Genomic DNA, 60,948 nt, shown 5'->3' with positions numbered 1-60,948 from the left:
CTTAACCGGGTTACTCACCTCATCCCGGTGGGTGCACATATGATTATGATAGGAGACCTCGGCAGTAGCAGCGTTAACAGGCGGTATGTCACCATAAACCTACGATTTACTTAATTGCCAAGTTAGGCACATGAAACTTAGTCTTTTACATTCATTAACGATGCTTTATTTTATACACATCTAACGTGCCACAAACAATATTCTAACATTATTACTTTAAATTTAACAGAGCCATATTGAGCTGCGACTCCTCCAGCCACACACGTAACAGCGATACATCCCGCCTTCGTAAGGCTTCGGTTACTATGGAGACGAAGAGTATTACGCTTTGTCTTTGCGCAAGGCATGTCGGGAAGGAGGCAGAGTCCATGGATTTGGCGCAGCTGCGAAGCGACGCGACGGCAGGCGGGCGGTCCCAGTGTGAGACAGTCAGGCAGACAGAAGGTTGAGATTTCACGTTGCGCTCACTGCGTCATCCCCGCCCGCTGGTATTAGCAGGGCATTTGAACGCCAACAGTAATGGCAGGAAGCGCGGGAGAATGGTGTCTTATGGAGAGTGACCCTGGAGTGTTTACGGAACTCATTAAAGGCTTCGGTAAGTGCTTCTGCACCAGTAGATCCCTCAAAAGAAAGAGACGGATACTCGCAGTCGCCCAGGCCCGCATCGCCTCGGACACGTGGGGGTGGGTGTCAGGAAGCGTGGATGGAAGGCGCAGTGGCGTTTAAGCGAAAAGAAGGGGTCAGTGTTTGAAGGGGTGAGGCGGAGACGTGGAGGGCTTCAGTGCCGTCTGTGCATCGCCAGGCCCGGCAAGCCCAGTTGGTGCTCGGTAACCTCGTGGCTCGTCCTGTTGCCTTTTCTGTGTGGCAGTCGTTTCTGTTTTGACGAGCCCATCTTTGAGCCCACGATGCACTTTGCATTGCAAAATTAATCGAACAGTCTTTGTTCTGCAGGAGAATGCTGACACAAACGTACTCCGAAAGTGATATTTTAATTGCCAGTGGAACTTACTGAGCCAGGTTGCAGTCATCTACTTCTGAAGCCGTTTATAACCTGCATCTAGTACTGCGGGGAGCCGAAGCAGAGTCCGGATCGAGTGCCAGTTCATCCCATGGCAAACACACCCACTTAATACGGGACCAGTTTTTGCATGCCAATGAAGTATATTTGAAGCGTGGAGAGAAAACAATATTAACAATGAGAGAGCGATAAAAAATACATAAACAGTGATCACAGATAGATGTGCTTTATTTGTCCCTAAGGGCAAATTGGAACTTTATACAAGCTCGAGAAAGAGAAAAATATAAATAGTAAAATGAAACAACTCAAGATGGCTTTATTCCTCCTGGAAATATGAGGCATTACCATACCATTTTTATTTGTTAAGCGCTTAAAAACACAGCATTACAACTGACCGAAGCGCTGTACAGTTAAAACAAGCAAGACTAAAAGCAAAATATTAAAAACAAACATTAAGAGAGAATTAAAACAGAGACACTAAAAAACAGGTCAGGGGACCCAATAAAACAGAGAAATAGCAAAAAGCAAGTGGAAATAAGACAGGTTAAGAATTAAAAGCCAATGTGAAGAAGTGCGTTTTTAGGTGTGATTTGAATGTGGCGACTGAAGTGGCTTGCCTAACCACTAAAGGTAAGGAGTTCCAGAGCCTAGGTGCACAGACAGAAAAAGCCCTTTCACCACGAACTTTAAAATGTGCCTTGGGAACGGTTAGGAGCAGCTGATCTGCGGATCTAAGAACACGAGGGGGATTGTGACGATGGAGCAAGACACTCAAGTAGGCAGGGGCTAGACCATTTAGTGCCTTATAGGTTAAGAGGAGTATCTTAAAATCAATTCTGAAGCTAACCGGCAGCCAGTGTAGGGTTTTTAAAATCGGTGTAATGTGTTGGCTTCTGCTGCTTCCAGTTAAAAGCCGTGCAGCCGCATTTTGAACCAATTGGAGTCTAGAAAGAGTGGCTTTACTAATACCATATAGGCAGGAATTAGAATAGTCGAGCCAGGACGTAATGAATGCATGGATTACTGATTCCAGGAGGTGGTAAGGCAGTACATCCAGCTATTTATCGGACCAGCTTAAATCAATCTTTAATTTTCTGGGGCTATGCTATATCTTGGCAATACAGTATTTTCTTATTGTATTTAGTAGTTAACATCCAGGGGCAAATTGGAGGGAAGGCTTCCAGGCTTTTAGTCCCTGATCACAGGCGTCCAACCCCAGATCTCTGAGAGCCTCCCATCACTGTGTTCAGTAATCTTATGTGCTTAGTAGCCCTTCTTCCTTCAGTTTTGTTTTCTGTTATGCCGGGACGACTGCACAAAAACTCCACGAGAGACCATCTAAAGGTCTTCCACCCAAAAAATACTTTGAAGTAACAGCATTATCAGGTTAGCAGAGTCTAGACCCCTAATAAGTTGTAAAGCAAGTGATGCTCTGGTTGATATTTTCAGAAATGCATCCGTTTTTGGGTTTATGTTTTGTATACATGTTTCTGGAAGAGGAAGTGTGGGGTCTAACATTCTAATATGTCCAAGTACAGTACTAAAGTAATTTATAACAATATGTGGAAAAAAATGAAAGTGTTTCAAGTTGTATTATAAAAAATCTTGATATAAGCTGTTTTTGGAACTCCAGAAGCTGTGGGATTTGTATGTTTTTTTTAGGGGAGAGCTGAATTACCTAACTGATTAGTGTCTGCAGTGTAATATGTGAAAACTTGCATATTATAGCAATGAACAGTTGCTTATAGGTCACACTGATCCTCATGCCCTTACACTACTCCTACTGGATCAGTCAATGTAACATGCACATCTTTGGGATGCTGGAGGGCAGCTGGAGTACTGAGAGAAGTTTAGACCCAAAGCCTATATCTCAATCATTATTTGTATAGAGGGCTTTTTTGGATAAAATTAAGTAGGCCTAAGCAAATAAATAAAAGCATTGTGAAAAGAAACAATAAATGATAACAAAATGATACATAAGCATAAGTAATTGTCATAAAATAAACGTGCATTTTGTTGCTTATATTTTATGTATTTCGGGCGCACCATATCCAACTGTAATAAGCAGTGACAAGGAAACTTATTTTCACCTGTCAAAGCTGAGTGAGTGGGCTCTAGTGAGTTCTGTTTTTTGATTGGTGAATTGATGTTGGAGAGCAGGTAAATCTTCAGCCACATTTACAGCAGAAAGTTCAGATTCAAACTCTTGATGATGAATTCTGAGCTTTACAGTTAAAGTTACGCTTTGCGCGTAAATTCTTGCCAGTTTTTCATGCGCACATGTCCGCAGCAGACTTGCTCAGTCACAACTTTGAACATGAGCTTCACTGACAATTCCCTAGTCAAAACACAGTACTTGCTAGAGCCCACTCTGTCAACTACAACAGAAGAACATGACAATTTTCATTTCATTGCATGTTTCTTAACGTGTGTGGCGTAACTGAAATGAAGAAATAATTAAATACAGAAAGAAATAAGTAACCAAAAACATAACTCATTTCAATTCTGTTCAATTATTTAGTATCCATTTCAGTTCTTTTGAATTAAAATGGTAATTCAGTAGGACTAATGTGAAATTTAAGTTATTATTACTATTATTTGTCCACATTGTTCACTTAATTGACAGTATTTTTGCGTTTTACATCAATTATATGTGGTCCCTCTTTAACATGTACAGGTGCGAATACATATGTAAAGTGCTTGAAGTGGATATACATACGCACTGGTACACTGTGTTATAGTGTTGTATTAATGTTAAGAGTGTGGAGCAGTAGCTTCAAGCATTGTGACACAATTGCTGTGGCTTCCCTGTTAAAAATTAAAGCACTTTGATCTAAGAATGGTTTTGGTGTGTTGTGCGGTTAAAGCAGCACAATCGAAGATTTGGCAGGGTGGTTGTTGTCGGGGAGTTACCAACGTTGTTTGTGGGAGACCCATTAAGTGTAACTGATGTTGTTTGTCCAGGGGAGTTTTTAGGGTTTGCAGGTATTAGGGTCTGTGATTGTTGTTTATGGTCTTACATGTATATAAAAGCTTTTTGGCTTTGCACATATAATTGTGTAACACTGATCATGGACAGTGTTGTATATGATGGATAAAAGAATCGGGGGCTTACTGCTATTATCATGTATATAACAGGGAAAAACATCAGGGTTTGGACGGAATAGATCAGTGGCTAAATGTTCGGAGGACACCACTTGCGCCTATACTTCTCTAACACTCCCTTTTTGTTTCTAGCAAAGCAGCAACCATAGTTAGCCCTGGCACTCATAGTTTAGCTTAGTTGCTAACCATTGACCTTAACATCTTCCACAGCTTCGCATATCTTTCTGTTTTCATTTCACACCTGACTAGACTCCAAATATGTTTGTCTGGGTAAATCTATATCAAAACATCACACATTAGATTTTTAGCAAAATTAGGCATGCTGATTTAGTCATATAAGTAACCCATGGAAATGAATTTGCATGTGTCTTGGATCAATATTAAGGGAGATATAAGCTAGCAAGTTTTGAACTTATTACTCAAGACCCAAACATCAAATTTATCTGAAGCTGTTCATGGCATTATAAGCTAGGTTTAGTAAAAACTGACCAATTTTAAAATATAGTTGGTTTTTTTTTAGCTATTTAGTTTTTAATATTAAAATCACTTATAAAATGGTAATTTTACATTTTAGGGAAATTATAGTATTTACACAATATATTGAGCTGGAGAAGAGCTTTAAAACAATATGGAAACAATTTCTGTACATCTTGTATTTAGGGAGATGTAGGTAGATAGATACTTTATTAATCCAAAGGGAAAATTCACATACTGCAGCAGCAGCATACTGATACAAAAAAAAAAAAACAATATTAAATTTAAGAGTAATAAAAATGTAGCCAGCTAAAGTCATAATCCCCCCCCCCCCTCGTTCAAACTTTAACTTAAATCTCCCATAATATTGATCCAAGACGTGCAATTTCAGTTCCATGTGTTACTCATATGACCAAATCAGCATGCCAGGTTTTGTAAATTTCTGTGACGATGAGGTCCAAAAGTGTGATGATTTAACATTTAATTACCCTTCTGTTTTTTTTCCAGTCCAGAGGCCTCATGTATAAATGGTGCGTACGCACAGAAATGTGGCATAAGAACGTTTCCACGTTCAAAACGCGATGTATAAAACCTACACTTGGCGTAAAGCCATGCACTTTTCCACGGTACCTCATACCCTGTCGTACGCAAGTTCTCTGCTCGGTTTTACAGACTGGTGGCACCCAGCATCAAAGCAGTGCTACTGTTCCTGTGTGGTTACCCTTTCTTAGATCCACATCCACAACGGCGGCTTTATCAAATACACTGATATTAACCACATATCGTTCATAAATTTAATGCATCTGATTGTAATTAACCTGTACCAATATAATGGTCCACAGAATGGTCAAACTGTTGTAAATACCTTAACTGCTTTAGTGTTGTTACTCTCACTGCACCTTCTTCTTCTTTCAGCTGCTCCTGTTAGGGTTTGCCACACAACGGATCATCTTTTTCCATATTACTCTCACTGCACCACTCGGAGTATTTATATCACTGTATCTGAGTGTGAATCACAGATCTACAGTGATTGGAAAGAGAATTATCGGTATACAGCATCAAGCGTTCGCTGCCTCAGCCATTCGCTATTTGAACTGCTCTCATCTGACCAATGCTTCACAGCCTTTCCTGTTCGGACCTCGCGGTTCACAAACAGTTTCATCCCAAGAACTACACACGCACTCCATCAGTCCATCAAGTGTTCCTTGTAGAACTGTTTGTACTTGCAAGTTACCGTGAGGTAATTGTACTTATGATACAGTTATAATATTGTACAACCTGAGCCACTTTATAAAGCGCGTATTTACATATGATGACAAGATCATTTTTAAGATGAAATGCAGCAAAACATGTTGATTATATTATACAGATAAAACTTTAACTACACGGTGCTGCAGCGCTAGCGAGCTTGAGCTTCGTTCACGGATTGTTCCTGCCTCGTGCTGTATTCATGCTGTGGCTGGCGTGACACTGGAAGGATAGATGGATAGAATAATTAAACATTATGAAGATATTTCAATGTTCTTTAAAAGTTTTGAAGAAACGGCGTTCTAAGCTTACAGATGGCTTAACGTCTATTACAGAGCTGATTGTGTGGCGATTGGGTATTTGGAGAAAGAAAAGTAAGGGCAGGAATTGGGGGTTAGTACTTTTGAAAAAGACAGTACTTCTGTAATAAAGCATTTCATTTAAGGTCGCGCAGCAAGCACCTTGCTGTAAAACATGAACAATCACTGCGCCACCGTGTACCCATGTTTAATAACATGCTTTAACTTATATCATTATGAAAATGATATCGCGTATACTTCTCAGTATTTTACTTATTCAGAGAGCCGTAATATTACGAACGTAATGGATTCTGTGTCCTGTTGGAGGAAGAGCACGTAATGATTCAGGCACATAGAGCACATATAAGATCAAATACACAACAAAGCATTTAACGCGCTACTATAGTTACGATGGGATTTGAGAAACTAGTAAATTAAACGATCTTAAGATGAAGTTTATGATGTTATACTTTAAAGACAAAATAAACTACGCGATTAAACTGGAAATTTCGAGATTAATGTTGACATTTCGTGCTTTTTTCACACTCTGTGTCTTTTTTTTCACTATATCCTAATAAGCTTTCATATGACACTCAGACGGTGGGCTACGAGTCGCCTTTTCACGCTGACTTTGATATGTGACAACTTTTTTATTTCGGGCACTGTGCGACTTTGTGAACTTGAGCTTTCGAGTTTCTCCGATACGCTATGTCACTCGATCAACTTCCTTTTGTTGCTTAACTAACTGTTTAAACCAACAAATAGTACGTTTTTCTTTGCCTCCATTTGGTATTCGCTGAAATTCTTCTATTTTTCCTCGTACTTTTGCCATTGCCTTTTCACAGAATGCTGGGCTTAAGGGCTATTTATATTGATTTGCATATTCAAAGAGGCGTAATTCTGGGAGGAGTTGGGGTGGGACAGCAAGCGTGTACATGTGCGTTTATTTCCACGCTGAGTGGGATTTATGTAGCGGAAGAACGCGGAAGTTGGCGAATGCACAGTTTCCTCCATCTGGATTTTTCTGTGCGTAAGCACATTTCGGCTTTTGCGCTTACGTCATGTTATAGTGCAAATTCTACGCACAACGTTATGCATGAGGCCCCAGGGGACTGCCTCTTCTTCAGTTGTTCGTCCTTCCTTTTAGTTACTGGTGCTGTTCGGCTCTTTTTTCACTTCTGCTCTGTCCTTCATTTGCATAAAACACTGCGCAGCACAGAGCATGCATGCAAGTTAGCATAATATTAATATCAACCAATGTAAAAATTATGTATTGTTTTAATTTTCCGTTTTGTATAACTAAATTTCAGTTAAATCAGTTGGAGTATTTTTGAGATTTATTTCTGTTGGTTTACCCCCAAATATTGATATATGCCCTGGTGCAGATTCTTAGTTTCCAAATTGTACCATCCTGACAAATTTTAGCTTTTTAACTAAACAAGAAATAGTTTTTGTTGATAGATGATTGAGTCGGTCAGCTTTGCATTTTATATAGGTAGATACTGGATATATATAGATATAGAGATATATAGATATCTATTTGTAGAAAAGTTGTTTGTATACATAGACACATTAGAACTTTTGTTATAAATATTTTTAAATCAATCCTCCTATTGATCGCTTATGGATGTAAAGAACAATGTTTTTTTGTAAACTTTTACTTTGTTTTATTGTTTAGAAAATTTGGGGATGGACAAATTGTAAATGGACATGGTGGTGAGCTCAGCTACCCATTTTGCAAACCTGGTAGTCTGGGTACACTTTCTGATATCCAAGCTTTATTTAAGGGGTTGACAGTTACCTTCAGCTTTTTACAGAAATGTTTATTTGTACAGGTGTGTTATATACAAGTGCATAGCACTCTATTCTCTACTGCAAACACAATCTGTATTTTAGCATGTTCAAGAACATTTTAGTTGATAGATTAGGATTATGTCAGATTTATGGATAGACTTTTTCCAAGAAATCCGTGAAATACTGCATTAATGTTGTATTCTCAAATTTTGTTTTCAGACCTAATTTAGACCCCACCAATTAGTTTCTTTGTCAAAAACATAATCCGTTTCACCTTCAAAGTTATTTTGAGGTGCAATACGTACTTTATTGTCATACACCTTTGTCTGACTACAGCCAGTGTTCTGTTTGTATAGCTGCAATAAAATTTGTCACGCTTGTGCCATGAAGCGGGTCCTCATGTTAGTAAAATTAGGTTTAGGCCCGACAAAGCATGTTCACACTCTGAAGGATTTGGTTTAATAGTAAGGAGTGTTTTCACAACCTTAAGTATGCCTGTTACTTTAGGAGCCCAGCATACATACAAATTAATGCTGAGCATCTTATTGTTTTTTGTGTGATTTATCTTATTAATAATAATAGGTTACATTTATTGAGCGCCTTTCACAAACCTAAGGTCGCTTTACATACAGAGTTAAAAAAAAAAAATATATTACACAGATGATAAAAGTTTGTAGAAGAGGAAAGTTTTCAGTTGCGATTTAAAAGTGCATAAACAGGAGCAATCTTGGAGAGACTGAGAAAGAGAGTTCCAGAGTTGAGGTGCTATAGCACTGAAGGACCTGCCTCCCAAGGTGGAAAGTCTGGTGCGTGGGACAGTAAGGAGATTACTGTTCGAGGACCTGAGAGAGCGACAAGGAGTGTAAGGAACTAGTAGCTGAGTGAGGTTGAGGGGGGCAAGGTTATGTAGGGCTTTGAAGGTGAGAAGCAGAATCTTGAATTTAATCCTTGATGGAACCTGTAACCAGTGAAGCTGGGAGAGAATAGGGGAGATGTGAGCAAAACGCTTTGTGTTCTGTGAGGACTCTAGCTGCGGAGTTCTGAATATACTGTAGCTTCTGTATAGATTTTGCAGGGAGGCCAATGAAGAGGGAATTACAGTAATCAGTACGAGACATTATGAAACAATGAACCAGAGTTTGAGCATCAGACAAGTACAGAAATGGACGGAGGCGGGAAATGTTACAGAGATGATAGAATTAAATTTTGGAAAGAGACGTAATGTGTAGCTCAAAGTTAAGTGATGAATCAAACAAAACACCAAGATTTCTGACAACAGGAGCAGGTTTGACAAGTGTACCATCAACAGAAATAGAGAAACTGGATGCCTTAGAAAGCTGGGATTTTGGACCTACCAGTAACACTTCAGTTTTATTGGCATTAAGTTTGAGAAAGTTATTTTCCATCCATAGCTTAAGATCAGTGATGCATTCCGTGAGTGTGCTGGGAGATGAATCTGTAGGGGAGTCTGTACTAAGATATAACTGTATATCGTCTGCATAACAGTGGAAGTTAAGGCCATGTCTGTGAATAATCTGACCCAAAGGAAGGATATAAAGTAGAAAAAGTAATGGCCCAAGGACTGAACCCTGAGGGACACCACGTGACACAGGTGAGATGGAGGATTTATATTGGCCAAGTGAGACAAACTGTTGCCTATTCGAGAGATATGATGTGAGCCATTGAAGGGCCAGAAGATGCCTACAGCAGAGGGACGCGACAGGAGGATTTCATGGTTAACAGTGTCAAATGCTGCACTTAAGTCAAGAAGGAGGAGAATATTAAGGGAACCGCAATCTGCAGACTGGAGAAGATCATTGACTACACGGAGAAGAGCTGTCTCAGTGCTGTGCTGTGTATGAAAGCCGGACTGAAAAGGCTCATAGAGTGTATTATCTAGAAGAAAAGCATGGAGTTGTGTAGCAACCACGCATTCCATCACCTTAGCTTTAAAAAAAAAAAAAGGGAGACGAATACAGAAGGGAAGCTGCAAAAAAATCAGAATTAACAGACCTAATGTTGCGATAGGAGATGACTTTTTCTTGACAGATGTAGTGGTAATAATCCTAAAGTTGCATTCAATAATCTTATGATCAGAAATACCAGAGAGTGAACCCGAGACAGAGACATTATTCGAGCCATTTGAACAAAGCAAGTCAAGAATATGACACTGAGTATGAGTGGGGAAATCCACATGCTGTGTCAAGTCAAAACAATCCAGAGGTGAAATAAATTCAGCTGTACGAGAGCTGTTGATATCAACATGAATATTAAAATCTCCAAGTAAAATTACAGCAGGGCAAAGAGATGAGATTACAGTGAGAAGTTAATTAAATTCAGACAGAAAGTTCACCACAGATTTGGGAGGGCGATGAACTAACAGCAGTAGTACAGGAGGGGAGGAAACCATTTTAACAGCAGTATATTCAAAAGATGTGATTTCAAAAAAAGAAGAGTGCCTTCATTGTCAAGGTAGATCTATAAACCACAGCCAGGCCACCCCTTTTTCCTGTTAACCTGGGTTTAGGTATGTGGCTATAGCCTGGGGGAGACAGCAAGTTTAAATGTTAATAGTCACCAGGTTGTTGCCAAGTTTCTATAAGAAGAAACATGTCCACTTGCTCCTGGGAGATGAGGTCATTAATCAGCGAGGTCTTGTTAGTGATGGAGTGAGTGTTCAAAAGGCCGAGCCTAAAGTTGGAACAGCCAGGAGAGTAGGGAGCAGACCGTTCCTGAAGAGGACAAAGATGGCCCATGTTTATTCCTCGGACAGCCCTAGCGTTACGCCAGTGAATGCGGGGAGATGTGAACACGGTGAGATGCCCATTTTGTGATTAACAAGCTGCTTTAAATTTGAGGTACTTTTTTCACCAGTAGAAGACCCTGTCTAATTGAAAAGAGTTGCCTGCTCCATCAGTGTACATTTTTGTTTCCAAGTTGTACAACTCATGAAACGACTGCACTGCATAAGCACTTGTTAGATCTTGCAGGCTGAATAGTGAAGTAAATGATCTAATATTACTGTGCTTTCTCACCTTTCCAGTACTAAAAGTAGTTTTGTCTGAAGACAAAGGACTGGTTGTATATGTGGTTTCTGGGTGCTCGAAGCATATAGCCCTGGCCCATTCTCTGATTTGGTTGTGGTTCTGTCCCCACCCTGCAGTCATCAGTTCCTACTTTGAGGAATATCCTCCAGATTTAGTCTGTTGAAAAAGTTAGTTTAGTATTTGAAAAGTTATTTTCCATTTATTTTTGTCAATTCTGCTTGAAATTATGATTCCTTTTACTTGTCACTGGTATTGAAGCAATAGTGGAGGGGTTTGCTTTGTCCATTTCTCTTTATAATTATTACTTTGTATCACGATAAATGACACGAAGATCCCATTAACTTTTGGCATTCTTTCACTCGTTACTCCTGTTGCTTTACTGTTAACACTCTTGTTTCTCTTGCTTATTTTATAGATTTGCTGCACAATTTCACTGTATTGCTCACTTTTGCGTGAGCAATAACCACAGACTGGGTGTGGCAATCTAGCACACTATAAGCAGCTTTCAAAACAACAGCAATGTTCATTTCATGCATGAAGAACTAGGTCTTTTTAATCAGATTGTTTTGGATTTGGACAATATTGCATCGACCGACGATCTGAAACATCTGGTAGTCTGCTGGGCTTGGCAAGTCTATAGTTTGGTAGTTCAGCACTGGGGAATTTTTTTTTTTTTTTTTAAGTGTTCAGCCTAGCAACTTGTCCGCCGCAAATGTTATAGTCAAAATAGGGAACAAATTAAATATTCATGTTCACTAAAACCTATTTTTAATTTTTCATACTTAAAATCTCACCGGTTTCTCTGAATGTAATGTTATGGTCTATTTAAAAACTTTCTTCTGTCAAAAATGTATGTGACAGAAAACTTCCTGTCATATAGCACATAGCTTGGAAAAATTTACATTTTACATACATTTTAAATCTGACATCTGAATACACTACTTCTTGTAAATTCATTTTTAAATGCTTTATATCAGTGTTTGTCAAGTTCAGTCCTGGGGAGTAAATACACAAGTATTTCCTTAATCAGTCATTTTTCCCTTAATTGATCTTATTGTTCACTTAGCTGATCCTTTTTTCTTTTAATTTTTGTATTTAGAAAACTGCACTAGTTTCATATTTACGTTTATGGGAAGTTAAGGCATATTTGTATTTTACTTGTATTTTGCTTACGTTGTTTCATTTTTTAAATCCTGTTTTTCTGTGGAGTTTGCTTTCTTAATTCTGTCTGAATGCCAGCAGTTGATGATGACCACAGCAGACACCACTATACATGTCTCTGAAAGGAGCAACTACTGTAGTTCTACCCACTTTTATGCTTATTAGCAAATAACTGTGTAAATAGCCATAAAATGACAATGAACAATTTCCTTCTACATTGAGTAAAAATATAGCTTAAACCAGTTTGTAATTTCTGAACTGATGCAAAAACTTAAACTGTGAAATAGTGGCTTGCTTAAAGTAGGAGTCCAGTGAAGAAAAGTAGTTGGTTGGGACTAAAACCTGAAGCCAGAGGGCATTTATAGGACTGAACTTGAGAACCACTGCTCTACATGGTCAGTAAATTGAACAGTTAATGGCCAACTGTTACTGGAAAGAAGGCATTTGAAGATGGTTGTGGTACAGGGCACAAAAAAAGGACAAACTTTTCTCCAAGCACTGTTCATATTACACTAACTGCCTAGCAGCAAATTCTGAGGCAACACAGTTTTAAAAAATGCTGCTGTCAGCTGTATACTGTAATTTGTATTTAGAATTTGAGGTGGACACCATCAATCGATAAAGTACTGGCAAAGAGTTCAAATTATAGAAATTTTAAATACTTGTCAATATAAGCAAATATTATAGTAAATTTGTTTTGTTGTACTTGAAGTTTTTGTTGTTAAATGCACATATAGATTACACATGGATATTTCTAATATTTGTTTTAAGTATATGTTGCAATATTCAATATATTAAGCAGCTTGTCATTTATGTTAATTTTAGGTTGCAAAGGAGCACAGGTGGAAGAAATTTGGAGCATGGAGCCAGAAAACTTTGAAAAACTAAAGTAAGTATAAATCAAAGAACAATTATAAAATCTTTAGTAAGTCAACAATGGCAGAAAGTGGTCATATTTGGTAGAAAAATATACAGTATTTTGAAATTTGTAAGACATTTTAATGGGGCATGCAGGGATAAAATATTAATGACTTAATAAATGTATTAAAGTATATTAAATGTTAGGTAATAATGACCACATAGTACTTTAACATAAACTCTGAGGTTTGCTAGTAATGGGTCTTGATTAATAAAAATAAAATCACTCACTTATATACAGTGCCTTGTAAAACACAGTGGCCATTTCAAAGTCCAAATGTCAATCCAATTGAGAATTTGTGGGTGGACTTAAAAAAAAAAAAAAGACTGTTCACTCATGTTACATATGCAGCCTGTCAGAGCTTGAGCAGTGTGGCAGAGGAGAATGGGGAAAATCACAGGGTCCACATGTGCAAAGCTGACAGAGACCTATGCACTCAAGACTCAAGGCTGTCATGGCTGCCGAATGTACATCTACTAAATACTGACTTGAGGGAAGTGAACGCTTATGCGATTTTATTTTTTTTACATTTTTAATTAATTTAGATAATTTGCCTGAGATCTCCTTTTGCTTTGTCATTTAAAGTCTTCTTCCGCTACACAGTGTCAAAAATCAAAACAAAATCCATAATAATAAAGTGTGAAAACGTCTTGGTGGTAAATCATTTGTATAAGCACTATAGCTCCAGGTGTTAGTGTTGTATATAACACTGTTCCATTTCCCAGCATGTACAGCATCTAGAAGCACCATTATTAGGTTTGGAAGGCTTGTGACTGGAAGAACTCTACCTAGATATACATTTTTATGAATACAAAACAATGCAAAAGATCATGTTTTAATAGGAAATACATGTGAAGGTAATGAATTACAAGAGTTTTAGTAATACATGTTATTGTCTCTTTGTCCTATTGCAGTTTCATTTACTGTAGATGTGGACAGTTTTCCAGGTGACATGTAAACAAATACACAAAAAAAAAAATCCTTGCATACAATGGTGTTCACTCTGCATGAAAGTTTAGTAATTTACTGTGAAAACACATTTAAAGTTTCATTGCTAGTGTTATTTACCTCCAACAGGAATATACACATAGCCTGAATTATAACTAATCCTTATGATAATACTTGAATTATTTTTTATTTTGTAGCATTTAAATCTTGATTATTGTTAGTCTTATTATATGCTTCCTAAGTCTATAATGTGGAGTATTAATTAAAAGAAACTACTTCAAACAATTCAGTGCTTAAATTTCCTCCCAGTGACTTTATCTTCAAGATTTTAAAGTCTGCTCTTCACAATTTGGTTTGGCTTTGCGAGTGAGAGAGAGATTTGGAGCAGGCACTGATAGCGTGTTGCGGCAGCCACCACACGACGAACCACCTTGATTGGGACCCGCAGGTGATACCTCAGTACCACACTGGAACAGCAAGGAATACCAAAAAAAAAGAACTTGATTTTACATACATTAAGAATAGGCTTGAGGAATGCACATTTAACATCGGCCAGTTTTTGTTTTGTTAATCTTTTTCCTACTCTGTATGTATTGGTCAGAATTTTTTTACATGCAAGAGTGTAATACTTTGATTCTGTTTTTCCATCCATCCATCCTCTTCTGCTTATCCTCTTTCACTTTTGCTTGAAGCTATGAAAAGTTAATAATTTTATTAGGGCTGCCAGTAGATTAATTTTTATTTGTAATTGAGCACACTTTAGTTATGAAATTGTTTAATTGTACTTCACAGCATATTTCATAAGGCTCTGTTATAGCCTATGAACAACATCATCAGATCATCTATAAATACGATAATGTCAGTATTGTGATGTATGGAAATAATTTTTAGAAAATTTCCGAAATTCCATTCATTGTCAAAATTATGATAAAGCACAGTATTTTGGACATGTCTCTAACATTGCTGTAGACCACTGTCTAGAGTAACTGAAAAATGTCATAATTTTTCCTACATAATAGTCGGCCAGATTCTGAGGCACACAAGTTTGTTCACATTTTCAGATACCAGAGCAGATCTGTTTTTGTGCTCAGTGTGTCTAGTGGCTAAAAGATATTTTACATGGCACGCTTGAAGAATGAATTGCTAGACATCTCTGTGCATTGCTGGCTGATTTACCATTAGCTCTTCTGTGAGCAGATCACCGTTGTAGGTGGGCAGTGTTCAAGGCTGATGCTGGGCTTTGTCTGTCTAGAAAGAGATCTAGTTTCTAGTGTTGCTTCATCAAAAGACTGAATGAATCCAATGCCAGTAGCTGGAGATGCATTTTCTTTTTTGGTGGTTTAAATTCAGTGTCGGATGAATGTGGTATCAGTTCTCCCTCCATCAGCATCATGACCAGTGTTCTCCACACTTCACATGCCTTCTCAAAGAAGAGAGAACTGAATTCTTTGAATTGGAGATTGAGAGCTGTTGCTGTTTTGAGCAATGAAATGTTTGTTTTACCCCTGCGCTTTGCCAAGTCCATTTTGAAGACATCTTCTGAGACCTTCATTGTGCAGGATATTTGACACAGTACAGGCAAAACAACAGAGCAGGACACGTACTGTACTTTTCATCCCCCAGGAACTCCATGACATCTATGCAAAATAACTAAAAACATGCAGGAATTCACATACCACTAGTGCAATCTCTCATACTCCTGCTTTACTTTCTCTCCACACCCTTACACTCTGTTATATGTACATTTATTTTCTGCACATTTCCGTGCTAAGTGATTTGAGGAGAGAAAAAAAAATGCACAAGAGGCACAATTGTTCATTTTGTGTAATATGAGGTTGAGAACACTGTTATTCTAGCCATCCCCCACGGCTCCGCCCGTGTAGTAGTGAAACAGGACAGTGAGGAGGGCCCTGCCTGGTACCCCACTCCTGATATAACGCTTCCCCCTCCCCTCGGCCCGTAGCCTGCATCTTGGATTAACAATTGCTCCTGCAAGTGAACTATGATTCTTGGCGTGATGAGAGAAGTTGCAAAACCAATCGGAATGTTCGAGCAAATTATAGAAAAAAACCTGATTTAAATCTGTTAAGTAGTTCTCTCATGAAAAGCAGAGAGATGTTGGAGATATATATATATATATATATAAATAAGAGAGAGAGAGAGAGCGAGCGAGAGGTGAGCATTTGTGGTTATCTACTGTAACAAGGTGAGATGCTCACTAGGTCTTCAGGTGCACTGTATACCGTATGCACATATATTGATATTGCTAGAGCTTTACTTTTGTGTGAGAGCAGTACAGTGTTTACCTTGATTGAAGGTCAGTGGCACAGATATTATTATTCTTCACTGCAATAATAATTATATTGTTTTGAGAACCAACCAGGTTTAGCCACTTTTTGAGATGGCATCTATTTTTGAATTTGCGAGCAAACACAAGTGTCAGAATCTTTTAACATGTTTGTAAATTAGTAAACCGAGTGATGTGCTAGTGAAGGGTGCCTCTCTATGAAAAAGGGAAAAAAGACAACTGCACAATTCCAGCAAAAGCATCAAAGACTCGTTTTGCTTTCAAGAAAAACAGACCACCTAAAATCACTTCCAACATCCTGACCCTTTTTTCAGGTTGTATGCAAATAATTTTATTATTTAGTTTCTATTTTATGCAATAAATGAAATTACTTAGCACAGCATTGAATTGCCTCTGTGATAACTCATCATGGGTATTTTGAATGCTTATAGTTGAAGTAGTTGTAGAATGCCTAGTAAAAGAAAGCCCTTTCTTATTGAGGCAACTGTTACATTACAGATTTAGGCTGCACAGCGTTCTCAACCTTTTTAATGTATGGTTTGGAGAAATGATCACTTTCACAAAAATAACCCTAAAAGCAGCATTAGAAACTATATTGGGAACACAGACCTGCCCTTTCTGTGTTCCTATTTAACTTAAAAATGTGACTATCAACATTTTAGTAATTGACAAAGACATCAATAATGCTATATAATCCACAACCAGTTGTTTGGAAGCTCATAACTTACGTACTTCCAGTATGGTTCCAGTTTCTCCAACCAGGTTAGTTTATCAAGCTCTGCTGATATTACCATGGCCAGTTTGTTTCTCCTGTGCCAAAGATGTAACCAGGGGATTTTTATTGCAATTTATCTTTCTGACCATCTCCAGGGTGGATTGCCACCTTTTTAGAAACCTTTTACACAAGAGATTCATTGTTCAAACTATGAGTGGTTTGCTGTTCCTTTAACTCTCATATTGTAATGCTCTACTAATTGACTGTAAACCCACCCTAATGAAAAGCCTCGATGTTTACTCTCTATATAATGTGTGCCATACAAGGCATATGCTGGTATGGTAGTAGCCTCACTGCAGCAATCATATTTTGTGTGCTGTCAGGCCCAACTGTACTGATTTTGTTTTCAATCTCCCATTCCCTCGCTGCTGCCACAAATTGTTTAGCACAAGCTTTAGCAAAATGCTTCTCTGTTTTCAGAACAGTTAAAACAAATTGATGCATACAGCAGTCTTCATCAATGAAATGCACTGTTGTGCCTAAGTAATTATGATTGCTCACAGATGTCTATTGATGCCCCCAGTTAATGTAGTGTATTTTGTTTGTGCTAGTTGTTCCACTCTGCATTTCTCTTCATCCTTGTTTAGCTCATGTCCTCAGCACATGATTATAGTTCTTGACAATAGCTGGTAAGATTGGTCATGAGTGGCAATCCTTATAACATTATTAAAACCCTGGTCTTCATTGATGTTGATAGGATGGCAGTTCGTTGCATTGCACTTTGTGATGGCAATAATTAGTGTAGCTGATACTGGTCCGCTCGTGGTTTGGCTGAATTGATCCTTGGTGTTTGTCACATATATTTGGCTGTGGCACATGCAAACATGTGCTTTGCTTTTAAATGATACTTTAAACTCAAGGAGCTGTGGTGGTAGATAAACCCTTTGTTTCGATGTGTGCATACTTCTTTGTTTTCACACAGTGAGCTGTCTGAAATTTTTTGTTTTGAAACAAAAGTTTCCGCCAGGAAAATTCACAGGTATCTTTGCTATTGTTACATTAAAAATGTAATCCTGCACAAATTGATAATGGTAATGCTTTCTATTGGGGCAGGGGCGGGCTGAAAAAGTGGTTCAGTGGCAGCTAACCAAATCACAGCTTTTTGTTTTGTATGCCTCTTAATTTATTAGTATTTTGTACTACATTTAATATTGATAGATACAGGAAAAGAAAGAGTGGGTAAAAGGGTATCCATGACCATTTGGAAAAGGGTAGTTGCTACTTTTAATTTTTGTATGCCTGTCCATCATTCGCTGCATTACATACGTGCACACATTTGGAAGGTTCTGGCATTTCATGATTAATTTGTGTAATTTTAACACGTCAAGACTTTTAAATTGATCTTGGCGTTAAATTGTTAATGCTAGTGGCTCTAATTTTAATATTCAGATGTACAGCTAAAAGTCCTTTACAACGAACTGCCAGGGACCCAAAAAATATTTCATCATAATGAAAATTTTGTTGTAATGAGATTCTGTATTGGTCACTATAGTGCTTTCTTTCACGCGTCCAGGCGTTTGCAATCATTTCAATAGCTTCTTTAGCGTTAATTTTAATCTCCTACTGTCTACAGTTATGCTGACGAGAATTTTTCTCTGCATTTCCTTGTAATAATACACTTTCAGGGGTCAAATGATGCCCAAATCCATTGACTGAAGCACTGCTGTGCAATTGGGTGTAAGGAATTCAACAAGAACATTATCTAAATGCGGAATCATATCGTGGGCAGCACAGTTATCAATCAGAAGCCAAATTATCTTTTTCTCCTTCATATTGTGAGGTTTCTGAACTGTTTTGGGATCACACTCCAACCCCCCCGCAAAGAGAACGTCACACTGAAGTATGTCCGAAGTGCAATTGCCGCGTCTGTGTAAGATTGTTTGTCCTTGGCAGGGCAACAGCAGGCTTACAGCGGTGCGGTGAGGCGCCACAGAAGCGAATCCTAAAAGATCAGGGTTGCGCTATAAGTTCCTGTCTTACACCCCAAAACACAAGGCTTAGGCTCATTACTTTAGCAAAACCAGCTTTATTCAGCTTGAAACAGGAACAGCACAGTTATTTATTGTAGCGGGATCTGCCACTCTCCTATAAACAGACACAGCAGTCAGGCAGGATTGTGGCCAGGTTAATGGCCAAGTAATCCTGTTCCCTGCATTACCCATCGAGTTTGCTTTGGCGAAGAGAGGCAGCAGAGCTGTGAGCCTGCTTTTGCCCCGGCAACCTATAAACAGTCTTCCACAGACGCGGCGATCGCACTTTGGGACGCTCTTCCCAAGAGAGTTTAGAAACCTCACATTTTCTTAAATGAGTGCCGTATTAATAGGAATGTTTCTTGAATGAGCATTACTTAACCACATAAAAATGGCTTTTTCGACGTCTTCAAATACAGCAGTTTACATACATTTGCCACCCGAGATTTTTCTTCTTTTTTTGGCTCTGTCTTTCAAGAAAGTTGACAGTGTCCGAATTTACTGGCAACATCTTTTTTCTTTTTTTGCTGCAATCGAGAGCTGCAAAAAATTTTGATTTTTTTTTTCTAATATGAACTGTTATTGTTTTTCATGTCTGCTGTTTCTATAGGAGGGTGACAATGAGTTAAATTCCAATGGATGTTTTTCAAATGTTGACGAGCAGTAAGCAAAAGGTATCACTGAAAATCACCGAAAACAAAAATGGCAAAAAAAAAAACAGTACAAGGAAAGTTCGAAGAAAGAATTTTTTTTTTTTTTTTTTTACACAGTATTTCTGTTTGGGGATCGTTGTGCACAACTGGGCTGCGACCACAGAAAAAACTGCTTTGGGAATGATTCATTCAGGCATTTCAAGGTCACTTCGTGGTAATGAAAGTATCTGCTGAATGTACTTCGTAGTAGCGAATTTTCTGTAGACTCCTGTCATATGGGGAAACTGTCGGGACCATAAAAATACTTCGTTGTAATGAAAATTTCGCTGTACAGATATTCGTTGTAACTGAATTTTACCTGTACAATGAAAAAGGCAAAACCATTCTTTCATTGTGACACCTATATATTTTGTAACGATATTGCATACTGGTGGCAGTGTATAGTGCTGCACTCTTACAGACCTAGCATCTTGGGTTCAAATACAATGCCTGTGTCATTGTTTGTGTGAAGTTTGCTCATTCTATTCATGCCTGCATGGTAATCCGCAAAGATGTGCTAGTCATTTGCTTTGTGATTCCAATTAGTCCTGTGAGAATGTGAGTGGGAGGGTGGGTATACTGGTGCCCTGTTTATGGCTGTTTCGAGCCTTGCATCCAGTATTTTCCTTAAACTGTCCAATTGCAGTGCGGAACTCCATTGATTTAATTTGATTGGTTATTCCAGATTTGTCTAACTGCGGTTGCTTCTAGTCTTGTGCCCATTGTTGTTAGGATAGGCTCTAGGCCACACAACTGAATTGGATTAAGTGGGTTTGATAATGTTTTATTTTTTTGCAGACCTGTTCATGGATTGATTTTCCTTTTCAAGTGGCAGCCAGGTGAAGAACCTGCTGGATCTATAGTTCAAGACTCGAGACTTGATCATATCTTCTTTGCTAAACAGGTGTAATATTTTACCTTTAAACATCCAAAATTTCTTGAATTGTTTTGTAAGAATCTCTGCGGTATCCCCTGTCTAGTTAGAATTTTTTCTTGTTTCTCTCTGACCCTTCAGAATATAAGCATGGCTAAAACTGATGACTGTATAGCTCATACAATATAGTCTTAAAGATAAATGAATACATTCTCACGAAAACCTTTTTTATGTGGCTATTAGTTTAAGTGTTATTTCTAATGTGCTAGTTTTCTGCAGCTTAAAATTCCTTATTAATTTTAAGGAATCAACTCTTTTCTATTTGGCTGGAATCATCTTAAACACACATTAAAATAACCACATAAAAAGTTTGATGAGAAAAGTCAAGTTATAGTATTAAACATACTACTATATACTACCCTAGTTGGCAACTTTTTCAGCATTTTTACTGTTTTTCAGTTTGTAAAAAATGTAGTTTAAACCAATTTCTATTTAAGCTAAGATGATAAGATGTAAACTTTCACTGACTGTACAAACTCCTTTTCTTATTTAAAATACTGCGAGTGAGTGAGTCAGTGAAGGAAGAGGGAGGGAAAAGCTCTATTTTTATTTGTTCAAGAGATGTGAATACTTGTGGTCAAAGTAGCAGAGTGTTAACATCTGTTTCAGTGGATAACGGGCACATGTTACATTAATCTGTTGTACATTTCTTAAAACAAGTTTCAGTCTGAAATGTATAAATACAATATACCAATACCCACCAAAACCATCAGAATTTTTAGTTAGACCATAATATGTTTTTTTGGTTATACTTTTCACTCCTAGCCTCTTCCTAATTCTTCTGTGTGTAAGCAGCAATCCTATGAATTAGCTTTATGACTGGATTTTCTGCTTCTCACTTTATTTCATGTCTTTATCTCCCTCATAACCCAACTGCACATAGTATTTAAGTAACAACAGCTTCTAATACACTTTTACTGCTACCTAATTTTGTACCTACAAACTTGCATTTTCTTTGTAATGTGAATTTAAGGTGTAGCTCAGTGCTACCAGAATTACTAATAAAAGTACCAGCTGATGACACAAATGATTGTTTTTCCTATAAATAGGGTAATAATACATATCAAGTAAATATGTTTTGGAGGAAATAACAATTTTTAAATTAACTTTGCATTGGGTGATATAAAGCATGCTAAACAGATTAGATTAAAGTCACAAAAGCCCCAATGTAAAATTCTGTATATTTGAATGTAAAAATAAGTGTTCTGCCATTGCATATGCTTTGTTAACTTGCTTGTAATTTTTAATGGTGTTTTTTGTTTTTTTTTTGTTTTTTTTAGGTTATTAATAATGCTTGCGCTACACAAGCAATTGTTAGTGTGTTATTAAATAGCAGTCATCCGGACATGGAACTGGGTGAAACACTAACAGAGTTTAAGGAATTCACACAGAGTTTTGATGCTGCTGTATGTATACATTTTTGAGCATTATTCATTCAGTGTTACTTTGAAAAGTAATATATTGGAATTTGTTTAGCTGTTTAACTCAGAATTCAGCTACTAATATTAAATAAGCCTATGGCAAATCTTAATCTGGTTCAGACCCCTTGTTACTTATGTTTATAAATACATTCAGTATAATTTCATTTTTATAGCTGTGATTAAAATGTAAGTTATCTTTATATAATAGATATTTTGCCCTTGTGACTGTTATTTAGTGTATTATCACATACAATGGAAATCTTTTTTATATTAATTTTGTTTTAATGTTGTCTTCATGATGATCTAGTAGTTTGCATTAGGTGTATAAATTCGTAAACCTGGATAATTACTCAATTTCAAGGTCACATTATTGCAATCAATCATTTTAGTTTTCATATAGTTCTATTCATGAGACCACCGATGCAGTGCAGTTAATTTTTGGTGTACAGTACACCAGTAGAAATTTGTCATCTGGGAGAAATTTTCACATAATTTTTATTGCAGTTTGCCTAATCAATATTATATCACATACAATAATAAATATATTATAAATTGTTGTGAAAGTTCAGTAAAAATAAAATTATTAAAAAAAATACCCACACATAAACTACTGGCTTGAATAAGAGCTGCTGCTGTCAATCACAGGCTTATAGGTGACACTAAGATGGTCAGATTGACTGGGCAATGAGGGCACACATATACAGCAAGAGGTGGTGTAAAGTACTCGGTGGTTTTATTTCAAACAAATTTTCAATACTAAAAGTGCAGTAAATTATAAATCATGATAAAAGTAGTGTTCATGTGGACGTTAAATAACGATAAGTAAATTCCAACAACAGGTTCAAATCAAAATCTAAAACACAGTCAGGATCTTCCATTTAAAAACAAATCATGAGTCTCTGTGCCTCCTTCTAAAACATTATCTCCTTTTCCCTCCCAATAAGGCCTCCTCAGAAAATTGAGGCATTTTCTGGTAAGCATGATTAACCTTTAGTTCGCTCACATTCACATCGCCACCTCTCGGCGGCCATTGGGGCCCCCCCCCGCGAGCTCTGCTCCCTTCTGATTGTTGTCCCTCGCTGTCCATGAGATTCTCAAACGAAATGGTTGCTCCTGCTATTCTACATCATTTAGCAGGAGCCACCCTACCCCATGGAGAACCTTCTATGATTGCCAGGCTTCCTGTCTGACTTTTATTCTGTTCTGTTTTTCCTCTCTATTTAACCTACCATCTTTCTTTCCTTCCTTTTCTCCTTTATTGTCCTCTTTAGACTCCTTTATACTAATGTGGGAATGGCATACTAATTAATATCCATGGAGCTTGACATAATAAAGCAGCATGTGACAGCCCAGTTCCTCAGCTGTGCCTGCACAATTTGCCCCAGCACAGACCTCTATCACATCACAGATAATGTTCAAAATTTTGTAAATATATTATTTTCCATATATTACCCACCCCTACAGTTAATCAAGCATACTAGTATTCCATTTAAAGCAACAAGACGAAGTAGTGATTTAAATACATGATTAATGACAAGACTAATCAAATGACTTGCTAATTTCCTGATAATAAGAAAAATAGCCACTTAAGTTACATAAAGCTATACATCATAAAAATATAATTTTGCATATGCCACAAAGTACTCCAAAGTATAATTTGTAGTTCAAGCATTTTGTTGACATTCTTCACTAAGCTCAGTCTTCAGAGCAGTCAGTAGAAAGAAGGGGGCAGTATTTTAAACATAAAAAAAAACTTTTTTGCACTAATCTTCATATTCAAAGGACTAGCTCTTTTTCTTCATATCATTAGGCAATTGTATTCATTCCAGATTCTGGTGGGGATAGATTGACTACAGATTTATATTACAACCAATTCCTTTGAAGTTGAGAGCCAGTGTATAGTTCTGTAACATAATAAGCAATAAATAACTTGTTGACCTGGTATAATTTATAGTTATTTGGTTATCAAAAATATGGCTGTAAGGAAATAATTGGGTCAATAGTTTTGGACTGATGGTTTTTAGTGAGACAATGCAGTAGACACCTGAATAAAGAGAGTGAAGAGGATTGCCCTTTTATATAGGAAAGTTACCATTTTGTGCTCTGTATGTCCATTGGCAACAGCATAAGCTTTAACAGGATTATTGAGCCATCCAAATTACTATTTTCATATGTGACAATATGTATCCCTGAAAAATCACTTGAACAAATGTTAAAATTTAGATTTTTACCTTTTTCAACATTACGTAACTGTTACAGATGTCACTGTCTTTTTTGTTCATTTGATACAAATTTTATATAAATGATGGTGAGTTGCCATAGAGAAAGGGTTATAAAGAGGACCTTTGCATTTTTCCCCAAATATGTACTTTCAGTAGTAATGTCACTTTTAGTGTATATTTATGGTAAATTCTTTTCACCAGATGAAGGGTTTGGCACTAAGCAACTCTGAAGTCATTCGCCAAGTTCACAACGGTTTTGCCAGGTACATATTAAAAACAATCTTTGTTTGAATGCTGTCAATGATTGTAATTTATCCTTTTTTTTTTAATAAGAGGGCATTAAATTGCATTCATTAAATGTTTAATTATTGAGACATTTGTATCAGTCATGCCATGGTTGTGTTGAATGTAAGCATAAGCATTTTATTTAAAAGATTCAGGTTTGTTTATGCTACTCTTGCAAATTTTTGAGTGGAAGCAAAAGCTCATGAGGACATTGAATACTTTGATCTAATTAACAGGCAGCAGATGTTTGAGTTTGATGCAAAATCAACTGCAAAGGATGAAGATGCCTTTCACTTTGTGAGTTATGTTCCAGTCAGTGGACGTCTCTATGAATTGGATGGTCTACGTGAAGGTCCAATTGACCTAGGTATAAATGGCAATTTCTGGTAATCAGAAATTTTTATTGTTTTTTTGTTTTTTTTTTAACTAAACTTAACCCCAGTGTTTACACAACAGATTTACTTTTTTCCACATTCCACAGAATTAGTTATGAAACATAGTGTGATATCACTTGCTATCACTCATTTACGCATTTATGGCCACATACTGTGTCTTTATTACAAATATCTTTACCCAGTCAATTTTCTTTTTTCACTCTGTGATTAAACCAACTACATACTTCTTTAAAGTGACTATTTTTAATGTAACTGTTCTAGTATTCAGGCACTATAACATTATAATTGAATGTAAATACACAGTTGCCTCAATTTTAAGTTCTATTTTGGCAATGTCCCTGGCAGATCTGTAGAGGTTGGCCCTATTGTTAATAATTTCCCAATCAGTGATGTCTTCTCTGAATTTTATATGTATATGTGTATACACACACACACATACACACACATTATTTATATATATATATATATATATATGTATATATATATATATATATATATATATATAATCTCAAAAATTGAGTTTTTATGAATGCATTGTCTTTGTAATTACTTGACTATGTTGAAGTGATAGCTTTCACCCTTTCTGTTTTTACAAGTGTCTGATAAAACCTGTTAATGTGTATCTCTTAAATCATAGAAAAATGTTAAATATGTTTTGTGTAGTTTATATTACTGGGTTTATTTGTTTAATATCCCTCTTTTAGGTGCCTGCAACCAGGATGACTGGATAAGTGCTGTACGACCAGTAATAGAGAAAAGAATTCAAAAGTAATGCAGTTTCTTACATTTCTAATTTTCTGTAATTTAGAAATATCTGTTTTTCAAATATTCTCTGTTAAGGGTAAATTAAAAATGGGTCAAGAAAATTTTATTTTTATAAATGCTTTCATCTCTTTGGTTCATGTGTTCTTGGAGTAGCATAGGCACATATGTAGAATACATACAAAATATTAGTGTGTTCAAATGAACATTGTAAAAAGCTATTGATGACAGGAGGCAAGGAAATTAGCAGTCCTTTCTTCTTGCAGCTGCAGTACTCTTGCATTTTCAAGTAGGGCTGTCCGAGTGAACATAACTATTCCAGTATAATTCAAATCTATATGAAAAAGGTCTTCCTCAATGGTAAACATTGATTGTAAACGTTTTTTTAACCTTCCACTAATTTCGGGAATCTGTTACTCTAGAAACGCTATGCTGCTATACTTCTGTATTTTGTGTGCATTATGCACATTACCTTCATGATCAGTGTATTTATAATTGTTGGTTTATATCTATTTTTATAAAGTGGACTAACTTTTCTATCACAGTGCTCTTCATTTTCAATTAACGAGTGTACTAACAGATTTTAAAGACTTGTTCAGTGTACTAAAAGTATAATTCTTTGCTCCTGTACCTGTTCAGTTTCACTTCTCAACCTGAGATACCAGATTTGCTCTTTTATATTAAAACCGTTAAGCAGTCATCGTAGCACAAAGCTGATTTCTTTTCTCATTACACAAAACACATACACATTACACATAACTTCCATATTTCTGATTTTCATTTTGTTACTAGCTGTACCCGGCCACGCGTTGCTGTGGCTCAGTCTGGTTAAATGTTAAAGAAAGAAAAGAGAGAGCGCACGTTTCTAATATGTTTAATTTCACAATGCTTGTGGGTATACAATATTTTTTGTTGTTCCATTGTCTCTGCAGATATAGAGATTGTCTGGTTTGCCGACTCTAGAACACGCAACATATAATTGTCCATGTGAGAAGCAATCCGTGTCTAGATCTAAACCGCACAATTCTAAAGATTGGCCCTGAGCTTTGTTGATGGTGATTGCAAACGCCAATCGAATTGGGAATTGCAATCTCTTAAAGGCATATCCGTTGGAATCATAGGAATGCGAGGAATGAGGACATCTTCACCTTTGAAAGGTCCTGTCAAGATTGTTGCTTCTACGACGTTGCTCATTAATTTTTTTACTGCAAGCCACATGCCGTTGCAAAGCTTTGGCTTTATTTCACAACATAATTGGCACACTGATTTTCAATTGCAGTATGTGCGGTGGTATCCCTGGCAGATCGAGTGAATTCAAAAATTCTGTTGGATAATTAACCGCTTCATCTGCTTCCTCAACAGTGTCGACGGACTTGTATGTGACTGCCTCGCTTTGAATGTTAGACTGAATAATATTGTTAAGTTCGTAGACGTCTTTGTTCTTGGCCGCAAGAATAGCTCGTTCACTCAGCCAATCGTGATTCTTATAATTGGTGTGAATATTGGGAAATACTTTTTCAACCAATTCTTGTTTTGACGTCACTAAATTGCAGAAGTTATGAGACAATGAAATTCGTCCTGAGGTCAGATCAACCGGCACCTTTCCGTTCCCAATTTCCAGCAATTGATGTGAGAATATCTCAGCTGATCGATCGTTTTGCAGCTGGACACGCATATTTGTAGTTCATTTTAAAGTCTTTACGTGTCGCCACAAAGTAGAGTATTTCAGGCAAGCATTTATTTCGTCCGCTGGTGTCGATCGAGGAATAAAGGTAATGTTTGCCTGAAATCTCCTGCAAGCTATATTAATGCGTTCCCAAATGGTCTGATGTTTCCACGCAAGTCTTGCAATGATCGATCAAGAGCCTCGAGCGTTTTTTTGTGCGCCATTGTGCATTCATCTCAAACAATAAGTTTGCATTTCTGCAATACTTTTCCCATGCCGGATGCTTTGGAAATGTTGCACGTGGGAGGATTGTAAATCGGAAACATTGAAATGGAATCGTAAAATATTTAGTATATCGTGTGTTGCTTTTACGTCCAACAGATGGTGCTGTTTTTCAAAAAAAAAGCATGTTTTTACCTGTCACAGGTGTGACATCTATATAATAGGTATATAAAAACACGCGCGTATTTGAATGCAACGTTGTGTCAAAATTTCAAAGCAATTGGTGAAGAACTTTTGGAGATTTAAGATTTTGAACAAACAAACATTTACATTTTTATTTATATAGATTATAACAACTTTAAAAGCTATACCCTACATTTGCGATTTGTTTTAAACTTTTGCTATGTATGGTATTTTACTTAGCAATATTTATAAGATGCTGCTAATGAAAGTGTTTTCTAAATAAATATAATGAGGAGGTAACCCCTAAAGATTGTTACAAAGCAACATTAAGTACTTTTCAGTAAATCCTTTTGTGAAACATGAATAGACTCAGTTGAGATTCTTTCAATTTGTAAAATACAGATGGGCCCAGACATCATATATTTAACACCTAAGGGCCAGAAAGGCATATAGTGGCACAAAGGGGTGGAAGAGAGGACAGGGTGCGAGGGACTAAAATAATGCGTATGTTTGAAATGTTGTACAGTAAATAATCAGAAGAGGTTTTGTATGTTTCATATATGCATTATAGGCAGAAAAAACTATCCCGGTTCCACTTTCCTCTTTGATCATGTCCCTTTCTATGTACCAAAAATCTTGTTTTTGGTAAAGGCTTTGTTTTCAAGTAAGGCTGTATCAGTGTTTAACTTGTAAGCACAGCATGATATAAAGCTGTACCATGAGCAAAAAAGATAAAAATAGTAATGATGAAGCATACAAAGGCACATTAAGTAGAAGTTTGCATTTAGTAGCAATTACTTTTAACCAATGTTTGAATATATTCAAATATTCATTTTTAATAGGAGTATTCAAGTCCCAATTTTTATATAATTTTACAGCCCTAGTGGCAAATAACGTGTGGCATACTCTGAACAAGTTGTGCATTTCTGCAGTGTTTTGAAAGCATTCCCTTTAAATTGGTGGAGGGAAAATATATAATGAACAAACAAATTTTTTCCCAGGTGGCAGAAAGCCATAACTTGAGTTTTGTTTTATTTTCAATAGGAAACTAATTTTGATTAATGCAAAAAAATTAGTCTTAAAGTAAGAGATACAGTAGGTGTATTGTTAAAAATCATAACAGATTAGGCTCTGTTTTAGGCCTACAAATGTCTTTTAATTAAAGAATTGTCTAAATTCTGTCTAAACTGCTGTGTTCTGTGTCTAATACTTTTAATTGCATGAACATTATACTTTTTTTTTTGTGGATGTTGTCAAGCATATGCTGTTTGTTGCTGAATTTTATGAATTGTTTGGTCAGATCATTATGTTAATGTGTGCTGAATTTTTTGTTTAGAGAATGTCGATTTCACAGGTGTTTTGTTTTTCTTCCCAAGGTACAGTGAAGGTGAAATAAGATTTAACCTGATGGCAATTGTATCAGACAGAAAAATGATTTATGAACGCAAGATCTCAGAACTTCAAAGTCAGCTTACTGAAGTTAGTGATTTTTAAAAACACTTAAATTGTGCTTATAGGGTTATAGTAAGCATTTTTCTGTCTTTTATTTATGACTACTGAAGCCACATGCATTTTAATAATTATAATTAACAGAAGAATGAGCCATTGATATGAGAATGATTTTAATTAAACTTGAAAGTTTCAGTAGTGTGTTTCATATTCTTATGATTAAGTACAGTCCAAATATGCAAACCACTTTTTTCCCCTAGTTTTGGAGTGTCGTAGCAAGAGGTCTCTATAGTTATGTCGATTATTTATTTTAGTTTTTTATTTTTAATACATTTATGAAATTGTTAAAATGTTTCTGCTTTTTATATTAGTGTGTATTGTTTGCAGATTGGTTATTAAAGAAATTGATGCATTTTAAAGTAGGGCTATTGAGTGACAAAATGTGAAAAGATAATGTGGTTTAAGTGAATGACCTGTATATTATACTTGTCCAAAAAATGAGTTTGGTTAACAGATTATAAAAACAAATTGAAAGTAATGTAATTTTTAGAATTTCATTTGTTTTTTTTTTTTCTAAGTTGCATATATCTTCAATTTGTTTTATAATTGCAGGAGGAGCCAATGGATACAGACCAGAGTAGCAATCTATTAAGTTCAATACAGTCAGAAATTGCAAAATACCAAATGTTAATTGATGAAGAGAATCAAAAATTGAAGAGGTATAAGGTTAGTGCTCTTGTTTTTTCCCTTTTTGCAGTCATGATTGTAAGGTTGTATGAAGATGTGCTGTTACTGACTTTATAGTTTAAAATGGTGATAGTAAATTGCCATTAATAACATATCCGACAAGTTCCTGTTTGTGTGTTTCTTTGTTTGTGCTTGTTGCAGTTGTTCTAAGGAAACGTCTTGGTAAGAATTTTTAATTGTCCACCTGACAAAAAACTTGAACCTGAATCCTGGATAGATTATAATCCTGTTACCAAACAATGGAAGAACACGTTCAAAAATAGACTGTAGGCTACTTTATGCACATATCATTACTACTATTTTACGTCAGTCCTCATGTTTGAACATTTCATTGTGTAGAAAAATATTCTGCTAAAAGAAATTAAAATCTTTTTTTTTTTTCTTTTCTTTTTGGAAATTAGGTTGAAAATATTAGGAGAAAGCATAATTACCTTCCCTTTATAATGGAACTTTTGAAGACATTGGCTGAATATCAACAGTTAATACCTTTAGTTGAAAAGGTACAGGTTTGTTTTGCTTTATGTATATTGATCCAAGTATCTAAGCAGTACAGTGAAGGGTTTCAGTAAGAGTCTACATAATAAGTAAATATGAAATCCATGATGCAGAACGACATTACAAGCTGCTGTGCTTGCACTCAAAGCCCTGGGGGCACTAAAGTTTTCCCAAAAACCTCCACAGTAGTACTATTGATATTGATGGTTTTTGGGAGGCTTGGATTAAGAAACCGCATATAATGGCTGGATAGGTCACTTTTCTGTGATTATTGGTACAACTTTTTTAAGTTAGTTTTATATTTAAAAAGAGTACATTTAGTGATGCAGTAGTCCCCCAAAACAGTTTTTCATTATGTTTAATCAGTATGTTGGTTGTTCATTGCTTTCTTGTGAAGAAAGTTTGTTTGTTTACACCTTGAATTTAGAGTATATATACTAGCATTTACACATTTGCTTTTTTTTATAAACTAGTAAAGATTTAAAAAAAACTTTTTCAAGCAAAGCATACAGGCAGTGGTAATTTTTATAGGTGAATTTTGTCTCAACATTACAAGTAATACATGAGTAGTGCGAGGAAGATGTAAACCAACCCAAACACAGATCTTGATGCTGCTGCTTTTACAATATTTTTATTTTTTTTGCCAAATGCAGCGTATTTTATGTTTCTCTGAATTTTGCATTATGTTAATACAGTAAGCTCAGTTGTGTTAGACAAGTCTGCATTTGCAATCTGCAGTCAGCTACATGAGCTACATGTCACTTTACAAATATTCTTTCAGTATGCATAAGATAAATGGAGAATACTTTATATGTAACAAATATAAATTGCATTCTTAGTTGTAGTGCAAGTTGGATTTTTACCAGTGTTCACTACTGCCCAATTTCCTCTTTAGAAAGTGTTTACTAAAAATTGTATTTCCTTTTGTTACATTCTGCAGCTAGATTGCCGCTTTTCCTTTCCAAAGCTGTTTCATTAAGCAAAGAGGTTTTCAGGGGAAAGTGAGGTATTTTTACACCATCTTCCAACTACTTTCATACCCTTGCGTAAAATATTTCAGTAGCTCACTAAACATACTTGCTCCATTAAACTAGTTATGAATATTTGTTTTTCTGGGGTATGCTTTAGTTTCTGAATGCCTAATAAGTGACCTTTCTTACAAAAAGCAAAAAAGTTAATGCAGTGTGCTTTTCCCTTTACCTGTACTGATTGAAAACTGCCGCTAGATGGTGCTGTTTTATTTAAAATGAAACCTGTTTTCTCTCTCTTTTCTTAGGCAAAAGAAAAACAGAATTCTAAGAAAGCCCAAGAAGCCAAATAATCATGCTGCACTGCAGGATTATTCCTCAGAAATATCTGTTGTATTTATATCTGTGAAAAAAAATTCATAGCCAACTGTAATCTGTACAGAGAATAATGTGATTTGTATTGCTATTAGTTTCATATGCACTGTTGACCGAATGTTGATCACTTGCAATTAATGCATGCAAAGTTGTCTAATAAATCTAAACGTTTTTTATATATATTTATAGAATTTCTTTTTTTTTCCAGAATTTAAAAAGCATTGCCTGCCTTCATTTTCTTTGTTTATAACTGAGGTGTAAATCATAATTGGACAATGGACGTAGAAAGCAGGTGGTTAGGTTAGGTTAGTTTCATATTAGCATGGTGCTTCAAATTTAAAAGCATAAAGCCCCATCATGAACATTTCAGTACAAATAATTAAGAACCAAATTTGATATTGAAGGTGAAAGGATTTTTATTTCACAAAAATTGTCAGTGTTTCACAAGATTGTTTGATTTTTCTGCAGAAATTCTATACAGTTGGTTATAAGTGAAAATGTATGACTAGATTCTGTTTTAAGTTTGTCATTTGGTTTCAGTCAGTTATTCTGTTTGAAACCCTTGTTTCATCTTGGGGTTAATCCATTTATTAATTGCAACATCTTTCTCCATTTTTAGAATTTAAGGACCCCCTGTTAAGTCTCCTCTTGCAATTCATTCCTGACTCAACATTCTTTTTCTGTAAACTTCCTTGTGTTTTTATCCTGTTCATTTTCTGTTGTGAGCAGCTTCATATGTCACCTCTATTTTTCCTTTTGTGTGCTAACAGTAAGATGTCATCAGTTTCCTGCAAGAGCTTAGCAACATTTTTTTATTTCACTGTTGGATAAATATTGCAATATTTTGTTTTATTTTTATTTGGGCTCCATTTGTTACCTTTAAGCAGTCCTTCTTTACTTTTCATTTGCCGATTTCAAGCCTTACTTCCTCAACACACTTGTCTGCAAAGACAGTTTCAGCTTTATATTACCCTAAACCGCTAAAACTGCTTTCTAAAAATGCTACTGCAGTATTCTCATAAGTAGGTCTCAACAGTTTGTCATCTTTTTATTCATTCTATCCATTTTCCCCCCTGACACTGTTATTACTAGGTTCTCTGGGAGCAGCAGGCAAATGGAAAGCTCCCGTCTCTCAAGAATGTCTCTATTTGGTTCAGTGAAGAAGACGTTCTCTGTGAGGAATTAGTTTGTCCATTGGGGGTCTCTGTTAGTTCAGTAGTAGATTCATAAAGGAATATCACACACACCATGCTACTTAAGAAATAAGATTTCTGCAGTACTCTTTGAATTGGAAAGTTCTAGGCTCTATGGAGCACAGTTTGGATTTTTTTAAGAGTTGTAGCATTATTATCTACTTATTATTGTGAACTACAGTCTGCTAAAAATAAATTCCAGACTCTGTGGAGATCTTTTGCTATTTCCTGAAACAACATAGCAGTTTGATGTGCCCTTCAACTATCCATAATAAATTTAACAATACTTCAGTTGTATTACTATGCACCAGACATTGTCCTGCTTTCCTACTATGGATTCCACAAATTGTTAACTTTAAATTAGGAAGCTCATGTTTTGGTGTTCTGTTTGAAGGCCCTTTTAAATTCATTGGACCTATCTCGGCTTATCATTTTTGTTGTTTTAGCTGTCGCCGGCTACATTTATGCAGGTTTGCCTTGGTTATAGGGTTTTGTATTTCTGCAGTGGCTATGCTTTGTCATTCAGTGTTTTCTACAACTTAAAATATAGTGTTGGTATGGTGTGACCTAAGATTTAAAAATCCCACCAGAGCAAAGGAATGTCATTGTCTACCAAAAGCTGCTGCTTGTGTGCGCATGTGTTATAAGGAATTCATGTTTCGCCATGCTTAGGGTCATGTGTCAAAGTAATGCCGAGGCCCTTTTGCCAGTTCTCCTGGTTACAAACAGTAGAAAAAACCTCTGATGTTAAGAGGAGGTTTGTTGATGTGCGTTTGGCTCTGGCTTGAATGAAACAAAGGCCAGTTCAACATGATACTGTCTAAAATGTATTTGGCTTAACACTTGGAGAAGGTGGCATTATCACCGAAAGGTGACTGTTGTTGCAAGCTTATGAATCAAGAGGTTTATGAATGTGACACACACGCACCTGTAACTATGAGATTGTGTAAAACATTTTAAGTAATACTTGAAACCAATGAGGAAAAGAAAAAAATGAGCAAACTGCACAGAAATTGTGATTGAATAGAGATCAGAGCAGGCCACAATGCCCTCCCAGTTTGTTCATGCATTTTAAAATTTTCACAGGGAGGACAATAGTTGAACCATATGTATCTTTCGAAAGTTCTATAAAAGCCAGAGTGGATGTCAGTGTTGGGGACTGCGGGTGCTGAACATGTACTGCTACACAAGTAGTAATCTCAGGGTGTGTGTCCCTTATTCCTCATAACTGCACTATATGCATTGTACATCCAGCCGAGTGCTCTCACAAACGCACAAGCCCATCTTTAGTCGTAAACCTGTTTGATCTTATCAGGATGAATTGCACGTGGGTTGGACTGAGTTGATGGGCTTGACTAACTACACAACTGACGTTCACGGGGTCATGCTGCAGATGCCTTCACCTAACATTATGTAAATGAAGCCTATGACTGAAAATTGCAGGAAAAGCGTAACATGACATGGCCTTAATTTCACATATCTTGCAGTTTCTAGTTGTGTAATGCCGATGTCGCATTACATGGCTTCTAGTCATGGTGTATGTCAGGCTGATCTTGTTGCTCGACCATGTCTACTTAAATGACTGAAAATGGCAGCGCATTTCACTTTATGCAACCGTGTGCTAACTTTCTGGTGCTGTACTGCGTGCCCCTTTTTTTGAGTACTGCCCGATGGAGCTAGTGCTGTAAAAGGTAGGACAAGTTCAGTAGCAGTCTTGCACAAATTTTCCCATTCTGCAATGGTATGTAAAACATGAGCCATCAAACAGATGAGCTTCTGTTTTGTTTGTGAGGTCCAAAACATACCTTATTTCTGATGGCTGCATTGTACTTTCAATAGATGTTTGATTTTAATGGGGTGAGTCGCCGACTAGTTGAAGTGAATCATTGGGTATGTTGCCTCCAAGTTGCTAAGTTATCTAAGCTTGCTGGAAAGTGTGACGTGGCCATAATATGACATGCTCGGGCAACAAGATCAGCAATTTCAGTGTCAAGTTTGACATCCCCTCCGGCTAGAAGTCGTATAAAATGACATTGACTTGTTTTTCAGATTAAATATGCACCCTGCATTTGTTCAGGAAAAATAGATGTAATTGAACATGGAGATAATTTGAAAGTGCCGAATAAAAACCAGCAGTGTTAGAGCGATTAAGAGAGGTAATTAACAACCACGTGTCCGTAATGAGAACACCATGCCCCACAGTTTCAATTGTGTTGAGCTGATTTACAGAAAGATGCTCTTTCTCAAGACAGTTTACACAAGATTTTTTTTTTGCAATAATTTTTGTACAGTTTATCGGCATTTGACAACCCGAAAGCATTTTTGTTACCACAGTGTCGTTAGAGGAATTCAGTCCGCTTATGGAAACTTGTTTACTTTTTGACATCAGCCATGATTAATTTTTAAACGGCAAACTTTATTGCAACAGCAGGCAGGAGTGTTACAAGAGGCTGACCGCCTCTGCTGGCTATCAAACAACGCAGCTTCTGCTTGTAGAGATGAATGATTGCGCGCCTTAGGAAACGTCTTATCTAACATTCGCTTAAACAGGTTGAGCCACTTGTGCCATTTATAGATATTAAGAGGTTTGTTTTTATTTTTGCAGGAAGGCCACAACCGGTATGTTCAAATTGCGAAATAATTCTTAAAAACGCGTCTAGAAATTATAAACGGTAAACTTGTACCCAGTGCTGGGGCACAGGACTTACAGTAATCACTAAGCTTTGTGTTTGTGTTTTCATGTTGAATATCCTGTGAGTCTCCCATTTGTCACCATATTCGGTAAACTTGCTCAAAAGAATACAAGAACTTAAACAATTACGATGGGCGATGTTTTGACAAAAATTATGGAGCTCTCTAAGCTATCTGGATTTGCATCTGTTCACACAATTTCTGAACCTGCCTCTTCACCTGCAGGGACGTGGGGAACCTCAGCCTGTCCTGGTAGCAACCAGCTTATTACTGGGCACAGTAACACACACACACTCTTATCTCTGTGGTAGAGGGATGTGGTCTGTAGGAGCTCTAATTGGGTAGCCTTTGAAGATTTCTCTTTTGATAAAATTGTTTTCTGTACCCTTGCTGGCCATTTTCAGGAACATCTACCCACTACAAGGTGTGATCCCTTTTGCCTGAATTCTTCAATGGATTCATCAAAGAGCTATAAGCATGCCTTGGTTTTTGCTAACTTTTAGAACAGTGCAACATTTTGAAAAAATGTTAATGTTAATTCATCCAAAACAACATCAAATTGAGCTTTGAAGGTCTCTAACACCCTACGATCTACCAGATTTCTTGGTTGCTTATTCCATATGTCTGTAGTCCTCGGTGTGAAGAAAAACTTATTGATGTTTGTGCAGAATTTAAGTTGCCAACCATAGCCCCGTGTTCTCGATGAACTCATTTTAAAGTCGCATTCTCAATCTGCTGTACTAATTGCCGTCATAATTTCAAACACTTCAGTCATGTCTCCTCTTAATTTCCTTTTGTTTAAACCAGGAGTGTCCAACTCCAGTCCTGGAGGACCTCAGTGGCTGCAGGTTGTCATTCTAACCATTTTCTTAATTAGTTCTGTGCTACAGCAGAAATTGAGATTCAACACCTCAGGGGGCATTTTTTCCGTCTTTAGTTGTCCAATTTTGCTTCTCACTTGTCCATTATGGCTGCATCTACCTGACAAGAACAGAACATACTGTAGAATGGTCCTCTGCTGCTGCGGCTGGCCAGCCGGCCCGCTTTGAGGTCCAACATGTTGCGTTTTGAGAGGTGGCCTCTTGTAGACCGTTGTTGTACAGTGCTGTCATTCCCATACCTGTGGGTTTTCTCTTCACTTGGACACACCTGGCCATCCTGTGCTGGTTTATCCCATACCATGGACCTGATCGACTCACTTGTAAAGTCTCGAGACTATCGAGCCGTGGTCCTGGAGGGCCATCGTGGCTGCAGGTTTTTTTTTCCAACCATTTCTTGATAATGACAATTCTTGCTGTCGAAGCACTGATTGCCCAAACTGATGTTTGTCTTCTTCATTTTAGTCATCTCACTTGTTGAGGTTCCCATCCTTAATTGCATATTTTAGCCTTAAATGGTTGCATTAGGTGTTTTTAATGGATCCTCACTAGCAATAAGACAAAGGAACCAACAGGTCTCCACCTTTGTGTTTGAATTTCCGCCTGTGTGTATTCATGGAGGACCAATCTGGTTTAATACAATATTGGAAGGAAACTGAAGAGAAAAACGTGAAAGACAGAGAATGATAAATCATTAGGATGACATCCTTGGAAAGGAAAAAAAAGTATGATATAAAAATGAGCAGATGTGCAGAATGACATCAGTAATGAGCCATACAATTAAATAAGATCGGTTGGCGGTAATGATTTGTTTCTAATTAAGCATTCGGGTTGGAACCAAAACCTGCAGCCACTGCAGCCCTGCCTGCCCCTGACTATGAGAATCTGAGACAAGCTGCCATTTCTGAGGTGTTGGAGACCTGTGAGAACTCTTAAGGAGTTACAAGCTACAGTGGGTTAGATTGCATGACTGGTTTTGCAGGCAACAATGTCTGTCCGTGAGCTTCACCAGTTGCAGCTTTTTCGGAGAGAAAGCAACTGTTGAAAATTGGACATGACATCCAAAATTCACTTGGGAGGCTCTGAAGTCAGCTGGAAGAAGTGTGCTGATGCGTGTCCATGGCAGTGTGCAGGTATGCTCTAAGACTGTGGGGTGTAGCACAGCCGAGTGGTCCCAGGCTGTGGATGGGGTCATTTTCTTGTTGCGCATTGAAGTGCAGAGACGCTCAGTTCAACCAGTTTCCTCATTAGCACTCCGAGCATCATAATGAAAGCACTGACAGTAACCACTACAATATACAGGATCCCATGGAGGACAAAGAAAGAAAGAAAAAGAAAGAAAGAAAGGGAAGAGAGTCTGGAGGTTAATTGAAAGGAAAAGAAGAGCAAATGGAACGCTGCAGAGCCGCTGCTGTTGAGAGGAGGCTAACGGTCGGGGACAATGACTTGGGTGAAGGGTCACTGCTGCTGAGCACCCTGGGAGCAGGAAAGACCATTTGCTCCAGGAGATCCTAAGGATGCTGAGGGACACCAATGAGATATGCGACAAGATACTAAATATGTCTGCTGTAGCCTCCTTAACGTAACATTTTTTTCTCAAAAAAACGTGTAAAAAATGTTGCATTTTGTAGCTTGAAAAATTACATTTGTATTAAATTTCTTCTTTCTACTTCTTCTTTTTCTTCTTTTGGCTGCTCCCGTTAGGGGTTACTACAGCAGATCATCTTCTTCCATATCCTTCTGTTCTCTGCATCTTGTTCTGTTACACCCATCACCTACATGTCCTCTCTCAACACATCCATAAATCTTCGCTTAGACCTTCCTCTTTTCCTCTTCCTTGGCAGCTCTATCCTTAGCATCCTTCTCCCAATATACCCAGCATCTCTCCTCTGCACATGTCCAAACCAACACAATCTCGCCTCTCTGACTTTGTCTCCCAACCGTCCCACTTTAGCTGACCCTCTAATGTACTCATTTCTAATCCTGTCCATCCTCGTCACACCCAGTGCAAATCTTAGCATCTTTAACTCTGCCACCTCCAGCTCTGACTCCTGCTTTCTGGTCAATGCCACCGTCTTCAACTCATATAACATAGCTGGTCTCACTACCATCTTGCAGACCTTCCCCTTCACTCTTGCTGATATCTGTCTGTCACAAGTCACTCCTGACACTCTTCTCCGCCCATTCCACCCTGCCTGCACTCTCTTTTTCACCTCTCATCCACAATCTCCATTACTCTATACTGTTGATCCCAAGTATTTAAACTCATCCACCTTTAAACTCTACTCCCTGCATCCTCACCATTCCACTGACCTCCCTCTCATTTACACACATGTATTCTGATTTGTTCCTACTGCCCTTCTTTCCTCTCCTCTCTAGAGCATATCTCCACCTCTCCAGGGTCTCCTCAACCTGCTCCCTACTCTCGCTACAAATCACAATTTCATCAGCAAACTCCTGTCTAATCTCGCCTGTCAACCTGTCCATCGCCATTACAAATAAGAAAGAGCTCAGAGCCGATCCCTGATGTAATCCCACCGCCACCTTGAATGCATCCATCACTCCTACTGCAGACCTCACCACTGTCTCACTTCCCTCATATTGTACAACTCTTACGTACTTCTCTGCCACACCTGACTTCTTCATACAATACCACAGCTCCTCTCGAGGCTCCCTGTCATATGCTTTCACCAGGTCCACAAAGATGTAATGCTACTCCTTCTGGCCTTCTCTAAACTTCTCCATCAACACCCTCAGAGCAAACATTGCATCTGTGGTGCTCTTTCTTGGCATGAAACCATACTGCTGTTCACTAATCATCACCTCACTTCTTAACCTAGCTTCCACTACTCTTTCCCATAACTTCATGCTGTGGCTCATCAATTTTATTCCCCTGTAGTTACGACAGTCCTGCACATCCCTCTTATTCTTAAATATCGGCACCAGTACACTTCTTCTCCACTCCTCAGGCATCCTCTCACTTTCCAAGATTCCATTAAACAATCTGATTAAAAACTCCACTCTCCTAAACACCTCCATGCTTCTACAGGTATGTCATCTAGACCAATGGCCTTTCCATTTTTCATCCTCTTCATAGCTGTCCTTACTTCCTCCTTGCTAATCCATTGCACTTCCTGATTCACTATCTTTACATCATCCAACTACTTCTCTCTCTCGTTATCTTCATTCATCAGCCTCTCAAAGTACTCTTTCCATCTGCTCAACACACTCTCCTCGCTTGTGAGTACGTTTCCATCTTTATCCTTTACTATCCTAAATGCTGCACATATTTCCCAGCTTGGTCCCTCTGTCTAGCCAACCGGTAAAGGTCCTTTTCTCCCTCCTTAGCGTCCAACCTCTCATACAACTCATCATATGCCTTTTCTTTAGCCTTCGCCGCTTCTCTCTTCATCTTGCTCCTTATCTCCTTGTGCCCTTGTCTACTTTTTGTATCTCTCTGACTATCCCACTTCTTCTTTGCCATCCTCTTCCTCTGTATACTCTCCTGTATTTCCCCATTCCACCACCAGTTTCCTTTTCCTCCTTCCTCTGTCCAGATGTCATGCCAAGCACCTTTCTTGCTGTCACCCTTACTACATCTGCTGTAGTTTGCCAGCTGTCTGGTAACTCTTCACTACCACCCAGTGCCTGTCTTACCTCCTCCCTAAACTCAAACTTGCAGTTTTCCTTTTTCAACTTCCACCATTTGATCCTTGGCTCTGCCCTCACTCTGTTCCTCTTCTTGATCTCCAACGTCACCCTACAGACCACCATCCAATGCTGCTTAACTACACTTTCCCTGCCACCACTTTGCAGTCTTCAATCTCCTTCAGAGCATGGCACGAAGAAACACGCTGGTTTGTGCATCCCCTGTGGCTGGGTTATTAAATTTCTTCTTTCTACTAGAACACTAAAAGTACAAAAATACAAATACAGTCGTCCCTCGCCATATCGCGGTTCAGCTATTGCAGCTTCACTGTATCGTGGGTTTTTTAAATACAAGTGATCACCCGCCTATCGCGGAAGTTACGTTCCAGACCCATCAGCGATAGGTGAAAATCTGCGATATAGAAAGACCATATAAATAAACATTTTTATAGTTTAAGCCTTAAAATACCCATCCCAGACGTTTTAAACACATGTAAACTTATAAAACACACTTTATTAACACATATGATATGTGGATGTCAGGCTAAGGATATGAGTAACATCTCACTTTTATAAAACATTTTAACTTCACGCGAGACAAGGCAGTGAGACAGGAAAATAGGTGATGTACAGGCTTTTAAATCATTGACACGCAGAGCGACAAGCAGCACAAAGCCAGCACAAAGTCCACTTCTCCTTAGCGACACGCAACCCCACTGCTCTTCCTCCTTCAGAATGCGCAGAGCGACAAGCAGGCATTTTGGCAGAGGCAGCACAAAGTCCATTTCTGCGCAGCGTGAGTTCAGCTGCTCCCCTTCACAAAGCGAGTGGCAGACACATCGACGTCTGATCGCTCTGCGTAGTGTTTCTCTGCTGTGTTTAAGAATGTAGAAAGTGTTTAAGAGCATAGGAAGTGTTTATAAGAGTGTGGGAAAGGTTGATAAGAGAGTGAGAAAGGTTTATAAGAGTGTGGGAATGGTTTATAAAGCCTTAAAATATATATAAATAATAAAATAAATATAGGTCGCTACTTCGCGGATTTTCACCTATTGCGTGGAGCTCTGGAACGTAACCCCTGCGATAGGTTAGGGATGACTGTAATAATGATAATGATGGATAATAATAATATGTGAGAGTGACGCAATCATCGCTTTCGGATTCCCAGAATCACTTTCGGATTCACTGCCTGAAGTCAGATTCACTTTGTCACCACTGCTGATGAAAGGCGTTTGTTACGAGGCGCCATTAAGAGGCTAGGAGAAGATGCTTCTACACCATTGTCCGGGTAACACTCGGGCCTGATGCTTACACAAGACACACCTACACGGTTGCCAGAGTAATGCTCGCCACTAACACTGTTGGCTCTTTTACAGCCCGAGTAAACCTCAGGTTTTACGTGAGATGCGACTATACCGTTGGACCGAGTGACACTCAGGACTAACGCTTTTAGCGCTTGTTTCACAGCCTGGGTGACGCTCACACAAGACACACCTACACCGTTACCTGAGTGACACTTGGCACAAACACTGTTGCCACTTTTACAGCCCGAGTAGTCCTTTGGTCTTACACAAAACGTGTCTATACTGTTGCTTGAGTTTAGCATTTGTTTAACAGCCCGGGTGACGCTCACACAACACATGCCTACACTGTTGGCACTTTTACAGCCCGAGTAGTCCTCAGGTCTTACACGAGACGCATCTATACCGTTGCCTGAGTCACACTTGGGTCTAACCCTTTTAGCACTTGTTTTACAGCCCGAGTGATGCTTGGGCCTAACACTAAGGAGGTTAATAGACCTGCCATTTCTATGACCCACACATTATGGTGTCCTGAAATGGGAAGCCCACATATGAAAGTGTTGTTACTTCTACATGCTGTCACTGAAATGTATGTAACTCCCCTTAATGAAAGTCTGCAATGTGCACTTTAATCACATCTCAATTGTTTGATTTGTAATTTTAAACTGTGGACCAGAGGGGTAAATCAAGAAAAAATATGTCGTTCTGCCAAACATTATGGAGGGCATTGTGTTTATATATAATTTTTAATTAAGAGTGGGGTGAATGGTGGCTATGTGGTTAGGGATCTGTGCTGGCAATCAGAAGGTTGGAATCCCGTAAATTCTACTCTGTTGGGCCCCTGAGCAAGGCCCTTAACATGCAATTGCTCCGTCCTGGGTATGACATTATCCTGCATCCAGCCCTGCAAGCAGGTCCTCCAACCTGCAGGGAAAACTTGGGGGGGCGGGTGGCAGGATTGGCAGTCCAGACACTGTAAAAAAAACTGTCATTGTCCCAGTGTGGTGCTGAGGTGTCATCCGCTGCGCTGGGGTCCCAATCCCGGACGTGTGTTTGGTGCGGCAATGTGCTCATACTCCTCCCAACCTCTTTAATTAAGAGAATCAAGCAGATACAATGCCACACAATTTAGTGAAATTAAACAATACAGCAGCCCAGTCATTTTATTCCAAGAAAAAAAAAATTAAATTCCATTCAGCTAAAAAAAAAATCCACACAACTTCTTTTCCCGTTACATGGGACAGTTATATGAGAAATACAGTAAAAAAAAGTCCCAGTGTGGTTCCTCAACTTTCTTAAAATAACAGCAAAGGTAAAACATTAAAGTTACCAAATTCTAAAGAAATCTCAAGCCATTCCTCATATATGAAGTATAGAGAAAGTATTAGAATCCTCCAAAAATTCCATTTTGAGATTTTGATGAATCTCCATGTTTTAGATCTCCCTTAGTCCGAAAATACCATTTTTGGAATTATGTTTGTGTGTCTATCTGTGAGTGGTGGCTCTGAGACTAAGGATCTGTGCTGGTATCCCGAAGGTTGCCGGTTCGAATCCCCGTCACTGCCAAAAGAGATCCTACAAGGCCCTTAACCTGTAATTGCTCCAGGGGCGCTGTACAATGGCTGACCCTGTGCCCTGACCCCAAGGGGTATGCGAAAACTAACAAATTTCTAATACGAGAAATCGTATAAGACGAAATAAAGAACAAAAAAAAAAAACTTGAGTACACTTTCACTTAGGTTAGCCAAATTTTGCATACAAGTATTAGGTGCAAAACGTACATTTATATCAACTTTTGGGCTATTTCTGCTAACCGGAAGTGGTACTTTACCTTTTATTCATGCAGCTGCAGAGTCCGATTTATTCAACTTAACTTTCATAGTAATTGTTCAATATATTATTAATTTGATTTGATTTGTTGTTGATGGTTCTTTAATGTACATAATATAAAAATATAATCATTGTCTTGCGGTTTACTCCTCAAATATTCATCTCCACGTCTGAATATACGAGAAAGTCTAGTGGAGACCACTCCCATTCGTCTTGTCTAATGGCAGCCTTTTGTCACCTACTATCACCTTTTGTCCTGGCTTTGTTCCCTCCTATCTATGTTACATTCTTTTTTCTTCTCACAGCTGATTAAGGCTTTACAGCCGAAAATTTGTGTCTTTAACCTTCTTTCCATTTCATTGCGGTGATAGTCTTTAACCTTGTAACGGCCGACTCACTCTCCAAAACCGGCAGCTAAACCATCAAGACCTGTGGCCTGGCAAGTTGAGGACGTTAGACCCAACAAGCCGTACTTCTTCCAAATAAACTTCCCCCAATTGCTGATCAAAAATAAGCCAAAAAACAAACCATATGTAAAATAATAAAGTGAGTATATCACTCTATTATAAAAAAAAAAAAAACTTGGGACGAGACTGCGACGAGACGAGATCTTTTAATGAGAGACACTTTCACGTCCCGTGACACGGGCAAGTCACGTCATTCTTACAACCTTTGGAAGCAAGTCCCGTGATACACATGCAGAGCAGGTTAGAGATAATGGAAGTAGGAAAATTCGAAAGTCTCAAGAAAATTAGAGTAAAGATCACATTAGTGCAAACAAACGGAAAATATTACTTGGTGAAATAACGGAACAGCGAAAAAGAGATTGCATAGTGTTTGAGGATGTCTAGGGGAGGCAGATCACGTGGCACAGCAGCAGCAAGCCAGCAGCTGATCGAGCAAAGAGGAGGTAAAAAAACAACTGTTATTTGTTTCCCATTGTATCACCGTTTAAGAGGAGGTTTCGGAGGAGCGACCGTGTCTCCTTGGGCAACCCTCTTCACATCGACGCATAGCGCTTGGCGGGGTAGGGCGAAGGGGTTGGCGAGCGAAGCCAAGAAATGAAAAAACAATATATATATTTCATACCCCAACCAACCCCGACAAAATGTTCAACCCCAAAAGTGTCCATTGGAAAGTAATCCATCTTACTAACTGAAGGTTGTAAACCGGATATGAACGCAGGGCGCTGGGCGCTGGCACATCGAGGCGCATCGATGCGCACGTGCACTGCCGCACTGCTACGAGCCCGCCACAGAGAAAACAAAAAAGGTTGTAAACCGGATATGGACGCAGGGCGCATCGAGGCGCACTCGCACTGCCGCACTGCAATGAGCCCACCACAGAGAAAAACGAGAGGATTCAGCGCATATATGAATCACATTACAGTATTACAGTACGGAATCCCCAGACGTCCAAACTACACGGCGTAAACCGGATATGGACGCAGGGCGCAGGGCTGAACCTGCTGTACTCCACTCTGCCAGCAGTCGGTGTCAGCAAAGGCAATGGAATGACGTCTCCACCACAGAGCAAAACAATAGCGCAGGGCGCATCGAGGCGCACGCGCACTGCCGCACTGCAATGAGCCCGCCACAGAGCAAAAAAATAAAACCCCGCCACAGAGCAAAAAAAAAAAAAAACGAGCCCGCTACAAAGCAAAAAAATAGCGCAGGGCGCATCGAGGCGCACGCGTCCTGGCGCACTGCAACGAGCCTGCCACAGGGCAAAAAAATAAAGCCCCGCAACAGAGCAAAAAAATAAAAACGAGCCTGCCACAGAAACGAGAAGGTTGTACACCGGATGTCACGCGCACTTCCGCACTGCAACAAGCCCACCACCTGTAAACTACACTTGCTCTAATCCACTGTGCCAGTAATGTTGATCACATAGCGGTCATTCAGTTTGGCGCCCGCCCCAGAGTCAAACGCAGCGGCGTCCCGCCCAAACAACACAACCTGCGAGCTACACTTGCTCTAATCCACTGTGGTAGTAATATAGATCACATGACGGTCACAGACTCTAACCCAGCGGGTTCCCAGACTCAGTGGCTGGCACACAAACACCACAACCTGTAAACTGAACTTGCTGTGCTCCACTCTGCCAGCAGTCGGTATCAGCACAGGCAGCGGAATCACGTCTCCACAAAACGAGACCGCTTTACTACAGATATGCTTATGTAATTACATGACATTTCCCCAGACACAACCACCCTCCATGATATGTCATCCATCCACATATCGGATGGAACAGAAACTGATTCCCATGCTTGGATTTCCGATTCGCTGGCGAATCGCGGGCTTACTGGTAATAAAAAGAAAAAGTGCAGCACAAAGTTAATATACAACACAAACCCTCCCTTCACCCCCACACTGAACACAAACTCAGTAAGAGACACAGAAAGCACGAAACGCACATAAAAGTCCAAAAGATTTAACAGAAAATGGGTAATGTTTGTGAATCTGGTTCAGCTGGAAAAATTGTCCTACGAAAATGACACGGATGAAAATGATGGCTTGCTCCTCTCCCCAAAGAACAAGAAACAGTCTCACCGTGCTTATCCTCAGTAATCCAGAACCCCGGGGTTTTTGCAGTGCACAGATGTTGAAGGTGTCTCCGTAGTGAATTGGCGGTCTAATAGAACAGGGCTGTTTTTTTTTCTTTTTGTCCTTCTGTTTAAAGAGTGAATGACCAGATGCAGGTGATGGGACCACAGTTCCACAGTGTTATCCTTCCCCATTTATTTCCGGGGGAGCATATTTACATACACAGGACAACATGTCGAAAGACGAGACTCAGCAGAAAATACATTTACAATGACATTAATCATGTAGCACCGCCACAACCTTTTTGCTTTGATGTGATCATATGACCGTTTAGACACAGGACTATCTGAGAGGAGGACACTGCCTGGGGCTCTCTCATCTAGGAACACACCTCTTTTTAAGTGTCAAATGGTAAAATATGAAGACCCCCAAAATGCAGGGCTTGTCATTTTTTCTGTGATCGACTCACAGCAATCTTTTGTTTCGAAAAAAGGAAACCTTAAAATTATCAAAAGCTTTCTTCTCCTCCCGTTCTTCTCACACACGTGTGTTCACCTTTGATGCTGAAAGTGACCCAGGTCACGAACTTGGAGTCACCTTGGTGAACATATCGGTTTCATATCTTCAAGTCTCCATCGAGTGAGACCATGGAATTCATAAGCAGGTGCACTTTGAGGGAGACCTCAATGCCTCAAACTTTCCAGGGTCTGTCAAAGTTCATGGGTTGTGTCACTCACACTTTCCTTAACTTTGCTACCCTGCTCACGGCCTTTTGACCTGAACGCTGATCACGGTGAACGCAGTTTAACTTTGGGTGTGACGTGTGGTTGTAATCACAAGTTCAACACAATGAGTGCAAATGTGTGTTTCAGCTCACTTAACTGGGGTCAACCCACATGCAGAGGTGGATCAGAGCCCTTGTGGGTAAAGTGAAGCGATTCCCACGAAGATAAGCTGCAGCTCAAGATAGCAGGCGTCAACTGCTGACCCGGACAGGTCCTAAGGTGTTAGTCCATGAGCCATTACCTTACCGAGTCATAACCAATATGACTGACTTTAAGGAACATTTAAGACATTTAAGTAGAGGCTGCCCGGACCACTCTCTGTTCATGTTTGAAATTAGACAGCAGCAGAGATTAAGGGCTGTGGTTAAGAAAAGCAAAACATGAAACTTTATTGGCTTTCAGAGCTGGGTTGCAATTATCAAATGTTCATGAGGGGCTGGCAGCGTGGCCCTCCTTGTAAGGTATAGTACACAAGTAAGTAGCCCCCTGCACAGTATGGAGCGCTGCCCTGGTTTGAATAGCAGTGAATGGGATCGGGTGAAGCTAATGGGACTTCCCACTCAGTGTTTGTTTTGTTACATCTGTGCATGTGCTGCAGAGAAGACATGTCTTGTGGAACAGCAAGTACATTTCTCTTGTGGAGCTGAGCACTCCGGAAGCAAATCATCAGCAGCACTACAGTAACACAAGGTGAGGTCTCCTTTGGCTCTCTCAGTTCTTCATGGCATGGATTCCACAAGAGGTGGGAAACGATCCTTTGAAGTTCTGGTTCATGTTGACATGATTGCATCACACACTTTCCTGCAGATATGTCAGCTGCACAGTGGTGCTGTGAATCACCCCTTCTACCACATCCCAAAGGTATTCTACTGGATGGGAAGGCCACTTAAAACCACTGAATTCATTATCAAGTTCACGAAACCAGTTTGAGGTGACTTGCCTTGTGACGTGGTGAATTATCATGCTGGAAGTAGCCATTAGAAGATGGGTCAGTTGTGGCCATGAAAGTCATGAACATTACTCCAATAGGCTGTGACTTACAAGCGATGATTGATTGGTATTAACCGGCCCAAAGGGTGCCAAGGAAACATTCCCACCCCATTCCACCATCACCATGACCACCACCAACACCAAAGTGGGCTGTTGGCCCAACGCAGAATGGCTGTGACCAGATCCGCACTGATGTTTACAATCAGCAGACGCTTTCCCGGTGGCCTGGCCTGGCATTCAGAGCAGCCAGTGAAATATACTAATGGTAAAATTATATAATGCTATTATACTGGAAAACGAGCAGGCGTTATTGCTCTTGTCATAAGAAAGAGTCAAAGACATCATAAAGATTTGGGGCAGCCACTCGTATATTGTTTTCTCGGCTGCAAAAGTTTAAATTGAAGTGGCACCATGCGCATAGAACAGAGTTCAGAACAGAACTGATTGCAAGGAGACAAGATGGTGGTTTTAACTGATAAAATGGGAAAGACATCATCGGAACCGGAAGTGATGTCAGTGCCAGAACAGGAAGTGACTTTTTCTTGACTGGAAGTGACATCATTTTCGGCGCCAGAACCAAGTATAATTTCCTGAGAATGGCCTGCAAGAGACTGAGAGAGACAGTTAGCACACTCCGCCGCCCCCTGGTCTGGCGTATACAGTAATTACTATTTTATGTTTCCCATGTGCACGTGTGTGACACTCTGTAGTGGGCACAGATCCTTTCGGTTTAATGTCAGAGGGTTTCTTTTCTGGTTTATGGTTGGTTGGTTTCTTGTTTTTGTTCAAGTCAAATTTTGACTTTGCACGCGTCTCGTGCTCTGACAGTTAAACAGGAGCGCAATGATGAGAGGTGCGTACGTCTGGTGCCTTTGTGATTAAAGTTATATATAAAGATTGTTTAAAAGTTTATAATATACTTTGAATTATATTTGGAAATTGTATGGGTTTTGGTATTTGTTTCTGTGTATTTATTTTGTTTTATGTTTAATTCAAATGTTAATGAAGTGTAGCGTATGGACACATTTTTAATGTTTTTATTTTTCCTTTTTCCCTCACGGTGACTGAATAGGCTACACAAAATGTTTTTATTTATTTTTTTATTAATGAAACACATATGTGAGTGAAATGATTTGTGTTTTGAAATGTACCTGTTGTTCTTTATTTCATGATAAGTTTGTTAATGAACGTGTCTTGTTTTTACTTATTTTAACATTTTTAAAGTGCGTCTCTTGCTCTCTGACAGTTAAATCTTAGCACTGTGATGAGAGACTCACTGAATAGGTGACATGAAATGTTTTATAGTTTTTTGTTTGCTAAGTGCATTCTGTAAAAAATGCTTAACAGAATTCTGTGGCACTGAGACAATTTTTGAGCCTTTTGTCTATTGAAGAAATTCCAAGTGGTCTTTTTTGACCAACACTTCAAACTTTGTGGACGAGTATTCAGCATTGCCATCCAGACATGGACTGCTGCTCGGCTGTGAAGATTCGGGACTCACCGTTGAAACTGTAAACATAATCTCTGCACTGTGGACTCCACTGACAACTACTTTGTGTGGGTCAGTGCTCTTTGTACATTTGTTTTGATATAAATATTATAGAACTACATAGTTTATTTATTTATGAAGTGTTGTTCCACACACTGATGTGTATGTGTAAAAGCTGAATCTACTGTCTCCTCATTCATAAAAATGGTGTTTGTTGGTTTTTGAGTCTGTGCTGATGTATATTGTGTGGCTGGGGTTAGACTTGGGATTCCTGGCCTGAATAAGCTTCCCACTCCGGCCCTGGCTGCATGGATTCATGAAGATGGCACCAAATTCTGCCTGTACCATCTGTGTGCCTCAGCGGAAACTGAGATTCATCAGACCAGGCTACGTTTTCCCAGTTTTCAGCTGTCCAGTTTTGGTGAGCTTGTGCCCACTGCAGCCTCAGCTTTCTGTTTTTGGTTTACAGATGTGGTCTTCTGCTGTTGTAGCTCATCCCCCTTAAAGTTTAATGCGTTGTGCATTCTGAGATGTTTTTCTGATCACTGCTGTTCTACTGGGTGGTTATCTAAGTTACCACAGCCTTTATGTCATCTCTGACCAGGCTGGCCATTCTCATCTGACCTCTCTCATCAACAAGGTGTTTATGTGGGTAAGGTAGCCTAGCACATGGAGGACCGTGTGACCCTCCAAGGATGTGCCTCCTCAGACCATCACTGACCTGTTGCCAAACTGGTCATGCTGGATGATGTTGCAGGCTGAATAATGTCCACCATGGCATCTTCACATCTGTCACGTGCTCAGTGTGAACCTCTTCTGTAAAGAGAAAGGAGCACCAATGGCGGAGCTGCCAATTGTGGTATTCTCTCACAAACGGCAATCGAGCTGCACAGTGATAAGCTGTGAGCACAGGTCCCACTAGAGGATGTTGGACCCTTGTGTTACCCTCATGGAGTCTGTTTGTGATAGTTTGGTCAGATACATGCACACCAGTCATTTCGTAGGACTCTGGCATTGCTCCTCCTGTTCCTCCTCACACAAAGGAGCAGATTCTGGTCCTGCTGGTGGATTGATGCCCTTCTATGGACCTGTCCAGCTCTCCTCATGTAATGGCCCGTCTCCTGGTATCTTCTCTGTGCTGTTGAGACTGTGCTGGGGGGGTACAGGAAACTATCTTGCAACAACACGTATGGATGTGCCATCCTGAAGGAGCTGGACTACCTATATAAACTGAATAGGCTGCAGGTCTTGCTTCATGCTACCAGTAGTGACAAGGACTCTGGCAGAATACAAAACTAGAGATGAATGAGTCAGGAAGGATAAGAAGAGAGCAATTGTCTGTGGCCACCATTCCCTTTTTGGAGGATGTCTTGCTGTTGCCTCTCCAGTGCACTGATTGTCACTTTCATTTGCACCAAAGCAGGTGACGCTGATTCACAATCACTTATGTTTCCTAACTGGACAGATTGAGATCCCTGAAGCTTAACTGACTTGGTGTTAGACTGTGAGGATTAAGTGTTCTCTTCATTTGTTTGTTATATACATATGTGCATTTTTGTGTGTTTTTGTTTTTTGAATGCTGACATTTCCAACATTTCCCATAAGGGACAGCAGGGCGACACAGTGCTAGGCATTGATTAGTAGTAGTAGTAGGTAGGTAATTAATATTAGGATGTCGCGGAATAGGAGAGCAGAACTGAGTGCCATTATGAACAAAGCTGCACATACTCTCTCTGACACACCAACATGGAGGACTTTCAGCCAATGAATCATTCAGAAGAAGTGGGTCAAGAAACGCGACTGAGGGTCCTTTATACCAACAGCAATACACCTGCATAAAGCATCACTGTGACTGTGACATTCAAGTCAGAATTTTTCTTTCCTTTTAATTTTATTCCCTTTAGTCATTCTGGTGTGTGCAGACCAACGTGTTTGTGTGTGTGTATACATTTATTTATCTATTTTTGTTTTTATTTATTTAAAGAGCTTGAGTAAAAAGCCAAATTTCTCCCTGAGGACAAATAAAGTTCTATCTATCAGTTGTCACACACATGCGCTTAGGAGGCAGCCAACAAGACCTAAGGTGAGGGATATTATAAGAGATAAAGGGTCGATTGTATGTACTAATGCCCCTCTCTCTCCATCAACAGAACCCAAGAAGAGATATAATAACTTACCTTCACTACTGGGCAGCACGGTGGCGCAGTGGTAGCGCTGCTGCCTCGCAGTAAGGAGATGTGGGTTCGCTTCTCGGGTCCTCCCTGCGTGGAGTTTGCATGTTCTCCCCATGTCTGCATGGGTTTCCTCCAACAGTCCAAAGACATGCAGGTTAGGTGCATTGGCAATCCTAAATTGTCCCTAGTGTGTGCTTGGTGTGTGTGCCCTGTGGTCGGCTGGCACCCTGCCTGGGGTTTGTTCCTGCCTTGCACCCTGTGCTGGCTAGGATTGGCTCCAGCAGACCCCAGTGAGGATGTAGTGGGTTGGATAATCACTAACTGACTGACTTACCTTCACTACTTCTGGTCAACCAAAATGGCTATCACTTGACAATCCCAATTCCATGTTCCAGCGATGATGTCACTTTCGGCTCTCCTGAGATGACGTCACTTCTGGTTCCCTGTTATGACGTCTCTTCTGGGGTCCGGCCATGATGATGTCACTTCTGGGGTCCCGCCATGATGATGGCACTTCTGGCCTAACATAATAATGTCACTTCTGGTTTCCTCTTATGACATCACTTCCGGGCTCTGCCATGATGACGGCACTTCCGGTCTAACATAATAACATCACTTCCGGTTCTCAATGATAATGTCACTTTCATAAACCTGTTTTGATGTCATTTCCTGTTACCTCATTTCCTGCCACCATTTTGTTATAAAAACTCCTCGTATTCACTGCTCAGTATCAAATGCTCTGGTTTTTGATCCATATTTACGTCTTGTTTTTTCATACCGTCCACGGACATTATACTCTTTTTGAGACTTCTGAGTCATTTATTTCTACCACACTGTCTATTACACCCCTCACCCCAGAGCCTTTCAATCCAATCAGGTGACCTAGAAGGCCCCGTTACCTAAGGGATGTCGCTTATGAAAGTTAAGGGTCGACACACATGAAGGGGATGCCCCCTGGTCATTGAACACTGCTGATACTGTTTAGGAAAGTAAAAGTGCGCATGCTCTGGCGTCTGCTCCATGAAGTCCACATTCTATACACAAACTGTCGCAGTTTGTGCTGCTGAACGGACACGCACTGTGGTCACCTCCTCCATAGTTGAAAAAGTCTAATAATCCCAACTACCTGCTATGGACAACAAGGGGTGACATCTGTCCACCCTGCCTAGAGCTCCAAAAGGGCTTGGACTGCCCTTTCACTGTGTGCCCCAATCCCCCACCACCCCATTTTCCGTGCTCATTTTCTTCTGGTTCTCCTCCCATGTGCCCATTGAGTTGAAATGTTGGCCAAGGGGTTCGGAGTGAGGGATAATGGGATGGTGGCTCTTAAACTGGTTAATCGGTGACTTTGGCACTGCAGACCTGCAACACTAGAGTGGAACTGGATTGACAGTTAAAATAGTAATTAAAGGAAAGGGGACCACCACAATAGGACAAAGAGCGCCATGGGGGATAGTTGGAGGAGGTTTGTTTTGGGGTTTGCTGTCTGCTTCTCATGTCTGCATGGCTTCTAGGTCAACGTTTTGCTGTCTGTTGTTTCAGGCTCAAGGCTGCTGCTGTTCAATCCAAGCCTGGCTGCGTGACCCTCAACAAGTCACTTCACCTGAGTGTCTTGCAACTGTAACAGATTCATGAACTTGTAAAGCTCCTTGTAATGTAGAAGAATCAAATTTGTTTCTTTGTTAGAATCCTGTCTGTGGAGGGTGTAAGTCAGTCTTTCGTTTTGTAGGCCTTATGTTGACAGATATAATCATTTGTCATCTATCCCCTCATTCTGAGGGTGTCAAAGCAGGTGTGTGTTTTGCTAGAGCTGCATGTCTCTGACAAGAATCCACGTAGTGAAGCAGAAGTCGGAGAGAAATTAAGAAACAAAATCAATACCTCGACATCCTGAAAGCCGTCGGCAGGATGTCTCTAATGGGGAGGCGCCTTTTTTAAGGCTGAGGCTCAGCGCCGCACAAACGCACAACAACAAGCTTGAAAAACAGAAGTTTGCACTGAGCAGCGGAAGCCCGCCAGACTCGTCCCCACCACTTCTTACTGCGCTGTGAGCTGCATTTACGTCAGAGCGACATTTGTTTATGGGCCTCGTGGTCGCCGTCACTATGCAGCTCCAGTCCCACATCAGCACACCCACTTCCTCCCTACCCCGGCACCTCACGTTTAGTGAGAAATCCTTGTCAACCTGCAAATGCTTTGATCTTTGTTCCTGATGTTATCAGAACTGCCCAAACAGTCACCGATGAACACGCCTGTCCTCCTGAGTCCATCATGGCGACTTTGAATCAAGCCAAAGTCATTCATGAGATGACAGTTTAGTCCACGCTCTTCAAGCCTTATCATCTGAACCTCTGACCGACATTTCTGACTTTCTCTTCTATTCCAGACATTTCAATTACTCATAAACAAAAATCAAGAAAAATCCTCACAGGACTTAAAACCTGCCAGTTGATTTAGTTATCAATTATATTAAGAGTAACGCAATAAAGATTCTGTTTCACTGGACAATGGCACTTTTGTTTTCTGACCACTTTTGATTGTCTCTTATCGATTTTGGCTTCTTATTCAAAAAATCACCTGTCACCTGTTCAGTTTGTCCCTAAGGCTTCAGAAAGTGGAACTGCTGTGGAAAACGTCCTGCATTGCTCCTGTCCACAGACAGTAGGCATCTCTTCACCTAATGACTACAGGCCAGTGGCACACACCTCTCACATCATGAAGGCCTTTGAAAGGCTGGTCCTGGACTTTGTGAACTGTAGAAGAAGAATGTTCTCCTCAGCACCATGTATTTTGTGTGTTTAGTAAATTAGAATCTTTATAATAACTATTTTGTAACTTGCCAGTGAGAGACGCTTTGGCTTATGAACTAACAAAAATATGTTATTCCAGGGTTCAGGAGAAATAGTGTCCACATGAATAAAATGTAAGCTGTTTCTTGTTTTTCCCTTTCTCAGAGTGAATGTTTCAGGGACAAGGTCACACGGCTGCAGAAAGTACATGAAGTTTATGCAAAGGCGTCTCTCCTGTGCTTAGCTTCCAAAACACAGATAATGCTTAGCTCAACAGACATATTGTTTAACTTTACTGGTTTGATAAGGATGTTCTTTCTGTCTTATTAATCATGAGATGCTGAAGTATAAAAAACCCCTCCTGGCTTTTGATCAGGGTTCAATTGAGCTTTGCGGCAATAAGTTATACTCTTTTGAATCTCTACTTACTGCGACTCCGAATGAATAAATAAAGTGAATTGAGAAAATATTATCTGTCTGCTTTCCAGTGTGCCTTTTTCGTCCACAGTTTTTGGCGCCCGAACGTGGGGCAAGAGACGGGCAGACGACTCCCTGGGCGGGTTCGTCCAAGTGGAACGATTTCCGCGGATCGAGGACCAGCTCCGGTAAAAGTTAGGACTGGCCAACCTCGGGCGTTTTCCTGCGTGGGGGAGTCGCTGACCTCCTCCTGACCGAAACGAAAAGCAACTGGATGGGATTTTTCCAGGCAGGCAGAAGGAGTCGCGGTGAGTAGATTCGGGGGATTCCCGTTGGTTTGACTGGTGTGCTGGAAGAAATAGAAGTATACGGGGAAAAGAAAAAAGAAAATAATAATAAAAGAGAATAAAAAATAAAAGCATGCTGAAAGAATAGAGAATCATACCGTATCGACCTAGAAGGGTTTTAGGGATTCATAGAGAGTGACGGCACAGTGTGAATGCTAGTAAGTCATCCCTTAAGAATTCGAGTAGAAAGGACCGAGTGGCACGTTCCTATATTAAGAGGAATAGGGGTGAAAGGGGCAGTTAGAGTACGTGTGAAATTTGGAAGAGGGGAGGTTGATTTCCACTTGTCGACTGGTTGATTCCGGGGACGACAAGTGGGACGAGAAATAATCGGGGATTGAGTTGCTCTCTGTTGAAGGCCTGCCGCTTACTATGGGAAATTATAATGGCACGCCAGTCAAACAGGTCCCCAGGGTCCTCAAAACTTAATGTTAGAAGGATTATTTTCAGAGAATCACCAGGCTCCTAGTACAACCGTCGGGATTGAAAGGCGGGTCCCCTAAACAGTTAATAGAGAAGCAGACTGGGTTGGATTTTAAAAGGCATGTGAGAAGTGGAATAAGCAGAGGCGTAACAACCTGCTGGCTGCTGAAGTCAAAACACAAAAAAGACAAGGAAGAATTATTGCTAGCGTTGCAGAAAGTGAAGATAGAGACAGCGCCCAAGCCTGAAAGTAAAAGAAAGCAGACCGAAAAGAAAGACCCCCTATACCCCGTAATCTGTCCACCCCCTCCTTACCAAAACTCCCCCGCTTCCACCTCCTGCACCCTCTTCTCCAACAACACCCCTGTTAACAGACGAACCGTCTGGAGCATGGTTTTACGATGAACAATATCTTTATGACCCATCCTCACATATTGACCCTGAGGAAGATAATTCAGATCATTCACAAGGTGCTACTGGATTGTAATGGCAGAAATTAAAAGAGTCATCTGTCTCCCAGCGCACGAGCAGTCCGTGGACTGCAATTTGTGGAGCTGTTACAGCAGCTGGATAACATGTATAAAACAAATGCTGCACAGTGGACACAGGTGCTCCATCGACAGCTGAGCACCGCATGGGCAACTGTAAATCACGGTGATCATAACGGTGTCCCATGGTGTTGGAATGAAGGTCCTTTCCTCGCCCAGTGAGAGCCTTTGAAAGGAGCCCTGGCAGAAAAATATAAAAAGGGCACAAACTGGTCACTAATTTCAGCCGGCTCACCGATTGCAAGATCTGATGGCTAATCACTCTGGGCTAGACAATATAAATGATAGAACTCGTGCTGCAGTGCCTCCTTTCATCTCGGGACTGAGAAGTGACATTCAAAGCAAAGTCTGCACGTCCTGCAAAAAGGCTGGAAGACCGCAACGTTCGAGGAAGACAAGCGTCATGCAGAGCATGCTGACAGTCAGACTAAATTAAAAGAGTCAGACACACAGACCAAACTTTTGGCTGCACAAATAAATTACTATACTGGAAGAACTGACCTGGCTAGGGGGAGAGGACGTGGAAAATTCTTTGGAGGTCGAGGGCGAGGGCACAGAAGAGGACGTGGGTTCCATTTATCAAACCCTAATAATCCTTTTGCTCAGATGCCTAACCCTTCGGAGCAGACGCCAGCGTCATATGCCTGTTACGGCTGCGGTGAACTTGGACATTTCAGACGCAACTGCCCACACAAGCGCCTCCGTCACCCCCTCTCCCTGAGCCTAATGACATTCCTTGGTCCTAAGAAATATCAGGGACCCAAGCCACTTTTTCCAGTTTCCTTTGCTTACTCGTCATGCTGAAACTGATCTTTTATTGACTTTAATGGCAAAGAAACTGCCTTTGAAATGGACACAGGAGCCATGCGCTGAAGGAGGTTCCTGTGCAATTACAGCTCAGCATTAACAGTTTCATTATTGACTCGTTCCTTTCTGTTAAATCATTTGTGTCCTGTGAAACTGCTGGGATGGGATCTTATGACTTAATTGTCAGTCTCAATTTTCTTTAACTGAACAAGGATTTTTGCTGCTCCATTCCTAAGCTCCTGTGCCACACTTCACACCCCAAGCCCTCTTTTACAGCCTGGACCCTGAACATCTCCCCGCACACCTTCCTCTTGAAAGCCCTTCATTCTTTCCCCTCATGCCTATTTTCCTCACTTACAAGTCCCGGACACCCTGCCTTGTACTGCCCAGTATTTCCCTACTGAAGTGGACACACCTTGGTTAGCATCTTTTCTTTCCTCCAGCACATGCCCTGAAACTTTGCACATTCCATGTATTTTTGTTGTCTACTAAAGCAGTTGCTTCAGTGCACCTCACATATTCACAAAGCGTTTTCTATTTAGGAGATTCGGTTCCCCATGTTTCCTTAGCACTGTGGTCCCAAGGGAAAAATTGATTATGGAAGGATAGCACACTGAGCCACTGGTGATTTTCTCAAAATCTTCCTTCCGCCCGTACCATGTCCAGGATCCTCTGTCTCCAGAGGCAGAGGCTGGCATCGCCGCTGTACATTCTGATCTCGTAAGGCGAGGAGCGATTATTCAAATTACATACTCTCCAGTCAACTCCCCCATTTTTTCCTGTAAAAAAGGCTGACGGGTCCTATGACAAGTTAACTCTGCGTTTTTTTTTCCTAGAACACCTATTGTTCCTAATCCATCCACTATTCTTTCCACGATACCCCCGTCCGCCCGGTACTTCTCTGTTATTGACCTTGCTAACGCTTTCTTTTCCATTCCCGTGCACCCTGATTCTCAATTCTGGTTTGCTTTTACCTTTCAAAACCGCCGATGGACCTGGACCGTCATGCCTCAGGGATATACTGAAGCCCCTTGTGTTTATGGTTTCGGCCAGAAAAAGATAATAAATTGATACAGTATATAGATAAGAAAAAAGAAAAGAAAAATAAATAAACAACAAGTGCACATGATACTCAGAAAATTGCTATTCTTTTTAGGTGAAAATGGCCATAAAAAAGTGTTGAAGAAAAAAAAAAAAAAAAACTACAGTTACTTCAAGCTATCGTTAAATATTTAGGTCATGACATTTCTTGCGATACAAGAGCTCTCTCTAGCGGCCGTTTAACCATCATTCAAAACCTTCCAAGACCGGTCACAAAACAACAGGTTAAGTCAGCATATTTCTCTGTGGCTGCATAGCTTTTGGTGGGAATGTTTTCTTGTTGTGGAGTTGTGCTGTGTGTTTCCCGAAATGGATTATTTTTGTTTACAGTTGGCACTTGGGTCGCCACGGAAATTAGTGTTTCCTTGTTGTCGCTGACCCGGTCCCGCCTCGGACTTTTCCATCATCTGGAGGCTAGCATGTATGGCACCACGGTGAGATGAATTCCTAATTTAAAAGTAGTACCAGCTTGCGGCCTGAGAAGTTGTTTGATTGTAAGTTTTTCAGGAGGAGCACAGCCTTTACAAAATCTAGCTAACACTGCGATCTGGCTGCATGCAGTGATATAGCAGGCTGACAAGGCTCTATGTGATTAAAAAAAATAAATAAATCAATCAATAAATAATAATAAAAATGCATTACTCTCACTGACCATATTCTCGTCCATTCACTGTGTTCGTGGACGAAAAAGGGGGGATTAATGAATGCAGTTTTAACGCAACCACATACAGACAAACAAAGTGCTCATGAGCCCCCTAACAGTAAAGGTACCTCACACCGTTCGTTCTATTTTAGTAGAGGATTTAAGACCAGCGCTGGCAAACCGATCCAACATCAAAAACTTATTGAATCCCTCTTAGAAGCTATAACTAAACCATCAAAGTTAGCGATCGTTAAATGTCAAGCTCACATAGGAAAACAAGATCCTGTCAGCAAAGGAAACGAATTAGCTGATCACTTTGCTAAACAGGCTGCATATAATAACACACCAATTTCTTTATTCCAACAGAGAAATAACCAGGACCCTGATAATCAACTTGTTTCTTTACAGAGTGCAGCCACGGACAGAGAAAAAGAAAATGGTCCAAAGAATGGTCCCTCTCTTATGGAGTCTGGACCCATAGGCAAACTAACAAACCTTTCCTCCCAAAGGCTTCTCTGCAGAGCAGTTCTGCAGATGCTGTGCATTATGTCAAAAGTCTAATGTAGGAAAGGGCACCCAGGTAAGTCCAGGTAAGTCCCGCCGTTACACCTAATCCAATGGGTCCGTTTGAACACCTCCAAATGGATTTCATTGAACTAACTCCGTCTAAAGCTTACCGTTATTGTCTAGTAATTGTTGATGTGTTCTCCCAATGGGTAGAATTTTTTTTTTTTTCCTTCTAAACACGCTGATGCTAAAACTGTAGCCTAAGCTTTAATCAAAGAAATTATTCCTAGGTGGGGCATACCACAGAAATTGCAAACTGATAATGGCACCCTCAAATCTAAATTAGCAAAAATCTGTGAGCAGACAAATTTATCCTGGCCAGACACTTTGCCTCTGGCCTTAATGAGATTGAGGGCAAGAACACACCGGCAATTAGGACTGTCGCCGTTTGAAATTCTGACCGGACACCCATGCCTGTGGGCATGGTTATGCGAAATGTTAACCTGCATACTGTGGACAATGATCTTCTCTCTTGTCTTACAGGTCTCCGAGATACTCTGAAAGAAGTCCACGAGCAGGTTAACCAGGCCTGGAGGACTAGTCTTCCATCTAAAGACACGCCGATTCCCTTAGGCACTTGGATCCTCGTCCATGACACTCGGAGGAAACATTGGCATCAGCCGAGGTGGAGAGGACCGTTCCAAGTTCTTCTGTCCACACCACATGCAGTGAAAATGGAAGAATTGCCCACCTGGATTCTCGCCTCACATTGCAAGAGATGGCACCCTTGATTGCTGTGCTACTATGCTTTCTTTTCCTTTGTCTACTGCCCTGGTCACCTTGACTTTCCTGTTAGGAATCACCACATCAGTGCAGGTTGATTTCTGCTCTATTATCAACTGTGGGACTGGTCGACAAGCCCAGTGGACCTGGTCTGACAAATACGTGTGTATGACTGTTACGAAGTATTATTAGGGAAGTAACTGCGACAACTGGCAATGGGTTTTTGCTAACACTGGAACTGAGGACTGGGGTTCTCAACCTTTTGAGGCCCAAAAATACGGTTTGAAAAATCGATTTTCTATCATAAAAGGACATGCTTCTCATAAATGTGTTGACAACCATTGTAACCCCTTGATCATCATTTTGAAGAACTCCTCTTTACATGACTCAGGAACCTATATATTAGGGGCATATGTATCTGGAACAGACCCTTTAGGGAGATTTCTAATTAAGATTGACAATCCTGTTACTAACACCTCTCATTCTCCTGCACACACACCTGTCACCCCAACTTCTGGTCCAGACTTTTCTTCTGTTAAGATTATGAATATTTCCACCCTCTCATCCACTTTTTCAATTGAAACTGGCTATGGCGATCAGAACCGTTGGTTACAGTGGGTATTATATTCGGCTAAGCAAGTAAATCAATCTGATTGCTACGCCTGTGCTACAGCCAGGCCACATTTGGCTACCGTCCCTTTCCCTCTTTCTAATATTTACCCTGTTGGTCTTCCTTGTCTCCTTGTCCTTTTTACCTCTCCATCCACACCAAAAGACACTAACTGCATTACACTTTCTCTCCTCTTTCCCCCCCCACTCCTCATATGACTCCCCCGATGTTCCAGTCTCATGAAGGCAATTATACCTGCTTCTCTAGTAATTATAGTTCCCCCTTCCGAGGTACTAATGTTGGTCATATCCCTTCTTCCTTCTGTTCCCAGACTTTCCAGGTTAACTCCACCTCATTTAATTCTACATTATCACTTTTCCTGTTGACACAGTCCACTCCGCGTGCTGATATTTGGTGGATGTGCAGTACATTACTTGATATTCTTCCCCCTGTTTGGACTGGCACATGCGCATTAACCCAACTTGATATGCCTTTCCGCCTCCTCCCTTTGAATTCTCCTCGCATGTCGTCCAGCTCTGGTCGACGTCGTCGACCCCGCTCTGCTGACC

At 39.8% G+C, this 60,948-nt stretch overlaps 1 protein-coding gene across 1 annotated transcript; it reads left to right on the top strand.

Annotated features, from left to right (window-relative positions):
• The first annotated feature begins 338 nt into the window (after nt 1-338).
• On the top strand, nt 339-32,056 carry uchl5 (ubiquitin carboxyl-terminal hydrolase L5). Its single transcript, XM_028811017.2, has 11 exons — nt 339-595; nt 12,972-13,035; nt 20,557-20,662; nt 21,973-22,098; nt 24,537-24,598; nt 24,857-24,987; nt 25,720-25,783; nt 29,225-29,327; nt 29,910-30,023; nt 30,446-30,544; nt 31,816-32,056. The coding sequence occupies exons 1-11, from the start codon at nt 520-522 to the stop codon at nt 31,858-31,860; spliced, it is 990 nt and encodes a 329-aa protein (XP_028666850.2). The 5' UTR covers nt 339-519; the 3' UTR covers nt 31,861-32,056.
• Nucleotides 32,057-60,948: the final 28,892 nt, after the last annotated feature.

Source organism: Erpetoichthys calabaricus, chromosome 10 (assembly GCF_900747795.2).
Source record: "Erpetoichthys calabaricus chromosome 10, fErpCal1.3, whole genome shotgun sequence".
NCBI lineage: Eukaryota > Metazoa > Chordata > Cladistia > Polypteriformes > Polypteridae > Erpetoichthys > Erpetoichthys calabaricus.
This window is presented reverse-complemented; position numbering and strand designations above follow the sequence as displayed.

Excerpts from the sequence above, each read along its gene's own strand:
- uchl5 (XM_028811017.2), top strand. The coding sequence starts at position 520 with ATGGCAGGAAGCGCGGGAGAATGGTGTCTTATGGAGAGTGACCCTGGA. Across the intron at positions 13,036-20,556 it reads GAAAACTTTGAAAAACTAAA|ACCTGTTCATGGATTGATTT; the intron begins GTAAGTATAAAT and ends ATTTTTTTGCAG. Across the intron at positions 24,599-24,856 it reads GTTCACAACGGTTTTGCCAG|GCAGCAGATGTTTGAGTTTG; the intron begins GTACATATTAAA and ends TCTAATTAACAG.